The sequence below is a fragment of the Pterocles gutturalis genome, unplaced genomic scaffold (genome assembly GCF_000699245.1).
Source record: "Pterocles gutturalis isolate BGI_N339 unplaced genomic scaffold, ASM69924v1 scaffold26494, whole genome shotgun sequence".
Taxonomy (NCBI): Eukaryota; Metazoa; Chordata; class Aves; order Pterocliformes; family Pteroclidae; genus Pterocles; species Pterocles gutturalis.
In genome coordinates, this window is record NW_010136542.1 from 41,719 (window position 1) to 103,578 (window position 61,860).

The 61,860-nt window shown below is 38.7% G+C and overlaps 1 protein-coding gene across 1 annotated transcript; it reads left to right on the forward strand.

The window, feature by feature from the left end:
* The first annotated feature begins 10,010 nt into the window (after window positions 1–10,010).
* Window positions 10,011–59,399, forward strand: INPP4A (inositol polyphosphate-4-phosphatase, type I, 107kDa). The gene is made up of 25 exons (XM_010082354.1): window positions 10,011–10,058; window positions 12,565–12,783; window positions 13,643–13,687; window positions 15,171–15,289; window positions 15,406–15,522; window positions 17,293–17,372; window positions 19,110–19,221; window positions 20,233–20,323; window positions 20,969–21,116; window positions 23,063–23,193; window positions 23,551–23,655; window positions 24,463–24,571; window positions 26,242–26,256; window positions 28,841–29,024; window positions 30,375–30,593; window positions 31,727–32,000; window positions 35,503–35,535; window positions 39,193–39,365; window positions 41,486–41,609; window positions 42,412–42,538; window positions 44,867–45,007; window positions 46,366–46,463; window positions 49,524–49,636; window positions 49,986–50,140; window positions 58,774–59,399. The coding sequence occupies exons 2-25, from the start codon at window positions 12,678–12,680 to the stop codon at window positions 58,904–58,906; spliced, it is 2,952 nt and encodes a 983-aa protein (XP_010080656.1). The 5' UTR covers window positions 10,011–10,058; window positions 12,565–12,677; the 3' UTR covers window positions 58,907–59,399.
* The last annotated feature ends 2,461 nt before the right edge of the window (window positions 59,400–61,860 follow it).

Here is a 61,860-nt window from a genome sequence, read left to right on the forward strand (position 1 = left end):
ATTACACGAAAAGAAAGAATGCTTCTATACAGGGGAAAGCCTCAATGAATAACAATACAGTTAAAATCACTGAACACACAAAGTGTCTACTGTTTATCCTGCTGTAATGCTCACCCTTCTTGTGCTGCTTTCTTTCTGGTGGTTGGAATGTAGAGGTGTTTCAGCTGTTGTCAGCATCTAAAGGACTTAAGGTGCTGACAGAAGGAATACGATGTTTCTTCTTCTTCACTCTAGGATCTGCTTGGGGTCATTTTTATGTTTGCTAACAGACTTGCTAATAAGCTTTTAAAGCTTGGCTCTTTCTTTGTTGGTCTGCAGCTCCATGTTACATCCAGTGCCTTTCATACATATTAGATACTATTTCTTTGTTCTGTTTATTACCCCTAAAACCAATTTTGTCCAGCCCCAAATTTCCAGTTGTTTAAGTGATCATGGGTGAGCTGTCTATAGCCACAGTGTCTCCAAGTGTCAGCTCTGTACTCTTTCTTTTTATGCCATGCTTGTACTCCTCTCCTCTGCATCCTGTGTCTTCACTTCTCAAGACCTCTGCTGTCATACCAGACCTGTATTTTTCTACACTACATCATGTTAGAGTTTGTAAAATTATGATGGTACCATGCAAAGATAAACAAAAGTAAAAACAGATTAACCACAGATATCTGGGCAGTTAGAAAAACTGTTGTTACAACTAAACCAAGTTTAGTTGCAGGCTAAAATGAAGTTGCATGCAGTTCGTGAAAAGTTCAAAGAAAGCCTGAAATCCCTGAGTCTTCAGGGTTTGCAAGCCCCCCTGCAAGGCTTATGGCCAGTCTCTAGTGATGGCAATATGGTATTACAGGGCTACAGGGTAACAGTGGTGTAAGGGCCAACAATGAACTCTGGTAACGGATTAGCTGTCACGTTACCACCAACCGTTAAATATGGAGGTCTGGGTATGATGCCCAGCTCAGAAAGTTCCTAGGGTGCTTGTCAGCTGAATCTGGGAGTGCAAACCTGGAGATGCCTGACAAAACAGCAGTACTACTCATTATGCTGTTTTTCTAAGTCTCTGGCACTGCCTGGTCTCCGGGAGGACTCTAGGCTTGATTAACCTTTTGCTCTGACTCAGTCTTTATATTCTGCTTTTGATCCCGCCCTTATGCCAGAAGGTACTGCCTCTCTAGCGGAGACAGTGGATGTAGGAACTTGTGCCCACACCGATATGCAGTTTAGTATCTTAGTTTAACCTGTTGCTGAAAGTGGCTTTGCTGAGATGGTGGACTGTGAAACTGTGTGGCTGAAATGCAGGCACCTGTTCTCATCTGGGCCAGGAAAGCAAGACAGGTAGCTGTGGGCAGAAACATCTTCTCTGCTGCCTTGCTTTGGAGGTTTGATGACTGAGGTAGGCAGCATGCTTACGAATTTCTGAGAAGGTGTGGTGGGAGGCACTAGGAGTTAGCAGAAGCAGCTGGCATTGCCGTTGCTTGCCTTCAGCATGCAAAAATTGTGAGTCAGATATATCACTCGTGAGAGTGAGTTAGTCATGAACTGTAAGACAGGCAAGTAATTTGGGATGCATCCTTCACATTTTCAGGCTTTTCTACATCCTTGCGAAATTTGCTTTTTAAAAAAAGTCAGATTCAGATAAACTTGGCCTCTAGTAACACACCAGTTTTATAAGGCATGTTAGTGCTTGGAGAATTGACAAAACCCTGATATTTAAGCTCGAATTTTTGAGCACTGAGTTCTACAAGGAACTCGGCACTAATGTGTGGCCTTTGTCCCTGCATAGCATTTGTATCTTTCTGTAGTTGTTGCTATAATCCCTGCCGCAGTTGTTATTTTTTAAAATAAACTTTTGAAGCTACGTCAGCTCTAAAGTTTGATCAGTACTAGTTGCTGAAAACAAACCAGTAGATTGTGGTTACAATTATCTGAAAATTGTTTTGAAAGCCCTGGACTCCATAAATCCATGGCCATACCCTGTACGAGTCTTAATTTTTCTCTGAATTTTAGACTGAAATGTTTGTTACTTTTGGTCTGTTAGTAGATGAGAGTGAAAGAAAAGAATGTTGTTATAGCAGAATAAAGTGTTGCAAAATGAATACTGCAGCTACACAAGTACTTGCTACCTTCTCTGTCTGAACAGACCACTTTAATCTGTAATATGTTGGAGTGAGGAGACATGAACCTTCTGAGTGAGTACCCACAACATTTTTATTTGTCCTCGGGTGTTCATATGTTTGCTTGTTTTGCACATTAAACCGATCATACTAGTAGAAATACCTTTAGTTACTCTTTCCAAACTTTATTTTGTCTTTTCTATCTTAGAGCTAGCATCATATCCACTACAAGACATTTATATTCTATAATAGCTCCTTTGTTCAATCACACCTCAACAAAGAATATAGTATTTCAGTAAAAGTGATAGTCAAAGCTGGGAAACCTCAGGGGAATTTTCACAAGTAGGGGACAATTGTTGAAGTATATTCTAGTAGAAAGCTGCTGATCTTACGCCAGAGAATGATTTGTAATGAAATTCGTAGAAATATTTCAGTGATATTTGGTCTGATTTCCTCTTACAAGGTCAAAGACACACAACGCACTTATGGTTTGTTTTTTTTTTTTGGTAGGTTGCATACTTTATTTATTCCAGTTTCATGCTACTGATTTAGGCCTTTAAATTCAGCAATCAAATATGGCAAGTTACAATATATTCCAAATATTTTTCCAGTATGTTTTCAAATGACCCATGTCTGTCAATACATGTTATCTTTCCCACACGGCTGTGTTTCAGTAGCTCTGCTACAAGTTAGGAATCCATTTCATAAATTATATTGTCAGGTCCTACTAGCAACCGTTCAGTTTATACTTGACATGGAGTTTGGTTTTTGCAAATGTGGTGAAATATACCTTCTCTTAAAATCCAGGTGCAGTTTATACAACATTAAAAACACAGAAGCAAATATGTTGGTCAGCAGAGTTAATTGTGTTCCTGGTACAGTTACGGCTTTCTATGAACCGTTTCACTGGGCCCTGCTTACATCTTCCTCTTCCTTTTTTTTAACCTAATTTCTAGATGTACTAGATGTACTGCTGATAATTCTCATCAGCGTGGTCACTAAAATGAAACTATTGTTGTTGATGTTGAAGTGTAGAAGTGTTGGTTTCTCTGAAGTTACCATTTTAACCTGTTATTTGAAGAGCATTGGTAGTGTCCTTCCTTGTGACCTGCAGTGGGCAGATGATAACATTCTGAGGCCTCTGAAAAATTACTTTTTAAGGTTTTCTGGCTTTGTTGGGAAATGAAATTGTGGTCTCCTTTTCTGAAAGAGAGATGTCTGCAGCAGTTCCTTCCCTATAGCAGAAAAGCTTGGACAAGTTAGTGTATGTCAGACCCTGTCACTTCATTTCCCACTTCCCTTTCTCGTTGGCCTTGATCAGAATACAGCTGCTGTAACTACATTGTGAAGGGCACGGAAGATGTGTCGGTGTTTGTGTGTGCATGTGGGAGGGTGGTATGGGATGCAGGGAGGAACTGGGATGGCAGTTCTGCATCTGCGGACCCAGAATGCGCCTGCTGCACTGGGCGATGCAAACACAGGATAACACAGTCCCTTTAGTCATCCCTGAGTCTCTTCTTGCTCCTTCCCAGTGCTTCTGCTCCTGAATAATTTTTGAATGTATAAACATCCTTGAGCGTATAAAGGCTGCATCTTGCTCAAGTCCCACTGTGAAATAGGTTTGTTTCTTCTTTCAGTATCTGTCTTGACACTAACAGCTGGCAGGTAATGAAGAAAATCCGTTGTTCTGTTTAGTCCTAAGTCCTACCACTTCTTGAGAAGCAGCTCGGCGATCTGTCCTTCCTGAAATCTACCAGCCTTACTTGCTTTTGGTTGTCATCTCACCTTACATCTGCCTTTATCTGGCTGGTGGAGAAACCCTGTGTGAAACGCCATCGTTTCTCCTCACAACTTGGGCAAGAAAGGAAACCAAATGTTAGGGGTCTTTGGCCCAAGTCCTAGGAATCTGGACCGGGTTTTCTGGATGAGTTTGAGGTCTTTGACAGGGCCAGCCAAGTAGGGTCTGCACATGGTCTAAATACATTTTCACGGAAAATATTTTCAGAAACTGGCAAGACACTGAAGCAGCACACGCCACCCCCATTATGTCTTACAGGGTGATCTTACAAGGGTAGGATTGGCATGAAAAAGCATTCCTTTCACTGGGGCAACTCTCCCACCGAAGCATTGACATGGGAGCAGTTGTGGGAAGCGTAGACTGTTGTTGGCCTGGGTGGAGTTGGATGCTTATGCTTCCAAACTGCCAGCATCCCACCACTTGTTTACATGACTTCAGAAAGGAATCCCAGGAAAGAGCCTTGCAGTTGGCATCTTGGCCCACAACAAGCCTCTCTCCCATTTATTGAGAAAGATCGGGCTAAACAAACAAATAGTTTTATTTTACAGGAAGAAGATATGAAAGCAGCACAAAGGAAACAGAAATCTGGAACCAAAAAAGAGTTATTTCATTTGAAAATACATCCAGTATTGTGGCTGTTGGATGTGATGTAGGCATGCGCTGTGTAAGAAAGAAAGCTATATGGATCGGAAATATACACACAAAACACTGTTCAGGAGTACAAAACAAATGTTGATGGAGAAATATGCATCAGCAGATTTGTATTAGTAGCATAAGACTCCAGTTTTGCTTTGCTATACATAAATCCTGATAATAACCTTCGTGGAATATTACTCCCATACTAACATTTATTTTAAATTTTCTAAATACTTGACAGTGTTTAATTTCCTCAGTCAATTAGTTGTGTCTTGTTGAAAACACGTGTTAGAGAAAGAATTCATGCATTTCTGGTTTGTCCTCTGATGCTGCTATGTATTTTTAATTTATATAGACATTTTAAACAGTAAGAGCAGGAATCACAGCGAGTCAGAGGAATGCCAAGGTGCAGTCCTGTTGCACAGGGGAAGCTCAATGTAACCTGATGGTTTCAGAGCAGAATGGGAGATCCCATCAAACACATAGAAGGCAGTGCTAACAGTAGCCTGTGATTCCTGGGTTGTTTTGATCAGAAGATACTAGCTTTAATTAGTGCTATGTTAGTCTGTGAAGTGGATGAGTGTTATAGACATATAGATCAGATAGTTCCCTAGACTTTTTGTTGTAATCCAAGCCTGACCAAAATTCTTCTGATTACAGATCTAATTTCAGTGCTTTTATCACTCTGTGTCTTCTGTGGTCCCCTTCTCTCATTGCCTGTATGTTGGAGGATATTTTACTGCCATCCGTCTGTAATCAACAGCAATATGAAACCTTTAACAAATATTAAAGTGTGTCTAGTTCATTTCAGGTCATAAACTGTTGGGGTTTTTTGTGGTGTTCTGTCTTTGTTCCCCTACGCCACCCTTTCCTGCAGCAGGAGGAGCACAGAGAGAGGGTTCAGCTCTTTGGTTTTTTTCCAGTTAGAGCAATGCTGTTTCTGCACTGTGAGTATCATGGTTATGATGAAAGGCAGCTTTAGAAGAGGCAGGCTTTAGGAGGGTGTCCAAAGGATGATCAAATTCAGAAATGTGTTTCCAGTCCAAACTTCTCAACAGAAAATATGTCCCCCGTTCTCATGGGCTTTTCCGTGCCTGCATGGGTGGTGTGAGAACCCCAGGTTATGAGGAGAGAAGTCATCCCGAGCACAGGAAACTTCACCACAACGTACCCAGCACATTTCTTGTGAAGAGGGTAGAGGTTAGTTCAGAATAACAACCATTTGAAAACTGTTTCAGTTTCTGTTGGTAAAACAACGGAGGAGGCTGAGAGGGTTGGACTTCAAACTGCTCTCTAGCAAGAGTCATCGTTTTCCATGGTATTATGTTGTGCTCAACTTGATAAACGCTCTTCTGCAAAGTGAGTTGGCAAATGTGTGTGTTCCAAATGTTCATTTCCACCTCTGTGTGTGCATATTTTTGTGCTCATAGGAGGAGTATGGAAGAAATAGAAGTTTTGTAATCAAGTGAAATTAAACAACGTCTTGTTAAGGAGAATGTTAATTGTATTTCAGTTATGAATATAGACAAATAGTCTTAATTTGCACAAAGAACTAAGTGGCCTAAATTGCCATTTTCTATTAAAAGTACTCAAATACATTAAAGAGATAAAATTAGGTTTTTAGATTAATTGAGTTTGCTGAAGTTCATGGGGAGGAGGATCAAGAAGAAAGTTTGTGACTTACAGATTTGTCTGTAAGTGGGAGAGGGTGGAGAGGAAAGCAAAGAGAAAGAAAACTACATTCTGCTGCTGAAATGGCCTTTTATCTAAATATCACTGAAAGGTTGCATTTCGGGATTTCCACGCTGCACAAATATATTCATTGTATCTTGCGGTAGTTTATTTCATTTTCTTGTAGAAGTCTCTTCCCTGTTCTTGCTGAGGTCACTCACTTGCTCCAAATCCTGAGGAGGGCTTCAGAGAGCTACAAGAAGACTCTTCAGGGCAAACATATTTTTTTTTTCTTTGGTAATCAGGATGCTGGTCAGTGGGAGAAGGGGACACTGAACCAGCTTGTGAGGGCAACCTAGACTTAAGGGGCAGACTGACAGGGGGAAATACAGCCTCTCTGTGGAGCTGATGGACTAGAACCTGCCAAGTATGGTTTTGGTGGGGAAGTAATTCAGTGGGAGGCAAAGTTCCATATTGGATGCTGGCACCACTTGCTTTCTTTTGCCTTCCCAAGAAGTATAGTAAGCGGCATGTCATAGATCATGGGGAAGGTAAAGGGGAGTGGAACTCTGTTGTCAGCCAGTGGATCTGCAGTAGATGTAGTCTTTGTTTCCAACCCCACGAGTTTGGCCAGAAGGAAGAATCTGACTCAAGGTATCAAGTTTATGGCTCCAAGTTTTCCTGTTGTTGTGGTCTGTGTGAGATTCAGGACATTTGTTCAATGAGATAGAGCACGATGTGTTTGTGAGACTGTAAAAAAAAAAAACAAACAAAAACCAAAACCAAAACAAACCAAAAACCTCTTAATTTATGTTAGTCTTAGCAGGTTTTTGCTGGGAGCTGTGGTCCTTTGGGCTGATTTTCAGCTCTTGAGCTGCCTCTGCAGCCATGACTGATAGGGCTGATCCGGACCCTCACATCCCACCCTGGAGGGTGGTCAGTAAAGTTCTTTGCACCTTCTTTGGAACAACTATTGGAGATGGCATACTGGGATCGCTGGAAGATTGATCTTGAGCCAGTATGGCAAATTTTTTTCACTATCAACATTTTCTATGATTGGAGATTAAAAAAAAATAAATCTTTATGCTAGTTATATTAGAAATGGTGTTCTTACATGGAAGGCAGCATAGTCATAACTTAGCATAGTCTGGCATTTCATCCTTTCCATTATTTTGTGCATAATGATACAGTTAATAGGCTGTTAGCTGGAAACCTGACAATGTTACAGATCCAAAATACTGTTGCAGGCAGCATTCGTTTCCACTTTTTTGTGTATTGCTAAAACATTTTCAACCAGATAAACTTTTACTAAGATGTTATCTGAAGAATGCAGCTGGCTGAAGGAGCCCTCTGGATGTTTCAAAATGGGTTGTTCAGGAACAGGAACCCTAATTTGCAGGGTTCGGAGGGTGGACCTTACAGTCCAGAGAGTGGTAAAACCAATTGCAGTTCAGTAAGCACCCCACAACTACTTCTTTACTCCCTCTTGGAGATGATGGTAAACTTTTGCTAGGATTGCATCCTCATTTTTTTGAAGCATTAAAGAAGCTGTCCCACTCTCTGTCTCTATTATTCTTTTCATGTAGATGTATTAGTAACAGTTAGCTTTCCACTACTGTTGTATTTTGTGCTTTGGCATGCCTCTTTAGCTGATCAAATGCTGTAAACCCAGACCACTATGGCTATAGAAAAGTACAGTCTTAAAGTAGATTTCGATTTAGTCTATAATTGGAGTAGCCTCTTTCTCCTGCTTATTGGTGTGTGAATTGGAAAAAACGTGTTTCTTACATTTGTGTAGTGAGTGTCAAAAAAGTAGGTGTTATGATGAAAGAAGGTTTGATCTCACCTGACACATTTTTCTCAAGAGGTAGTTTGGTAGGAGATTTTTTTTTTTCAAGAAGGAAACAGACCAAGCACTTTGCCAAAACAATTGTAGAGATAAGGAGAATATTAACTTGTGCAGGCTAATCATCAAAGGATGATTTTGGGGCCCACGAATGATCATTGCTTTTACTTTAGGTCTTGCAAGCAGTCAGAATGAAACCAAATCTTTGCAAATTTCAAGCCCACACACAGCATGTGGAGCCGTGCAGCTGAGTGGAGTGGCACGTGCTTCAGCCAGGACTGAAGGCAGCAGGCTGGAAGTGGCATCTGATTACATCTTTTCTTCTGGTCATGTGCTTTTTTGCTAATAGAACACCAGATAAATATTAACAGAAGGGAGGCTTGTTCAGAAGTCTTTTCTGCACAATTGAAATGAGTGTTACTGGTATTGGGGGTCAACAACAGCTTTTCACACTTTTGAAGCCACAGTTGAAAACTGGGCTTGTAGCAAAACTTTATGAGGTGCAAAGCTGCACACATCGTCAGCATCCACTGTCTGCAGTGGCTGCATCTAATAGTGTCTGCATCTAATACTGTCTGCAGTAGTAGTAAGGGCAAAGCCAAAGGCTGTGTGTAGGTGTGTCATGCTGTCTTCGGGATGGGGTTTGCCTGGAGATGAATTACATCAGCCTTTGGGATTGCTGGCTCCAGGAGTGGTACCAGACTTCTGTACTGTCTATCTGGTGTGTTAATACTACCTTTAATTTGGTAGGAATCATACCTCCATTGACTTCAATCAAAAACATGATCATAAAGTTGTAACGGTTGAAACAATTGTAATTCAAGAGAGGGATCAGAACACCTGTTGCTTGGGTCTGTCAGGCTGTGCAGTGAAGGGAGGGAAGTCATCCCTGCTTGAGCTCACACAGCTGTGTGAGGGATCCCACTGCAGCATCATGCCTAACCTAGTCATCTGAATTCTTTCTATAATGAGAGAGAGAGAGAGGTGTCTTCATGGGGTGATTTATCCCAACTACCTTGGAAAATGGTGACATTCTCTGGAAGTGCCTGTGTCACACCATTGACTACATAGAGAACCAGGGCAGTGAGTTGAGATCAGATGCCTGCTTCCTATGCAGTTTAGGGGAGATAAAACCCGTTCTGTAAGTGGTAAGAGCTCATACCGATGTTCTTAAGCAGTCTTGGGTGATTGGTAGGGCCGGAGATAAAATTGAAAAGCTCAGACTGGATTTCTCCATCTCTTTTATTGTAGTATGACATACATGGGAGATCTTAAAAGTCATATCCTATTAGTGCAAATATACTTGAATGAGATGGTACCACTAGCAAATGCAAACCTTCAGTTATCGCAGAAGATTTTAAAATAATTCACTTTTCTTGTCTGCTTATTGCTAGCTGTTCTTAGAAGCCCACCTTGTGTAGTAACTTCTCCCCATGGAGAAAGAGCCCTATGTCCTGATCTTTCAAACAGCTGTGTTTTGACACAGGGTCTTTTCTCCTTACAGTAGCAGTTATAACTCTTCCAAACAGAAAAGTTTTGAAAGTTTAACTACAGAAAAGCAAGCAAAGTAACAAATGCTGTCTCGTACTCAACATATCATTTGCATGCCTTTTTCTTAATAGTACCAAACCTTTCAGCAAACGTGTCAAAGTGTGTTTCCTACAGCCATGCTACTCCATCACCAAATGCTGACCTGAAGTCAGTCCTTTTCAGCATAAGGTTATTTCTTTGTGCTCTCACTCTGATTGGCTCTTGCTATGACTAGTGCTGGGTGAGGTCCAGCAGAGGGTCATACTCTTTTCCTGTTTCGAGTAAACTTTACAGTGAGAGCTAGAAATTGGAAGTTAAGTTTGCAGTTAATCTGAGAATGGTACTTGTCCACTGGTTGTGTTTTATGCTGTTAAAAAGATTATTTATGCTGATTATTTTGTTAATTTTTTAGATGTAGTCTTAACTGATGTTATGACGTGCAAAATCCCCCCACACATGAGGAAAAGAGCCTTCTGTAAGTATGATCAGTGTAAGTAAATTAAAAATATAACATTAGGTGAGAAATCAATATTGCAATTTAACTGAATAGTTGAGAATTTAGCCTTGGAAAATTATTGCGTTCAGTAATATTTAAATAGAAATAGTTTTGAAACAAAGAAAATACCTGACCCTATTTTAACTTCTCAAGGATTGACCCTTTTCTAAGGATGTCAGCAACTACAGAGAATTTAGCTGAAAAACAACTGGACTCTTTAACCTAACTGTACCTAAATAGAATCATAGAATCACAGAATGTTTTGGGTTGGAAAGGATCTTAAAGATCGTCAAGTTCCAACCCCCCTGCCATGGGCAGGGACACCCTCCACTAGACCAGGTTGCTCAAAGCCTCATCCAGCCTGGCCTTGAACACCTCCAGGGATGGGGCATCCACAGCTTCCCTGGGCAACCTGTTCCAGTGCCTCACCACCCTCATAGTGAAAAATTTCTTCCTAACGTCTAGTCTAAATTTACCCTCTTTCAGCTTATACCCATTACCCCTTGTCCTATCATGAACATGTTAATTATTCTCTAACAAGGTTTTTGTAGGATTTGGGGAAAGGGGCTATGGCATCCTGCCTAAATCTCTTCAAGCATGTTTTGTAGGTGCTCTGTTTCATTAGGCAGTTAGGTTTAATGGACTTACAAACCATTAAATGTCACATTACATAAAGAACAAACCAAGGAAAACCTATTGCTGAAAGAAGGGGAAAAAGTTCATAGAATGGAAAGACCTGGAAAATGGCAAAGAATTTTGATGTAACTTTTTTTTGACCAAATCTTAGGACATTCAGTACTATTTGAGAAAGATTGGTGGTTCGCTAGCCACTTAGCTACTTGTAGAAAACCAGCTGGACACAGTCCTGAGCAACTTGCTCTAGGTGGCCCTGCTTTTGAGCAGGGGGGTTGGATTGGATGAACTCCAGAGATCCCTTCCAACCTCAACTATTCTTTGATTCTGTATGAATTGGAAAACTGCCTGCTTTAATTTTTGTCTGTCATAAATTATATCTGTAAGCAGAGTGTTGTTTTGTATGCTGTCATTGAATTTCAAAGCTTTTGGGGATAGGATATTCAGAGCTCTCAATTTCTGCTTCCTCCACTCAAGAATTTACTTTTTTTCTATTTGGAATTGGTTTATGACCTGTTGTATAAACCTGAGTTGAATTACTGAGGCAAATTATTAGTTCTGAGTAGCAATAGACTGGCCCATCTGGTAAGCATGGCCGAAATTCCTTCCACCCTAGAATGAGCTCCCCATTTAAAATCTCATTCCTAAGCTCATGTAGATGGCCAGGGTTGTGTTCAATTCAGTTGTCTTAGATGCTTAACTTGTATCTGAATTTTAGATGTCCAGTGAACCAGTGATAGTTAAGAAGATGCTTGAGTTCCCTGTGGAGAGAGGGAGATTCTATTGAAATCCTCAAGAGGAAGATGCTGAGTGGTTAAATTTAGACAGTTTTAAAATGCCTATTTAAAAATACAAGTAAAAGCTATATGTTTTATTTAATTACAGTGCATCTTTCCCGTTGTTAGGTCCCTCAGCCTAAGAGGAGTTACTCACTATATAACTGCCTTTCAGGTTCATCAGATTTTGCTCCTAATCTCACTTCCTAAATGAATGATGTTTGTCATAATAGTATGAAATTAATATAAAGTTCCGTAACTGCAGTGCTAACATGGCTGACAGAAGGAACATTCAAATTTATCAGCCAAATCAAAAGCACCACATTTATCGACGTAACCAGATTTCCTATAGGCTGTGTGCTTCTTTCCTAGCATAACGTTTCACTGTATAGGCATTGTGAGGGGAAGAACAATGGTCACAGATGCCTGTAGAACAGTAAAATTGTAGGGTGAAGGAAAAGCACAGATGCTGCCATGTGCCACATCAGCAGGCATCCCCTTTTGCTTTTTCTTTCCATCACCATCCCAGAATTTCAGCCTCACTCTGGCCCAATAGGTTTTATTTACAGTTTTCAGTATCCCTTTCTCCTGGCAGTAGAGCCTGGAATGACACAGTGTGCTGACACCAACAGCATTTCCTGCCCTTTTGTTTTGTGTTCTGACGACCCATTATCCCTTTGTCTTTATCCTTTGTCCTACCTGTGGAGACAGAGGCCCCATCTGACAAATTTACTTGTGCTCCCCAGGGATTATGAAAACGAGGAAACTTCATTAAGGAGGGTTTAATAACTTAGACAAAGGAGAAGAGCAGAAGGTCTTTTAACAAGTCTCTCTCAACCCCCATTCTCTGATGGAAGAGCCTTTCTTCCTGTGGTACAGTCTTCTCCAACAATTTGCAGTAAAATGCTACAGATGTATGATTCATGCAAATTGAGTTACTGTAGGTTGGATCTGCCTTGAGGATTTTATTTGAATGACCTGAGGCAATATTATGGCAGTAGGTTTGCTGCTGTTAAAAAGAGCAGTAGCTGATAGTGGACTAAAATTTTGGTGTATGTTTGTGCTCTATTGCTTAGCATGGTAATGTTAGAGGAGTAACAATTGGAGACAACCTGCTGCGCTCTGCTACTCTGTAAGACAAACATCAGTAAAGCCAAGCAGCAAGAAAAGAAGGGCTCTTCATGACAAAATGACAGCAAGAGAACACAGTCCCCGCCATGGTGCAAAATCCCGCACTGTGCAAAGGGCCTCCACCATTGATGTCACCTCTGACATGCTAGGCCTTTCTCTAGCAGGTATGTACCCTCATGTCAGCTATTCCTCCGTCACTCCTTTCAGGATCTACCTTGTACTAATATTGGGGTTTGTTTTAATTGCTAGAAGATTTAGATGTGTCTGGTTATCTGGGGGGAATGAGATAAAAGAATACTAAATAGAATACTAAAAAATTAAAATAATCTTGAACTTACCATTTTCAAAATAGACAAAACATTAAAATTGGAGAGGGGACAGAAAAAAGAAATTAAACTAGATTTAGTGCAGTTGTATCTATCAGTCAAAAATAAGCAATAGGGGGGGAGAAAACAACAGAAGAATGTCAAGGTCTAGGAAGGGTCTTGGCAACCTCCTTGTTTGACATTGTATAAAATTTTCAAGAGAGTTCTGGGACCTCAGAATTATCTCCCTCATCTTTTATGGTGAGTAAATTAGGATTGTAACCTCCAGAGGCTTTCTTTGATTAGTGAGAGACAGGTATTTTCAAACTTCTCCCTACTTACTGATCACAGATGAGACATATCTGCTTTAATAATTTGGAGTTAATGGTGGCTCAGACACTAAATGACTTTAATCCTGTTGTTTCCTACTGAGACTGGGCATTTCATATTCCCGTGTTCCATATATAATCTTGCATAGTTGTACATATTTTAACATGTTTTGTAAAATGAGATCATCTCAGGTTTTTCAAATAATTTCTAGATACCAAAGATGAGCTAATAAATATTTTAAGTACCAGTCATGGCTCATTGAATTAAAAATATATTTTTTTCCATTAAATTTAATTTCTTTTGGTGTATTTCTTTCCTGCAACTTCAGGAAGGGATTCACGTGACAACAATGTTTGGCTAATCTTGTGCTCATTTTTCTGATTTACAGGAAACATTCAGGATCCAGATGAGCCGATTTTAGAGTTCAGTTTAGGTAGGCTTAGTTATTTTTATGCTAATTTTGTTGATACATGCTATTGAGTATGTGTGCAGGTTTTTAATTGTTGATTTTGAAGTGCCTTTCACATAGTAAAGATTGAAACTTTGCTTTGATTTTTATGGAGATGTGGTACAGTTTTCTTGCTGCCTGTATAGTGTCTTTTGCTAAGCAGACAGCAGTTTGATTATGAGATGTTTTTACAAGTCTGTAATTAAAACATCTGTCCTATAAAATTTTAAGTGTTCACTAGGTGAATGTTATTTTAAAATGTTTATTTTGTTTATGTGAAGATACAGTGAAATTGACTTGAGTCTTAGTGTATCAGCACTTCAGGTCTTCAAGCAAACTGAAAATTTGCTGGAAACACCATTTTATGACAGAATATTTTCTGAGAGTTACCAACTATTAGACATACCTTCTTTCCTGTGATCTTTGCTGTCAAGTGATAATGTGACATGGAAATAACCAAATTTATGGGATGGTTAAATTTGGACAAGAAGCTTGTGACCTCACTTGAATAATAAGTGAAAAATATTTTCTTAATGAAAATTCAGTCCACATTTTCAACTGCAGCATGGTTTTCTTGGCTTAATAGTGGACTAATGTTTGGAAGGTTGTGCTCTTAACAGTATGTTTGAAATGAAAAATTAGAAAATTTTTTCTGATGCATGCAATTGTGTTATGAATAATGATCTTAAGAACTCCTCAGAGCTGAATAAGGTACTTTAACTATTTTCAGATAAATTAAAAACATCTAGAACTACAAATCTGTTTAGTGTACATTAGTGAACATTTTGCTTGCCCAGGTAAATTTCAGAATTAACTTTCTGCATCTAGCTGAAGCAGAGTCTGACTGTACTGTAGTTACCTGTACCTAGCTAGATAGAATTTGGCTCTGAAATTTAATCTAATTGTGTAGGGTCACTCACTGAAATTCTTGGTAGTTGTTTCCTACTCACCATAGTCGCTTCCCAGCAGTTAAACTCGCAATAACACTTTAGAGGAAATAAATTCTTGTCCTTTTTACAGTTGCAAGCTAGTTCTCCTCATAGTAATGCTGCTTGATCAACATTCGAGCACTTCTATTGGTTCTCCAATGCAAAATGCTGTTTGGTAATGGGCTTAATGGAGCATGACTTCAAATCAAATGCAGCCATGCTCATGAGTTTCCCAGAGGAAAACCTGTGCATGTGCACTGTTCTAATGAGCTGTGCTGGGGGGTGGATAGGCAGGTGTTAGAAGAGTTTAAATTACAGCTCTGCAGCTTGGAGCCAGACTGATCTGATTGCATGTTTACTGTTTGCATGCACAAAGGTGAGTGATGTCTGCCTTTATAGTGTGATGGTAGAATGACTGTTAGGCCCTTCATGGCTTGATTGCTCAGGGTATATAATATGCTTTTATAAAAATGTAGAGTCTTAGAGCAATATGAAAAAGATCCTGAGTCTAAATTTATTTATCTTTTGCACACCTAAAGCTTGCAGTGAGCTGCTAACTCCATCGCTAGATCGAAAACCAAATAGTTTTGTAGCAGTGAGTGTAACTACACCTCCTCAGGCATTCTGGACAAAGCATGCACAGACAGAAATTATTGAGGTAAGTGGTGAGGTACTCCTGGATTGGATTTAAAATTGAAGCTAAGACAAGAAGCATTTCTTCCTAACAAATATCACCTTGCATTAATTTTTGCCTTTTTTTGTTTATGATTACAGGGAACAAGTAATCCTATCTTTCTAAGCAGCATTGCCTTTTTCCAAGATTCTCTTATCAATCAAATGACACAAATCAAACTCTCTGTGTACGACGTCAAAGATAGATCTCAGGGAACAGTAAGTTTTATTTCTTTTGTTGCCTTCCCATTCAGCGTGCAGCAAGGAAACAAGAGGCAAGGAGATAAAAGTAGCAACTTTAGTGGAAGAAGGCAAAGGGGTAGCAGCATCTATCCTAGAGAAAACAACATGGGTAGGGGAAGGAGGGACACATGCTGTGAGACGGACTTAGCAGAGTGGAGAGCATTGCCAGTTTTCTCAAATAAGGCTTGTTGGCAGCAAGTTTGGGAACCACTGTTTTAACTCAAGAGGTTCTGTCACTTGTTCTCTTCTGTTGTGGACCTCTTTACTGACCTAGATAAAAAATGGGATCCCGTGCCCCTAACTGAGGCCTCTAACCTGTGCCAAAATGTTGGACCTTTAATGAAACAGTCCTTATAAACAGAGCTGCTAAATTCCATGTGTAGTAGGCACAGTCTGGTAGAAGTTTTCCACAGGGAGCAATCATGTCTGTCATTGTCATGAGCAACTTTGTGTCAAGTTTAGAAACTTCAGAAGTCTGTTTCAGGACCTTAGAAGTCTACATCTCTTACTGTGTAAAATTTTGATGCAAGCTGGTGACAAAATCAGGCAGGTTAGATTCTACCAGAGGCTGCTCGTGGCCTGTAATCTGTGTTGTGTAAAATGGAAGGAAGAGAAAACAAAAGTCCCCGTGGCCATGGGGGCTTGTGTAGTATTTTTGCAGAGGATCACAAATTGTAAGGTAGAACTTGCCACTAAACATTTTTAATCCAAAATAATGGAAAAATAATGAACTTCAGTGTCCAAAACTTAATGTAGAAAAAAATGGGCCCACAGTACAGACACCTTTTTGTCAGCTGGGAACATGAGTTCGGACTCAAAGTGAAAAACGTCAGAGGAAACTTAACTGTTTTTGAGTGCTTTCTAATTCATTGTGAAAAATGTTATTTGTTGTCTCAAAGACACTTATTACTACCAGTACCTAGAATTCCAAAATACCAAAAATTTGTGAGTGTCTTTACAAAACAGGAAATTGTTTCTGAATAGAAGGTTGCTTTCAAGAGAGCATCCACGCACCTGGCTTCCTGACACACAGATTCTTTGGGCTATTTTGTCCAGACAGGTTTTTTGGGGGTTTTTTTTTGCATTTCTCTCTGAAATCCCACTGCCCTGGTCCCTTAGTGATTTTGTTCAGGTGTACAATTTATTCCCTTACCAAAAAAAAAAAAAAAATCTAAGTGCCAGCTTTCCTAGGTGACTGCTTGGGTCTTTGGCAACTCACTTTGGACCATTGCGCAGAATGCTGTTTCAGGTCCCACATGCCTGCTTTCCTATGGCTTCCTCAGGGGTAGCAGGGTATCTCTGTAGAGTGCATCATGGGGAGGCTATGGGGAGGCTCTGGGGAAAAAGAATACCTCCTGAGGAGGTGCATTCTTCAGGAAGAGCCAAATTTAGGTCAGGGAGAGTCTGTGAAGTGTCAGCCTAGTCAGTCTGAATCCCATTCAGTCATTGCTTTCAGTGTTCCTGTACTGCTGGGCCTAAGCTTGCCTATATTGAGGTGCCTGCCCTCAAATCCTAGAGAAAGAAAAGGGCTTTTTGTCCTCTGGTAGAAAAAAGTTTTTTTTATAAACTACCAAATTTATTAAAATTTAAAGAGGTTTAATTTGTTATGCATGGGCATTTGTAATTATATTTTTGTTCTCAGACTTTTGTGCATAATAATTGTATTTTGAACTTTGGTTCTGTGGACAAAGTCTTTGTTCATTGTAAAGGTAAATAATTACAATTCCAGTACTCATCTTCTTCCAGATGTATTTGTTGGGTTCTGGGACGTTTGCGGTAAAAGAGCTTCTTCAGGAGAAGAATCACAGGTTGCACTTAACACTAAGGTTTGTAATGTTCTCCTCCATTTAGGAATTAACAGTTCTAATTCTTGAAAGCATGCTTAAGATGTCGTGAAAGCTGTCTGTGAGATGTGCTGAAAACATTTTGTTTGTTGGTTTGTTTATGTTTGTTTGTTTGTTTTTTTAAGTTCCAGGCCACTATTAAGGAAAAACTATTTTATATCACATGATAATTAAAACATGTAGAACAAGACTGTGGTGAATGTTAGAATGTTGGTTCTAGTTCTACAAGTCAAGAAAGAATTGTCAAGACCAATTTAATTTTTGTCCATTTCATCCTATTACCTCAGCGTATGTGTCTGTGGAGAGTAGCAAAATGGAGTATTCTTAACTGTGCTGATGTATAAGGAGCCTGTGATGGGGAGAATGAAACACATTGATATCAAGTGTATTCTGATTATCAGAGCAAAGTGTGTGAAGACATGCATGTCTTCTCATTGTCACATTATCCCTCAGATGTATAAGCTCGATGCTGAGCAATGTCTATAGACATGCTGCATGACTTGGATACTTAAACCTTTTACTGTAGTCGTCTTGTGTGGTTATTTCTTTTGCTTCCCTAATATTGTCTGTTCCAGAGACTTTTTTTTTTTTTTGTTTCAGTTGTCACAGCATATTTTTACACATAAACAACAATCTTAAAATACCATTTATAATCTCTCTTAAAAAGTATCATGAAGTCTCTGCCAAAATTACTGTGTGTCATGGGTGAGACAGAAAAAATGACAGCCATGGTAGATGTGGATACTGGTGTGTATTTAAAAACCTGCAAGATTAGTTTTTACCCTGCTTGGTTCTCTGACTCACTCACTCCCCCCTCAGTCATATGTTTATATGGTCTCAGCTTCTCTCTGCTGCAGGGAGATAGATGGCTGCTGGACTGGGAAGGTGGGACAGAAACTTGTGTCAGTTTGTGCAGTGCAGCTGCCCAGCTGTTAGTGACCTGTCTCAGACATTAGTGGCCAGGTCCCTGGGGATCTCTGGCATTTGCTTCCACGCAACTCCTTGATCTCCAGGATTTTCCTCTACCTCCAGGATCTTTCCTCCACTGAGAATCTTCACCACCTTCTTCCCTAGACCACTTCTTTTCAAGATCCTTCTTTTCAGCATCAGGTTTTCTTTCTGGAATGGCAGGCCCCTACTTTTCCCAATCTAAATAGTCTATCTGCAGAAGCACAAGATGGGATCAGCTTCCTGACTGGTGGCATTGACTGACTTCTCTTAAGTGGAAGATTTGGGATGTGCTCCTTCTGTTTAGTCCACATTATAAAAATTTACCAGTTGCAACTGTACCAGTTGCAGCTAGCAAGTAGCAGGCTTCTGACTGAGAGTCAGAAAGTTCAGTTTCAGACATTCACATGCACAGGGACACACATGTGTGCACGTACATCCAATTATCCGCTCCTTGTTAATGTTCACAGTTTAAACTGCTTTTGCCTACTACAGGTAAAATCTGCACTTTTTATGGTTTTATAAAAGTATTGAAACACATAAACGGTTTTAGGTTGCCTTTAATTAGGGGGTCTGTACAGCATCCATGCAGAATGAGGGGAGCACTTTCCTGTTGGAATAACACATTATAAAAACATGTAAAATGAAGCTGAGAAGCTTCCTATTTAAAATGATCGTTAAGTTTGAAGATTAATAGCCTTTTATAAGTGTTCCCTTGTTGATAAACAGGTCCACCTCCAAAAAAATCTCAAGGCAGAGTGTTTGTTGCAGGTCGGCTGAAAGTGACCGTGTAGGTAACATTACAGTTATTGGATGGCAAATGGAGGAAAAAACTGACCAAAGGCCTCCAGTGACAAGGTCACCTGACACAATTAATGGAAGGGTGAGTATGAGCATTGTATCAAATTCAGAAAAATGCAGATTTATTGCCAGCATTGAAACAAGCTAGGTTGACATCTGCTGGCAACTTTCCTGTCTTGATATCCATCTTGATATTTAGTAGTGCTTTACAATTTCAAAATACTGTAAAGAGCAGCCTAATGGTGATGAAGTGGGTTTGTATTTTGCAGAGCTCTTGGTGCTTATGTTTGGGGTTAAAAGTCTTGGGGGAAAATTTAGTTTACAGTGATTAAGCTTTAGCTTCAAGTGCTCATGCCCTTCATCAGAATAGGCTTGCAGTACTGCCTGTTGCTGCACTTGGTGCGTTGATAACCAGTTTCACAAGATATGGTATTCCAGTTAACATTGTGAATTGGAAAGTGGCGTTAATCAAAGTTGTAATGGGGTATCTCAGGGAATTTCCAGAATTTTCACAGGCAACTTAAAAGATTGTAATAAAACTGAACAGGTTACTTGAATACTGGATTTATTTTTTTTCTAATCCCCAAATACACGTCAAAAAACGCCTGAGAGTAGATGTTTACAGTACTTTCTCAGCCTAGACATATGTTTGATTCTGTAAACCTCGTGTTCTGCATATCCTGGTGATAGTTGTACTCACATCTGTGTATCACAGTCGCAGTGTGGATTAGTATCCACACTGGCTCACTTTGTATCAGCCAGACCTGTAGCTGCCACATATTGGTGCAGTGCCTTTAAGGACATTGGAGCTGCACTAACATAAAGTAGTTGAAGGGCTGGATGAAAATTTTTACAGCATTTTGAACTGTGCAGTAGAGGTAGATAGGAATGCTTAGATTGGAAGGTTTAAGTAGATTTATTATTTCAGCCTGTAGTATTTTTTTTGTCCCCAGTAAATGTATTTGAAATACTTACTGTAACCATGCATTGTGCTGAATATTCCTTTCAAGTCCGTGTAGTAAGGTCGTCACTGCATATTGGCCTGGCACTGAAGTTTTATTCTTTACTATTTGTGTTTTTTGTTTTTGTTTAGACTGTATTGCCAGTTGATGAAAGTTTAACAGAATCTTTAGGAATCAGATCCAAATATGCTTCATTACGGAAGGATGCACTACTGAAATCTGGTAAGCTGCTGTGGGCTGTAACAAGTAAGCTTTAGGCATCAGTAAAAACTAATCTCTTTCTGTCTGCCTGTAGCCCCAGGGCATTTAAGCAGAAGTCTCACTTGAATGGATGCTGATTGAGCAGCCCTTTGAGGGTCATACAAGAATAAATTATTTTATCATCTGCACTATTTTGTATAGTAAAAACAGCAGAAGCAAACTTTTGTCATTAAGTTGACTGTAGTATAAAATTTTCCATGCAATTTGCTAGTCTATTCCTAAGCTATCATTGGGGGGGTGAGGGGAAGGACAGAAGAAAGCAATTGCTTTAAGAAAAAAAATTCTTGATTAAAGGTTAGTTTTCCAGCAAATGATTGCATGAGTGGAAAATGCACAGTAAGTAAAAAAAAAAAAAAAAAATTAAAAAATTGAACATGTATTTAATTTCCTTAGCAGTGTTTTAAATCATTTGGAGGCTTTTCCTGCAAACATTGGAAGAATGGTCATTGCAGAATGACCATGCTTGGAAAAGCTAGACTGATGCCTGGTTAAAGCAGATCTTTACAGCAGTGTGTTGCAGCATGTTAGTGAATTGAAGCCACTGGAGGGACTTTGTATAATTTTAACTCAAACCTATGCTTAAATAACATGATTTTAATTCTTTAGTGTTTGGTGGCGCCATTTGCCGAATGTATCGCTTCCCAACCACTGATGGAAACCACTTGAGAATCTTGGAGCAGATGGCTGAGAGTGTCCTGTCACTGCACATCCCTAGGCAATTTGTGAAGCTTCTTCTAGAAGAAGATGCAGCAAGGTGAGTTCAGGGCAGTTCACATGGGCAGCAATACAGCAGTGATAGCACTGCTATTAAGTTACCAAGGAATATATCTGTGTTAATGCACAGAGGCACTGAAGGAAAAATAGTAAAAGCAGTGAGTTGCTGACTGTACTGTTACAGTTAATAAGATTTCATGTCAGAGTATCACGTTTGGGCTTGAGTGAATCATAACATGAACATACGGAGGGGCTGATGGGAGAGAATTGTTGGCATAGTGAACACTTGATCTCAAACTGCAGTTAGCAGTTATCTATTCCTCTCACAAAAGTATTGGTAAGACCACAGAATATACTATTCCGTAGTAGTATGACTGTGTCAGACCAGCACACCAGAATACATTATCTTTTTATACATATAATCATGTATATACTTCAATTGTTTGTTTTTTAAACATAGTTTATTTTTAATCTAAAGAGAAGAATGAAGTTGAATTAAAAATAAAACATATCTCAATGTTTTCTGGATAGATGATACAGCATAAATGAAAGAGTAAGAACTCCAGCTGCTGAGAATTTTGATAAAGGAACAGAGGCAACACAGAAACCAGCTGAGTATAATGAGTAATTAGAGTACCAGACAGAGAAGAAAAATGTGAATAACTTTGAAGGTGAACTTTGAAAAAGTCAGTTGATTTCTGTGCTATGAAAGCAGAGCAAAGGTAGATGACAGGAGCACTGGCTCCACTGTGAAAGCCACTCCAAAGAGATGCAGGAAGACCTGGGCTCAGACGCATGGCTAGTTTTGAGCAGGGAGTTTGACAAGGTAGTCATAATAGCGTGTTATGCAGAAACAGTTTACAAGATGAAACTGGAAGTGTTTTTTTCCAAGTCACTGATAAATATAGTTTACACTGTTGCTTATTGCCAAATCAATCTGATGTTTTTCTTGTAAATTTGCTTCCTTTTGATAATATCCTAAATACTGTGGAGTGGGAGTTGTTCTGTGAAATGCTGTCTTAAATTATATACAGAGAATTGATTAAAACTGTGGATTAGGGATAATGAGAGAACTGCAAAAAGAACTGCTGGATCCCTTTGACAGATGACTGTTCTGCCTTTTCTGGGGTACTGTGCTGTTGAATTGTGTCTGGTGTTGATTTGTTTACTTTTCCCCTTCTTCCTTTAATCCAAGGAGACAGTAATGCAAGCATGAAATACACAATATTTTCTCAGCAGCACTGTTGGGGAACACTATGTAACACAGGATTGCCATGTGTGACTGAAATCCTAGCACTGTCAGGGTGCAATGGGAAACCAGGGGTTTTCCTGTTCATATCTAGGGGTATCCAGTCATCCTTTATTCCAGTTACAGTGAAACTTGAGTGCCTGAAATCTAAAGGTTTTATTGGTTCGTCTTTTGTCTCCCCAAACCCTTATTAATGCTTACTCATCTTAGGCCTTCCCTGCCTGGCCTTGAAAACTGTTGTGTAGATACCTGGCCAGTGCACATACTCCTTATACCTGGTGTCAGATAGGTGCTGATCTCCCACCTAAACTCTGTCACAGCTCTGGTTAATTTGAGAGACACCAAAGTTCAGTGGCACGGCCTAAAAAGGTCCTCATAATGTCATCATGATTTGGGACAATGACAGCACCCATCATTTGCAAATCATCATATATTTTGGGAGCTCCTGCAGAAAGGTGGGAAGCTTTGGTTTTGACCAACACCTGAGGCTCCTGCGGGGAACACAATGCATTCTGCCTGTGAGGAACTTGTGTACCTTGGAGTCTAGCTCAACAGCTGTGCTTTGGGACATATGTTTGGAGACATACCTGGTGTGGTGAGTAGGCTAGACCAGAGTGAATTGAGAAGTGTCAGGTGAGGATGGTGCTACATTGAAATAACGTGAAACTCATTCTTGTTCAAGTGGCCAATGCAGCTAAACACCTCTTTTTCCTTTTTTTTCTTTCTTCCTTCCCTAGGGTTTGTGAGCTAGAAGAACTGGGAGAACTGTCTCCTTGTTGGGAAAGCCTTCGTCGACAAATAGTTACTCAATACCAAACAATTATTTTAACTTATCAGGAAAATCTAACTGACCTGCACCAGTATAAAGGTGATTTGTATTTAATGATAACATGATACTTCTCATCGTTAGTGCTTCTCTGAAATTGAGAACCCAGAATGTTTTAGTTTGATGAATAAAAATACTTTTATTAGATTTCTTTTCTTCATTAACATTTATTGTGATTTTGCTAATGATCTGGGAATATTTGTCTACTTTATTCATTCTCTTATTTTACACTGAAAGTAGAGAACAATTATGAACAGCAACAGAAGGATATATCTTTTTTTTTTTTTTTTTTTTGCTTTGCTTCCAGCATGTAGCAAATGATGAATAAAGCTCCCTGAATGTTTTAGCATAAGCAGAAGTAGAGGGTTTTTGTGCTTACTTTTCTCCTGTGTTTCTCAGGTCCTTCATTTAAAGCCAGTAGCTTGAAAGCTGATAAAAAATTGGAATTTGTTCCTACAAATTTACATATACAGAGAATGAGAGTCCAGGATGATGGAGGATCAGGTATTTGTTTCTTTCTCTCTTTCTTCACCTTATTCTGTTACTTTTCTCTCCCTGTTTTGATTTAGATCCTCAACCGTATAGCCAAGTTTCTACAAACTACTGCTCTGTAGTACTTGTGCTACTTAGCGTTTTTGTAGCATTTTCTATCCTCGGATTCCAAATCTCTTTGCAAAAGAAGAGGTGTGATTATCACTACTCTGCAGGTGGCCAAACTAGGTTCTGTAGTTAACTACACCTTAGGTGACATAAATCAGCCTTTGTACTAGGGAATATATTGGATTAAGTCTCTGTGTGCCTTCCAGTCATTTTGAGTTGTAGCAGAATAGCAAAGGTTCTGACTGCTGTTTGTTGTTAAGCTCGTGCACTTTTTCTCTGGAACCATCATGTACAGCTATGCAAAATCACACCAGTTTGTGCACATCAAGCTTGTTTATTCATAAATAACCTAGGTTTTCCCTTCTTTTAATAGTAATTCCCACTAACATGTGACACTTATCCCATGTATCCATATGAGGGATTCCAGTAATGGTAGGGTTTGTGTAAAGACCAATATTCAAGGCTTCTTTTTCACTAACGGTGTTCTAGATTAAGAAACAGAGGACCTGCATTCAAGTACGGTTCTTTCACCTCAAAAGTACTTGATTGATTTCCAGGGCCTCTAAAACAATTCAGTTTTCCATGTCCTTCAAAACACTGGCACAAAGTTTTACAAGAATTACTTTCAGAGTAGTTTTTGAATTTCCACAGTTGTTTGTCCACGTTAAAGATGACAAACTTTCATTTGTAAGTCCTTTTTGTCCATCCCAGATCAGAACTACGACATAGTCACCATAGGAGCACCAGCAGCTCATTGTCAAGGCTTTAAATCAGGTGGCTTGAGGAAAAAGCTGCATAAATTTGAAGAGGCAAAGAAACAGTAAGTAGAAATGTTGTTGTGTCAACTGTAATTGTGCCTTTTCCTCCTGGTCCATGCTCAGTGATTTGGAAAATCAGTCCATTCTATGTTTTTGTTGCACTTCATTCAATAGTTCTGCTATACAACATGAGAGTTATTCCATGTTTTTTTCTAAAGAAGGAGAGGAAAAACAGTTACCCCTTTATATTACAATATTTATTTGTTTAATGATGAGCCCTTTCTAATAGTCTTTTTAGTTAAATCTTTAATTCTCCTGAATACTTGTTGGTTCACTTAGTTTAGTTATCTTAGGTGTTGGGTTTGGGTTCTACCTAATTGTGGATAGAAAATCTGTCTGTAGAACCTCCTCAGCTGCACTACATCATGCTTTCAACCCATTATTTTCAGGAAACTTTCATGCCTCTCATAGCTTCATGGTCCTGTTGCTGAACTCTCTTTAGCACAGAACAGCTGTACCTGATAGGCAAATTTCTTGTTGACATCTTGGGTTCAGTTCTGGGACTATTGCTGGAGGTTTTTCTGCATTGCCTCAAGGTTTATGCACAGATGAGGCTTCTGCATCTGGCCTCACTCTGCTCTACAGGCAGGATACTTGACAGTTGTGTCGTCAGGGACTGTCTAGTGACCTCTCTGGAAGTGCAACCATGTGTACTAGAGGAAGGGGCAGAAATTGGGAAAGTTGCATATGCTAAAGGGAGAAACCTGTGCGACACCCACTGCAGCTCCCAAGGAGGCGATAATGCTGTCTAAGTCTGCATTACTTTTGCTGCAGTATGGAGAACTTAAGGAACAATGAGAGCAGGAAGACTAGGAGCCATTGTACCCAGGGAAAAAGAGACCTTGATAATACCCTTCCAAAGAAATGATTGGTAGGATTTGGAGCTGACGGGAGGAGGGAGTGACGTGGGAACCAGGCTCTGCCAACTGCAGAATTAATTTTGGCAGTGGAGGAGTGAATAGCAACATCCTGTGTACATCAGTCAGATATGTACTGATACAAAGATTGGTGCAAAAATATGCCTAGTGTAATTATTCCTGACTTACAGAGTACACTAGGATGGGACTAGAGGAAACTGTAAATCTGGAAACACTGGTATGCTAGGCTCACCCTTCCTGTTCTTTTGATACTGGTATTGCTTTCTGAAATAACATTCTTCTGTCAGTTTAGCTACTGAAGTGGGCCTCAATCCTGCAATATTTAAGTTGCTGTCTCTTCCCCTCCCCAATAATTAAGCTGATCAGAGAGTTTAATTTCTATCCAGTACTTTTCCTCTAAGCTTTACAGAACTGTTCCTTCTGGGTCTATGAAGACTGCAGGTTCAACATTTGAAGAATAACTTTCCTTTTAAGTGCTTCTATGTTATCATAAAAGCCAGTATAGTAGAACTGAGATCCATCACCTCAGTTTCACTGTTACATAGATACCACTCATTTTTTTCTCCTTTCATTGGCAAAACTGTGCTTGGTGCATCCACAACACTTCCCAGAACAACACATGGGCACCTGGCAATCTTGTTTTTTTGCTTACAATTTTAATCATTATGTACCCGCCTTGTTGAAAAGATCACTCAAATAAGTTATTTCCCCAGACATCCTTTGTTTTATTTTCTGCTTTTGGTATTTGCTAACAATCTGCTAATTTTATTTTGGTTTTTTATTTTTTTTAGCAGTTATGAGGAGTGTTGGTGAGTTTTCTGTTTCTGAGAGTTCTGTAGAGGAGGTTTCTATTCTTTGGGTTGTTTTTCTTTTCTTTCTTTTACTTGTCAGAGATCTGATGTGTTTTAAAGTGTGCAGGGCTTTTTAATGTCGTGCATCATGGCATCCCTAATTGTGCTCTAAGTAATTGTAGCAGCTTTGCAGAACATGATGTGTGAATGAATTTCATTTCATCTGCAATGTTTGTTTGTAATGAACAGCTAGCTTCCTGGCTCTCTCTAATCATAAGAAGTTAGAAAGCTGAAGATCAGAACACAAGAATTTTATATCTTTTCCTCTGCTATTTCCAGTGAAAACTGCCTGGAGAGAGAAACTTTCTGTCAGAGGTGGAAGATAATTAAGATAACTCTATGTATTTTTAAATATTTATGGTGATAGATTGGGCATGGTTTATATTTTTGTAACCCATGTCTTCATTTAAACTTTTGTTTATTTTTTCATGTTGTGGTGTTCAGTGCTATGAAAAGGAAACATTACTTGGTGGTTCAACAGCACAGTTCTGCTCTAAATTACTCATATTAAAGGCTGAACCCCTCATTCATTGAGAGTTTAAGGCTATGCTACAGTTTGCTGATATAGTAGAGTGAGAGCTGTTCATTTGAAAAAGCAATTGCAGGTTGGAAAGTAAATATATGTGAACTTTACACCATAAATTTTTCCCCCTGATCATCCCAGCACATGTTTGTGATTAAAAATGTGGTAATTCTAAATCAGATCTCAATATGCTGCATGGCCTTTCCTGCCAAATACGTCTTTATGCATGTTAACCACGCTGTCGTGGAAAGAAATTGCTCAGAGGAATTGTCACCAAGATCACAGGTCAATAGAGAGCACAAATCATGTACAGAGAAAAGTCCTAAAAGCTGAGATTAATTTTCTGTATGGCATAGCAGTACTGGGGAGTGGTAGTTCTCTGCTCCACTCAGATGGGTGACCAGAGGGACACAAATAAGGAAACTCTTTCAAGAATCACTTCAGTATTATGTCCTTTAAAAACAAATCCTTAATCTTTTCTTGTAATGGAGCTCAGACAGATATTGGTATTGTGCTCTCCCCTTGCCTTAGTATCAGTTAAGGGACAAGAATTGGTATTTGTGGCAATTATTTTAAAGCGTGCCCCAAGCCATCCTCCTGTCTTACCTCACAGACATACTGCAGAAATTAATGGCATTGCTCTAGGGGTAGCAGAAAAATACACACTCCTTGGAGGTTGTGATCTGAGGTAACTGTGCCTGGAAAAGAAACTCCTTTCTGTGTAGTCTCTCAGCATAGCTGTGTCCATCGAACAGTGCAGAGACTGGTGCAAACAGCAAATTCTTCTGTGTTGTTACTATGCTGAAACCATTCATGACTGCACAAAAATGAATAAAATTGAGACAGTGTACAATTGGTGTCACCTCATGCTTGATGCCATGTCATGAACGGGCATCATACTTGTCACAGCTGGAGCTGACGTAAAGGCCTGATCTTTGTATGGCTTTCCTGCTGGGAGGAAAAAACCAGCATATTGCCTGGCAAAGGGAGTAGTGGTGGGTTAGTTCCAAGTCGTTAACTAAGACCGCAACTTCAGATTAAAGTAATTTTATCTTCTCAGGGAAGATTAAATAAGCCTTTAGAAGGGCTTTTCTTTGTCCAGCAGTTACAGAGGGAGTCCAAGCATCTGTCTTGGACTGGATAAGCAGCTTCTGTAGACATCTAAACTTACAGGACATAAAGTATTCTCCTCCTCTACCAAAAAAGCAGTCTTAATGGAGCTACAGTATCCCAATATAAAGATAGATTTTATTAGTATAGTTTATTTCCCTTACTATCTGTAAAAGGTGAAAATTTGGTATTGCTTTATATTGTTACAGCTGAGTTTATAATAGGGAGAGTTGTGTCATGTCCCTAGTTGAGTGTAGTGTGTGCTGACAGAAGCTACACCAAGGACAGAGTCCTTGGATTAGCCTGGTGATAAACTTTGTTTTTTATCCATCATAAGATTGCTTTTACTGGTTGGTGTAACTTGAATCAGGCCCACAATAGTGGAAAGGATATAGTAGCAGAAGGATTTTTTTGTTAATACCACAGTTTTTGCGTTATCGATCTGGGTGCCATTTCTGTGTTAGAAGGAATGTAGATTTTCTTTTCATGGTGCTAGTAGCTTTGTGATAAAACAGGTTTGTAAACAAGGTCTCAGTGAAGTGTCTGTGTTGTAAGGAGAGGGAGAGTGGGGCAAGCTGACTTCTGCAAACAGTGGTTCTGTATTTGATGGCAAAATCCATCACCCACATTCTCTTCAGCAAAACTGTCCCTCTGGTATACTGTCCCTCTGTCCCCTCTGCTCACAGCCCCTTGGCATAAGGGATTAGTAAATCTGCCTGTGAATGCTTTCAGTAAAGGCAGAGAAGGCTCTAGGATCATGTTCCTGCTGTGCAATTGCCCACTGGCCTTTCACTGTTGATTGCTATCTTAGGTAAATTTTTGTTGTCTACCATTAATTCCCCAGCATGCCACTGTAATGTGTGTATCTCTAGATCAATTTTCTCCCTAAAATCGGTCTTTCTTTTTCAGCACTTCAACAAGTTCCCAGTCTATAATATACATCCCACAGGACATTGTTAGAGCAAAGGAAATTATTGCACAGATCAACACCCTGAAAACTCAAGTGAGTTACTATGCAGAAAGGCTCTCAAGAGCTGCCAAGGATAAATCAGCTAATGGCCTTGAAAGAACACTTGCCATCCTGGCAGACAAGGTAGGAGAATAATACATTTCCACACTGAAGCACAGTGTTATTTTTTTTCCTCTCTCTTTAGTAGGTTTTCTTGAAACATCTATTTTACCTTGTTCAGTAGTGTATTGTAGCATGTACAGTCCTAAAAAAGCAAAATCAGACCAGCCTTTAAAAGGTGCTGCTTTTTATTTAGGTTGTCTCCTATTTTTCATGCTCTTGCCTTCACCTCCTCTTGAGAGTGCAGTGGAGAGCAATGTCCTCTGGTTCCCTCTATTCATTCATCATATTCCAGAAATGTGCATTCTTCACTTTCTTTTATACCCTTTTCTCCATAGCTACCTGGTGTTTCTTAATGTTCTTCTGAGTCATCTGTCAAGCAGCAGCAACTGGGCAAAAGTTAATGAAACAATTCTGTATTTTTCCACTGGTGAAATAAGGAATAATGATGACACAGCCTTTGCTTGAATTATAGTGATGTGAATGGATTATTTCTTGATGGATGCTAACAGAAAACAGACTGGACTTACAGCTTAACACAATCTTATTTACAGGGACAAAAAAACAGATACAGTTTTACTGATCTCTTCTGTCCCTGAAGTAAGTTTGAAGGTTGCAAATGGCAGCAATGGCAAATCAGTTTGCCATAAATTGTCCCAGTGGAGGGGATATTCATACAGCTTTGTAAAGTGCAAAAAATAATGTGACCCCATGTAAATCTCCTATTTATTAAAATATTCACTCTAAATGAGTACAGAGTGTATAACTGATCTGTGGGATTTTCTACAGCTGGACAACATGTATATATAATGTAGTAAGGGCTTATTTGTTTTCTTGTTTTAGTAGACCCACAGGCCATATACTTTTCATGTTGATGTAACTTACAGAAATCCTTTAATGCAACACCACTAAGTAAGACAGGGAACAAGCTGCATTGATTAGTGGGTTATATCTTCAGCCTTCCTCTTGGGTCTCGTTATGATTTCAGACAGGATGGTGAAGGTTAAGCATGGTCTCTCTGGTGTGGCAACTTCTTGTGTGGGGTATAAAAATGTCTGCACATTGTCCTAAGCTTTCATCAAATGGAGAGTGAAGTGCAAATAAAGGTGAACTGCATGTTTATTAGTGAAATTTTCAACAATTGCAAGGCTAACATAGTACTACAGGCTTGTACCATTTGTATTTTGGTATCTTATATTGCTTTTTAAGGCTATTCTGTAAAATGATTTTAAAGGCAACTTAAAGACTTCTAAATAATGGTTCGTTTCTTTTACAGAATACTAGTTCTTTTTTCTTTCTGTGAAAGAATATAGTATAAATTGTGAATGGAATAATGCAAAGCTGTTAAAATGCGGGGGGTTTATTGCTTTTTAGACCCGGCAACTTGTCACAGTCTGCGACTGCAAGCTGTTGGCAAATTCAATACATGGACTGAATGCTGCAAGGCCAGATTATATAGCTTCAAAAGCATCTCCAACCTCTGGAGAAGGGGAGCAAGTGATGCTGAGGAATGATCAAGATACACTTGTGGCCAGATGGACAGGAAGAAATAGCCGATCTTCTCTGCAGGTGGACTGGCATGAAGAGGAATGGGTATGTTTACTTAGAAGAGTGATGAATATTTTATCCTTTTTAGTTTGTTTGCTGTGTTTTTTTGTTTATAAGCTCTGTAACTGCTCACCAGATATGCATAGGATGAGTATTTTGGAGGTATTGGTCAACTAGCAAAGACATTGCCTCTATCCTATGCTCAGTTACTCCTTGGCATGGTGATGCAAACAGGCCTTAATAAATAATTCTGGGTCTCCTAGACAGTGGAAATCACTAACGTAGGTGCATGGGTTTTCTGAAGTCGGTTCCAATGGAAAGTAAATAGCTTTTAGAGTGAAAAACTGACTGTACTATGAAAAGCTTTTACACTTCTCCAAAATAAAGCATATTTTGCATGTGTTAGCTATACAGTTCACCTCCCTGCTTTTATTCTCTTCTAAATATTTAGAACCTGCAGTCCATCTCTGTTTTGATTACGAACAGCATTTTAAAACTGTTTGCACAAAGTATTTAAATGGTTTTCCTTACCACACTGCTAACTGAAATGAGAATTGGGCTGTGTAAATTCTGTCATTGTGTAATATAAACAGAAGTTAATTAAATCTCAAAAATAGCCAAGATTAATTAAAAGAATTATTAATATTGTGAAATATCAATTTCAAAATGAGATCCAATTCATTTTGGAAATGGATCCTTGCAAGTTTTGTTTTGGCATACTTTGACTTATAGTCAAATTCACAATAATGAGATACAAATAAAGCCAGTTCAGTTATTTAGATAGTAATACAATACAGTAATTTTAGCTATATAGGAAAAAAGATGTGCGACTGTATACAATTGTTATGTCAAACATGAGTTTCAATAGTAAACAATAGTGCCAACTGGAAATTGGAATAATAGTGCAGGAAGAGGCACTTAAAATTGTTCAGCAAATTTACTTAGAAAATAGCTTTGCAGTTTACCACACAAGTCATGTTGCTACATATGGTTAATGTGCTGGTATATGTTATTTATATATCCAGAATTTGTGTGTGCACAAATGTAAACAAGATAGCCCAGAGGAAACTTCGCAAAGGAATTATGATTAGAATCACAGGAGGAAATATGTTGCTGAGGGATTTGTTACCCAATGTCTCTTTTATTTTTAAATTGAGAAAGAAATGTTTTCTTTTAAGGAGAAAGTTTGGTTGAATGTTGACAAAAGTCTGGAGTGTATTATACAGAGAGTGGACAAACTTCTCCAGAAGGAGCGCTTGCAGAGTGACAGCTGTGAAGATGTTTTCCAGTGCGACATCAGCTGTACTAGTAAGAAAGGTAATCGGGACACTCGTGCCTACTGGATAAATCCAGAAGATTTAACTGAGACCTCATCATCCTCACCACCTTCATCATCCTCACCACCGCCTTCATCCACACCATCCTGTGCATGCCATTCTCTCAGAAAGACAAGTGCGTATGCCAGACACTGCTTCTCACTGCTGCTCTCTTCCTGTGCGCTGCCATCATTCCTGTGCCTCTGTTACATCCTTCCATGTGTTTTTAGTTCAGAAAAAAGCACTGACATCAGGCAGAAAGGGCTGGTGGTTTACATGGAGCTGCTAAGCCCATTACTTATTTTGAAATCCTGATCCCATTGAAAACATTGCCAAATCCATTGCTGGCAATGGCATTTGGTTTTCATGGTGGCTGTTTTAAGCTGGTAAAACAGGTGTTTGGGTTAGCACATGTCAAATACCACCTTTGGTAGCTTTCCTATTGGCTTCGGCTTCTTTGTGGCAATCAAAGCTTATAACAGTGAACCTCTATAAAAGATAAATAAACCATGAGAGAAGTGCAGGCATTACTGCAACACTAATGGTCCCAGCTGGGCTGCCAAAGCATAGGAGGGGAGCCAAGCAGTCCTGTGAGACTCAACTGAACTTGGATGAACATACTGGAGTTTAAAGCAAATTTTAACCCAAATTGTCAAAAGCTGTGGTGCTGAGTAACTCAATTAGGCTTCTTGTAGCTGGAAGGTAGGAGTTGTCAGTGCAAGCTCTCAGTGGAGTAATCCTATCAAAGTTTGAGGTAAAGTAGATGCTGGATGGAATCCAGTATAATGCCATGAGCAAGCATGTGAATGAAAGGTATCCTTATCAGTTTAGGTTGACAGTTTTGCAGCCATGCATTAAATTTCAAAATTATTTCATTTACCTATGTACTAATTTGACTTATTCTCACATTCTTTACATGAGGTCACTATGATTTGGCCACATAATAGAGAAGGTGTGCCAAGTTAACCTCTAGAAAGATTGATGTATGTTTTCATTTCCTTCTTCCTGTTCTTTCTTATCACTTGATGGCCCTTTGTCACTTACGTGTGTCTGTGACTTCATGTCCATCCCATTGTTAATGTTGCAGTGGAAAGCAGTACCTTAAGAAAAAGAAAGCAGGAAGGAAGTTAAAATAAATGTTAATATATTTTTGTGTAGCTTTGTACATGTTATGTATGATTTGTTTAGTATCTTAAATGACCATGTTTTCCTAGATTAGACTGACATTTTTGTGTATTATAAAGGAACAGGAGAGCTGGTTCTTGTTTCAGAATGTGTTCTCCATTAATCTTTGACTAAATTTCTTCTACCAGTTTGATACCTTTAAATGTTTTTATTTGCTACCTAGTTTACATGAAGTCTTATATGTATTTACATGAAGGTTTTATCAGTAAACTTCAATGCACATTCATATCAATGATTAAAAGTTGTAGATTTATAATATTAAAAAGAATAGGAAAAATCTATGACGGGTCATATCAGAAGCTTTTCCCAAGACAATTTGATGCTGAAAGCATCTTAGAACAATAATTTTCTTTAATTTTTAGTTGATCTTTTAAATCTACTCTGGATCTTGACACTTATGCCATATAAAAGTGGAATTGGCTGCACTTACCTACCAAAGGGTTTGTTTGTGCCAAAAGGTTCTGTAACTTTTCCCTGCTGTTCCTCCAAAATAGGAAGAAAATCTTTCTATTTAATCCTCAAAACCTGGAATAGAAACATTAAATCAAGAAGTGTCACAAGCTTTAACGCTAAGGGGCTTGCTGCTGTTTCCCAGTGCTACCAAAATGTAAGGACTAGATCTGAAGTCTGACTGTCAACGAATGTAGGGTGATGGGTGAATTTAACTTAAAAAATCCTGGAGAAGGAAGCCTGTTTCTTAGGTATTTGCTGCAAACATTGTTTGTAGGTCTTAATTGGGAATTTGAGTTGCACTTGGGAAGTTTATTGTAAGCCAGGGCAAACTGAGTACTCGATCACATTCTCATCAGATGTAGTTCCCAATTAATGGTCCATATTTTTCACAGAGGAACAGGTTCAATACTATGAAAGAAGCTGGTCTTACTGAAGTCAATGGGAGTTTTCCCATTGAGTTACTTTCCTTGACTCCACACCAACCTGGCCTGTTAAATGGTTTTAAGGAAGAATTTTTTAACAATGAGGGTGGTGAAATACTGGAGCAAGTTGCCCAGAGAGGTGGTAGATGCCCCATCCCTGGAAACATTCAACTTCAGGTTGCACAGGTCTCTGAGCAACCTGATCTAGTTGAAGGTGTCCCTGCTCATTGCAGGGGGAGGTTGGACTAGATGTCCTTTAAAGGTCCCTTCCAACTCAAACTTTTCTATGATTCTGTGAATTCTCTTTCATTGTCACTTTCCACAACTGATCACATGAATAATTGAGGGACAAAGAAGAGTCTTTCTCCAAGTTCAGAATCACAACATTTTAAAGTTTTTCCTTGTCATGTATTCAAAGAACTAACACTTTTTCTGTTAGTGATTCTGAGTTTTGAATAAATGACACTGAGCAAAGAGTGGCCAGAAATTTTTTTGAAAGCAATGTAAAAACCAGCAAACCAAGATAGTTCCAGAATTGGTAAGAGAGAGATGATAGAATGTTATTGAAGGACTTCAGAGGATCTCTCTAGAAATGAATGTTTGTGAAAGAAGATACTGCCTGAAATAGTAGAAGGGAGGCTTAAGAAATTATTTTAAAATTAATTTTTGTTATAGGCTTAGGTATTCATTACTAAAATTGGATGGGAACATCCAATCATCTTCTTTAGTGAAGATGATAACTTTTAATTTACTGAGAGGTTTTTATCTTGGATTGTCTAGCTCAGCTGATTGTCCTAATGCATACAACTGAATTTTGTATTTTCTGTTGTTACTTTCAAATTCATAATTCATTGACTAGTGAATCTAGATAGAAACAACAGGAGTTTAAATCCTGTTAGCTTAATTAACTACTTTTCATTAAGACTTGCTATAGCAGGGTGTATTTTTGGGTTTTTTTACTGTTCGTATTGCACTGTAGTGCATTTTAATCTGACAGCTTGTTCCTCCCACTGAAGCAAGCGTGGAACACTCCCAGGCTTCACTGGTGAGGCTTCAGCCCTTAATATACAATCTAATGCTTGTGTTAACTATCTCAGAAATAGTATAACAGAAATTTCTCTAAGACAGCAGAGTAGTGTTTCTTCATTACTCTTGAGTTGTGCCTTAATTTCATTTTTTGTTAAGTGCATTGAATTTACTGCTAGTCTTTTGCTATTCTGCTCAGCAGCCTTACTGCCAGCTTATTCTATAATTGCATTAAACCGCTGGTTCTCAAATTGTGCCCTGTGGATTGCTGGGGATTGACAGTGCACTTGCTGGTAATCCCCAGAGAGTCCCTGAGCTAGCAGGTGCTGGCTTTCCTCCAAGTCCCCATCCAGTGTTCCTCTGATCAGAAACAGTGGAGTGGAGGAAACAGGCCATGCTCTCAGTGCCTGCAGGCAAAGGAGTATCTCTGCTGAGCTCCTCTTCGCTCAGTGAAAGTGTTTGAGAACCCTGGCATTGAGCATTTGAGTTGCTTATATTTAGACTGTGTTGCTGCTCCTTAATCATGCATGTTGCCCCTCCATTTCTGTGCAGATTGCAGCCCCACTCCGGAAGAATCTGGCCCAGGTATGTGCATTCATGGCTTCTGCTTTTTCTGAAAATTGCAGAGGTTTGTTAATCATTAACAACTGAACAAGTGCCTCGCTGTTGAGATTGACCATTTTGAAATGGTAATGCTCTGCAATATCACGTGAGTTACCTAAGCATATTGAGAAGTTATTATTTCATAAATAATAGTGCAAGGGGGTATCTGGTAACTTCTCATGTCCAGGTATGGGAGAGCACTTGTTCATGATCTTTTTCGTCTCCCCAGTTGATATGTTTTAGTAAATTGTTGTAGGTGACAATGATTTGAGGCGTGTTCCAAATGTCATTGAAGTCTGTGGGAGTCTTGACATTTCAGACATGCCCTTTCATATGTGCTGTTGAGATGGCCTTTCTGAATGAGAACTCGAGCAGAATGTGGAACAGTCAACAGGGCTGATGGAAAACCTCTGTTGTGGGTATACACCAAGCAGTGTTAGGCACTGCAAATCTGATGTTTCAGAATACAGAATTTAGGAGACTTTCATCCCTTCTTTCCTCTGTCCTTGTACTTCCAGACACTTGTGCTGAATTTACAAGGTCTGAATAATATACCTCTGTAGTACCACTCTCTCCCAGCTAGATGGCTGTAATTTCTCCCATTTGAGAGTAGTTTAATCTGAGTTCGGTGAAGGTTCAGTCTTTGAACTGTTGCAGCCATGGACTCCTGGGTTTAGTGAAACCAATGGGAAATAAAGCCCCAGTGCAGGTATGATTTTCATCTTCGCAAAATATATTGGTGATATTCTCAGCTATACACCCTATTTCCTTCTGTCACTGAGAAAATGTTTTTAATCAGTAAAAGACTCTAAAGTTTTTAATTCGTGGAACGTCACTTTAGTTTTTTCAAAATATGAATGTGGTGCTATTTATTTATTTTTAAGGTGTGAGTAATTAAAAGCAGTCAGGATACCCCAACTGGGTACTCAGATATACCCCAAACTGCAGTGGCTGAAGCTGCAGTGTAGTGAAGCACTTAATGCTTGCTTCTCTCTGAAGCCAAATGTGATGTGACTGTGTGCTTGAGTGGGTTGTCGATTATACTTTACTGGATCAGGGCTAAGCAACTAACACTTATTTAATAAATCTCTAATTTTAGAGATCATGAGTCCTTGCAACTCTGACCTAAACCGAGGGCAGCTGCAGGTGCCCAGTGCTTTGATTTATGGATGCTAGGGTGGTTTTTTTTATAATATGAAAAGACTAAAAATATCTTTTCAAGGTCCCTTTTATAAAATAGTAGTGTGTAGTCAGAGAAGGTCCCTTATGTGAACTCTGGGGCCTTCCCAGCAGCCCTCCCTCCCTCTCTCTCTCTCTCTCTTCCTCCCCCACCCCACCGTTACATTTCAAAGTGTACATTAAGGTATGACTTTGATCAGCAGCAATCATAAGAAAAAGCAGACTCACAGGGCTGGGTATGGTTCTTATTCACCAGCCAGAATTCAGTTGTAGCTGTCTGAGTGGAGACTGCAGGATGTGTCTCTTGCCGCACAATATAAAGCACCTAAAACAAATGACAGGTATCCTGCTGATTTGTACAATACCAGTTTTTAAATGAAATAACTTTTAACACAAACAAGAAACCTCTGAGTAAAAAGTGGGATTTGTGGCCCAGACTTACCAACAGCTAGCTTGGACTAGGTCTCTGGCTGTTGTAAATCTGTAACAACTTGTTGCATCTCCATTTTTTTCAGGCCCTACACCAAATCATCCTACTTATGGATCTGCCGAGTGGAGGCTACAATATTTTTAAGAAGTTCTGGTCACCTCATAGAATGTAACAGCAGAGCTCAGAGTAGATTTCACATTAGAATTTGTGCCTCATGGTGTTTGAAGGTGCCATTGATTGATTTGATAGAAAACACCCTTTCAGTAATAAAGTTCGGTTAGGAAAATTAATGAGGGGAATACAGACGGACAAGAAAATCCAGGTGAAAGTTGAACACTTAGAATCATTTCACATTTATTTAAAACCTGACAGTGGAATGTTCCAACCTGATTTGAGCCTGGGAGTGCAATTCCTTTTATTCCTGTGTACTATTAATAGCAACTACCATTGACTAAAATATTAAAAGAATACAGGTGGCACCTCCGTGAAGTAGGTAGCAAAAAGCATTTAGAATTTTTCAGACTGACAAGGGTTTGTTTATCATGGCCAGATTTTTAAACCAGGAGAATACACAGCACAGAGGATTTTCTTCTCATTACCTCGGATGAGCCCACTGCGTTGCATATGAGTGCTGGGAGAAAAAAAAAAGTCTAACAATTATCTTCTGTCAGGCAGTTAATCTTGTCAGTTATGTTTCTGTTAGCAGACTTCCGAAGTTTGCCTCTTTGGCTGGTCATCAAAGAAACATTTATTATTCCTAGCTTAGACCTGCCTTTGAGTCAAAATCCCAAACAACTTCCTTTCAGGAGCTGGAAGTGCCCCATTCATTCAGGTTCTGATCTGTATATTGCCTTGTTCCTACAGGCAACCAGGCTGAGGGTTGTGTGTGTTCTGTTTGTGAGCTTTGGTGCTTTTTAAAAATAAAACACGTTGTCCTTCCCTTTAAAAAGAGAAGTGTTCTTCTCTTTCAACCTTACATTAAAGAGGGCAAAACCAAAGGACTGTTCTATTTTCTTTTTATATTTCGGAGAGAATGGATTTTGATGTAGCATCTGAATAATTTTTTGTACAGTCATGGTTTTTAAAATTGGTGGTTGATAAGACAAAAGATGAAAGAAGGAAAGAAAAGAAACTGAGCTTGTGGGGCATTTTAAGGCAGATCAATCTCTTAAGGAGAAGGAAGGCACAATGTTTGGGGTACTAAAGGAGGACAGTGCCAACCCAGTTTAATTTGTATGTCCTGTGTAGGACCTTGAACAGAGTCCCTCTGGGACATATCTCCTATATTTCAGTGGAAGTCAAGCTCTGAACTACTTTCAAGGATCTGGCTAACTCCCATCTAAATCACTGTGCTTAGTGTTTCTTGCTAGCTAGCTCAAAGCCACTCAGCAGACAGAGGACATTTAAAAGAGTACCTACGTGAATTTTTCACCTCTCTGCCTTATTATTCCTATGCTGCAAATGGGTGATAAGCATCATCTTACCTCACTGAGGTGCAGCAAAGATCAGTAAGATGGTGAGGCAGTTGAACAATACACCTGTGAGTCCACGAAAGATTCAAAGGCAAGATATTTGGGAGAAATTTCATGGACAGAAATGGCTAAGCAGGTGTTCATTATTTCTGTTATACGATAGACTCCATACTGTCTGTCCATGTATGCACTGTGAAAGGGTGTGTTTGAACATGCACACGCAGTGATATACACTTGTGTATATAGATACTCATCTTTCTGTTATGCTTTCCAAATCAGCTATTGTATAGCCTGTTCTATGGCCACAGATCTGGGACCTATTTACATGGTCAGGAAAGTCATAACAGCCTTACAGAGTAAAATTCTCCATGTTTTCCTCATGTGATAACCACTCTGTAAGATTACGTAATTAGTAACAAGCAGGGAGTAACCAGCCAGACAAAATAAAAGAAGCCCTAAATGTGAACTTTGACTTGCAACAGGAAGTTTCTTCTTAATGCATGTTTGTTTGTTTGTTTTAAATACTTACAGTGCTGCTAATTCTTTTCTTTTAACCAGGTGAATGGAGCGAAGCTCTTTATCCCTTGCTGACAACACTCACAGACTGCGTAGCCATGATGAGTGACAAGGCAAAGAAGGCCATGGTCTTTTTATTAATGCAGGACAGCGCCCCAACAATAGGGCTGTGCCTGAGCCTTCAGTATCGCAGGGATGTTGTCTTCTGCCAAACTGTAAGCAAGCAAATATGCATAATTGATTGCACTTGGACGTCTGGTAGGGTTTATATGAAATATGAAAGGTGACTGTTTTCAGAATTTTTCAGATCTATTCTGCTCTTGGGTTCAACACTCTGATCTCCTCTCACAGGCTGTGCTATCCAGTCCTTGCTGATCACTTACATGTATTTGACAATATATAACTTAAGTGTCCCCTTGGATATACGTTCACTATTAAAAAAAAAAAAAAAAAAAAAATCCAGAACTAGTGAAAATAACACTGCTGTCTACAGAAACAACCTTTGCCTTCCAATGCCACCAAATTAAAACCAGAAGTAAGATGTGAAAGTGAGAGGGAGGGAGGCCCATGAGCAGAAAGTGAACTCCCTCAGTTACCCTTTGGTTTTCTCAATGCAGAAAGCAACAACAGCATCTGCAGTACCTAAGGAGAGGTCCACCTACCGGGGGAGAAATGAGTGCTGTTTTTTCTTTTTTTTTTCCTAGAAGTTCTGTTTCTGAAATTGGTGGGTTCTCTTGTGTCAGCCACTGATTAGCAGGAGTGTACAGTAAAAAACCTTCTCCATTTCTTCTGCCCACTAAACTTCTGCAGTGTGTCTCCTTCCCGGTGAAATCAGTATCTCGTTCATTCATTTCAAACAGCTTATCTCTTGGACGTTATTTGGTAGGGCTGTTGTCCCAAAATGTAATACCTCATAGAGATAAATTAAGGGAATTTTTCTGGACAAAACCCACTGCATATTGCAGATAATTTTAAACTCAATGTTCTTAATGTGTTTACCCATCATAAATAGAATTTTATTCTCTTTTGTTTAATTCTGTAACAAAGTCATACACCTGTGTACATAGCATATGGCAATCACCTGGGAAATTCCTTTGTTGACAGCGTGAAGTAAGACTAGAACTAATCTTAGATCTTAGTACTGATCTTAGTACTAGGTCTTCAGGACCTTGTCCTGAATATACCATAACACTAGAGTTTGAATCTTTGCATAATGCAAACAGGTGTTGCATTCTTAAGCTTTCTTAAAATGTCATTTAAAAAAAAAATCATTTATTTGCACTATCAAAATTGATGGCCTAGAACGAGCTGTGTTGCTTTTCCATCTGTAACTAAAACAATTCTGCAAGGAGACTGTTTCATAATTCATAAGCGTTAGACTCTAATACAAGTGATTGTGTCCAGAAAAAAAATAGATGCACGACCTGGCAATGTGCACTTGCAGCCCAGAAAGCCAACCGTGTCCTGGGCTGCATCAAAAGAAGCGTGACCAGCAGGTCAAAGGAGGTGATTCTCCCCCTCTACTCTGCTCTTGTGGGACCCCAACTGGAGTGCTGCATCCAGCTCTGGGTCCCCCAGCATAAGAAGGACATGGACCTGTTGGAGCAAGTCCAGAGAGAGCCATGAAAATGGTCAGAGGGCTGGAGCACCTCCCATATGAGGACAGGCTGAGAGAGTTGGGGTTGTTCAGCCTGGAGAAGAAAAGTCTCCAGGGAGACCTAACAGCAGCCTACCAGTACTTAAAGGGGCCCTACAGGAGAGATGGGGAAACACTCTTTATCAGGGAGTGGAATGATAGAACGAGGGGTAACAGCTTTAAGCTGAAAGAGCATAGATTTAGATTAGATATTAGGAACAATTTTTTTCCTGCGAGGGTGGTGAGGCACTGAAATAGGCTGCCCAGAGAAATTGTGGATGCCTCACCCCTGGAGGCGTTCAAGGCCAGGCTGGATGAGGCTTTGAGCAACCTGGTCTAGTGGAAGGTGTCCCTGCCCATGGCAGGGGGATTGGATCTATCTAGATGATCCCTAAGGTCCTTTCCAACCCAAACCATTCTATGATTCTATGATCAGCAGTAGTCCCATTTTGGAAGAACTTGTGAGATGAATACAGTGTGCTCTAAATCTGAATTTATGAATGTTTTGGGGTTTTGTTCGTTGGTTGTCTCTCTTCAGCTGCAAGAAAAAGCGTGACATTTAAGGAAATCAAGAACATTTAAGAGCATCAGTTTGACAGGTTTTATGGCACCTCTTATATGTGATATTGTTTCCATTTGGGGCTGAAGAGCCCTTTTTGTCTTGAATCATTTCACTCCTGTCTGTTTTCTCTCCCACAGCTGACAGCTCTCATTTGTGGTTTCATTATCAAGCTGAGGAACTGCCTGCACGATGATGGTTTTCTAAGACAACTCTACACTATTGGCTTGCTGGCGCAGTTTGAGAGCCTGCTGAGCACTTATGGTAAAGGCAAATGGCAAGCTGGTGGTATTAGCTGTTGAGTCAGCAAATTCTGCTTTAAATTGGCTGCAGCAGAACATGAGTGTTTGGGACAATCTGCAGCTCAGCTAAAAATTATTTTGAAAACTGAAATGCAAAACCAGACTATATCTGGAGTACTTAATTAGCTAACAACTCTGAATTTCTTTGCATTTAATTGAATTACTTCTAAAAGATAAAGTGTACTTGCCGTATAATATAATGTCAAAGGTTTTTAAAAAATAAAAGTATCCTGTTGATAATTTTTTCAGAAAATAAATGGATTAAAATTACATTAAGCTGAGAGAAACGGTGCCCAAAATATGGTTTTTAAATTTTCTTGTCCTCCTGTAATCCTACAGAACAAAGTAAGTGAATCCAGAATAAACTGTAACTGTTCCAACACACTTTTCCAACACAAAAGGTATCATGGCTGTTGTCCTGCTTTCGGCTGGGATAGAGTTAACTTTCTTCATATTAGCTAGTAAGAGGCTGTTCTGAGAAGTACTTCCTAACATCATCTAAATTGGAAAATCAGCATATAATCTACTTGAAGAACAGTACTCTGGACTATGCTAGATAATTGGTGTTTTCTAAACCTGCTAAAAAATAAGTCAATCATCACGTTGTCTGCGGTCTGTAAGTCAAGGTGAAGGCCTGGGCTCCAGAGCCTCTTTGTCCGTAGAACTTCTTTGGGAGTGATGACCTACAGTAGTCATCAGATTGATAAAGGGAAGTTGTATGTAACAAATAATTATTATGAATCACTTTTTCCTTCTTCACTTAGGTGAGGAGTTGGCAATGCTGGAGGACATGAGTTTGGGAATCATGGACTTGAGGAATGTAACCTTTAAAGTAACTCAGGCCACATCAAATACATCTACTGACATGCTGCCGGTCATCACTGGAAATCGGTAAAAAAAAAAGCAGAGGGGGGAAGAGCAGGAAGTGGAGTAGAACTGCAGATGGGAGAAGCAGTGATACTGCACTTGAAATGAATTATGTGCTTTTGTACTGTGCTGGTTTTCTCCCCAGAACTTCAAAGAAATGTTTTGAATTGGATTTACTCATTTTTACTGACGTATCATTTTGCAGGGAGCTAAGCTGAAAAGGGATCTATGGCAAGGCTCAAACCATGGCAGTATTGTTCTATGAATAGATATCTTGACCTAGCCTTCCACAATCATAAGCCAGAAGTATTCACTCTTTTCTTAAACACTTGTGCTGTTTTTAAATTTCAGACTGACTTTTCAGGCTGATCTAATTGTCTGAAATTCACTGCTGGTGATCAGTGCTTTACTGTGTGCCACTGAGTAACGGGCCGGCATTAGCATAATGGGGCATGGAACGTGTATCGGGCAGTTAATGGGATGCTGCTGAGGGGAGGCCTATATAGGATCAATTTCCAAACTATCAGGGCCAAGCTGGCTTTAATTTATGGATGTTTGTGAAACACCAGACTGCTGCTCCTTTTGGACACTTGTCTGAAAAGAAATATTTTCAAGTTTGAGGTTAAAAGCAATTTTTGTTTTAAAAGTCTGAAGTAACAGTCACATCTTCACATAAAGTGGAGTGGGAGTGATCTCTTACAGATTTTTTATGATGGGAAGCGTTTACAACAAACAGAGTCACACTTCAGTTTGAATGCCTCAGCCTGCTTATCAGCTGGCCTCGCACTGGTTTCTGACATGAGGCTGATGGGCCTCTGCAATAGAGTTCTTGCCTAGAGGGAGCCAGGTCACAGATGGGGATGAAGCTTTGGAAGGACAGAGGCCTCACAAAAGTCAGTGTTTTAATGTTTCTGTATTTCAGAGTCTTTTGAATCTTTTAGTTTCAAATACAATTTCTGGAGAAAGTAAGGCTTATTCAATTGCAGTGTGCTGTACCAGGCTCCACTGGAGCTCTGCCTAGCTTTGTCCACATCTCAAAAAGAGCTAGAATTGTCAAAGATAGAAACGTTAGAGCAACTTTGTTAAGTTAAGGTTCACATGCAATGAAAAATACCCTGGCTGAAGGAGATCTGCAGTACAATCATGTGTGTATGTTATGGAAACTGTTGAGACCTGTGGAAATGGCTGTGGAAATGACAGCTGACAGAAAATTCCTTTAAAAGAAAATCTTTAGTTGAAACTTGCCATCAGCTTTAGGACATTAATCAGCAGGATCATTAGTTTCAAGTCTGATAGAGTTGCTTATTATTTTGCTGTCTAGATTTTGCTCAAGAAAGAGAAGAAAGAAATAATACATATTTATTTTTGTGCGAACTATTGGAAGCTTTACATTTAGAAGTAAAAATAGGTTTTTTGCTTTCAGATATAGCATAGGATTTTGATGTCCATCCAATGTAAATGTGGGACAGACCAATTTTAGTTACCTTATTATATACTTCTCAGAGCTCTTTCGCTATACTTGAGAGTGTATGCAGCACTTGAGAGTCGTGCACTGTAAAGACTAGGATGTAACACCAAGGTGCTGCTGCTGATAGGTTAACACACAACACACAAATCTCAGTAACTTGTGTCTTGGCAGTTCCAGCACAGGGTAATGCAACATACCTTAATCTGCATGGATGTTATGGGATAAGATATGTTGCGTTACCTCATGTTTGCCATGAGATAAAGCCTACACAGTGCTCTTTGCTGTAACTCAGCTGACCCAAGGTAACCCGTTGTGCTGTAGGAACGGCTTGTACATCTGAGTCATTAGGTTCTGTATCAGTGCTTTTGTTAGCTCTCCCTTCAATTTATGCTTGGGTCACTACTATCATTGGCTCTGTCCTTCTGGTCAGAAATGTCACTGCTACTTACTGTATCCAAAAATGTATCCTTTTATGTATGTGCATCATCACTAGTATTTATAACTTTAAAATAAAATATAGTTTACTTTTGATGAGATGGGGACATGCCAAAATTTGACTTTTTTCTACCCAAGTCGTACAAGAGCTGCAGTATTAATGAGGAGAGCAAAATCAGCTCTTGTCAGGAAATCAGCAGATCTGATTGAAATGTCCATGAGGATGTAAAAGCAACATTACAAGTTGCTACAGGTTTGTTTTTGAACTAGAATAGCTTTTCTGATAAGGAGTAAGCTGTGGCAGTTCCTTGAAGTCCTCAGTTTTGACTGATACTTATTTTTTAATAGTCGCATTATACTCTAGATGTTATTCCTCTTTACATAAATGACACATTCTTGGAATGTATCTTTTTGATCTTTACATCTAAAAGCTGTTTATTTATTTGCAGTGATGGATTTAATGTGAGGATCCCCTTGCCAAGCGCCTTGTTTGATTTGTTGCCACGAGAGATTCAAAGTGGGATGTTACTGAGGGTTCAGCCTGTTCTTTTCAATGTGGGAATCAATGAGCAGCAAACCCTAGCAGAGAAGTATGTATTCAGTCATGCAAGCTCAACCTTAATGGCAGTTCAGCAATCTGATGGAAGTATGTCTCTAAGGAGTTGCACTGTTGCATTACTAACAGTGATTCAGTTTCTCCAATACACGAACAAGGGAATATTAAATTAAGTTGTCAAATGCAAAACAAACAAAAGGAAGGCCTTCATATGGCACATAGCTGTGGAGCTCCTTACCTCATGGGTTTGAGTCTAGTGCAGGTTTATGTGGTTCAAAAGTTAATTTACTGAAGAGGATCATGCGGTTAAATACCATAATGCAGTATTTAACACAGAGGTGCTGCTTGTGACTCAAGACCTCTGTGAGTGACAGATCACTAGAAGCTGAGAGATCATTCTGAGTATTGCTGTGTATTTGCCCTCTTGGTTTTGCATTCTCCCCTACACTCCCTCTTCTGGCTACTGTCAAAAACCAAGATAATGCGCTAGATGGATTTTTGTTTTAACATATCATTGCAGTACTTATGTAATGCAACACTGTTCTTGTAAAGCTGAAAAATATAATTATGTAATTATATTTGCTAGGGAATCTGTTCAGTTTCAGAAGAGCCACCAGAGCTTCCCTCTGTTATGGCCTTATCCTGTCAAGAATACATTGACAGAGCACTGCTCTAATGGAGAACTCCAGTGAAGTCAGGCACACAAGTGTCGTGACAGCAGCCTTGGTACCCAGGTGGAGTGTGCAGTATGATGGTGGACAACTAGAAAAAGTCTAACAAAGGCATTCCAGCAGTTACTGTTGTCTTCTGTTGCCTATAAAGGGAGCCCAAGGTGACTAGCATAGTTACAGATGTCAACACTGTGTGTGCATATGTATGTATGTAGATATAGTTAGATGAGATGAATCATGGTTTTGTTGACAATATTTATTACATTCATGGTTTATTACTCTTACATCCATATTTCTCATTTACATATCTGAAGTAACAGTTTTCAATCCTATGTACTAATGTTATGGTTATTTATTAGCTTATGAACTAAACTAGTAAATCCATTATTAAAAGTTATAATTTTGGCAAATTGATTTAACAGATGGGTATTTAATATTGAAAGAGAGACACAAAAGCTGAAGAATTTTAAGTACTATTTTCTACAAGATTTTTCTTTCACCTTCCTTCCCACTTTTCCCCTCACACTCATATATTTTCTTTTTCTGTAAGGAATCACTACAGCATTTCTCTGTTACACTTTACTCTATATTTGAATGGTTAGGAGTTTCATGGGATGAATAAACTGTTTTCTGGTAGTCATGTTGCCAAGTGCAGTTGTTTCAAAGAAGAGGAGAGACCTTCTACCTTGGGCTTAACTGTTCCTTTCTTCACCTTTTAAAGGTTTGGAGACACCTCACTGCAAGAAGTAATTAACATGGAAAGCTTAGTGCGGTTGAATTCATATTTTGAGCAGTTCAAGGAAGTTTTGCCTGATGATTGTAAGTATTTGTTAATTAATGGCAAATTTGTCTGAACAGCACAATTCAGGCTGATATTTTAATTTGTTTGCTTCATGTTAGTTGTTTACATGTTGAAGATGCACCAGCATTAGTAACCTCCAAGAAATGATGCAACTCTTTTTTAATACATCAATACTAAGTAGAGCAGATTCAAGGGGTTTAAAGGTCAGTCTGATTAACTTTCCTTTTTAAATTTACCACTCTTTCTAAATGGCATTATGTACTGTATAAACATGCATCTAGGCAGTTAGATTGCTGTGAGGGGAAGGCATAAAAATGCCAAGTCATAGCAGCAGCACTTTTATGTGCAGTTTTTGGTCATGTTCTCTGTACTTATGATAACCTGCACAGAGAACTACTGACAGTTTTTAGGAACTTAATCACTTTCCTTCTGCTTATCCTTTGGCACTTGCCTACAATTGTTGCATGTGCAGGCAGCAACAGAGAAGTCTAGCACCTGGAAGAGAGACAATAGCTACAAGCTTGAATTTTACTGATTATATAGGAATATTTCTTGCTTGTTAGTTTTTTTTTGGGAGGCAGTGGCATAAATGCTATTTACATGTGATAAAAAAAGGTGAAAGTTCATTGATTCACTATTACTAGTATCAAACCTCTTGTAACCTAATTTCATGGGTCCCACAATTGCAGTTTTATTGCAGAAATACAAATGCAGCAACATATAACAGGATAGTTATATATTATTGTACTCTCAGTTACCCTTTTTTTTTTTTTTTTTTTTTTTTTTTTATGCATCTGAGAGCAGAAGCTGTTTCACTCCTTCCAGGCATTCATAATCTTCCACAATTAATTCTCTCAATTTTTAGCTGCAAAATTTAACTTGTTTATTATATAGTGGTCTAGCCTCAGACTTTCTTGTAAAGTTCAAAAGTTAATCAACTTAAAGTGATTTTTATTCTGCTTTTCTCCCCATTACTTCATGTCTCTGTCCATAGTCTTCAATAATAATAGTTCCCATTCAGCTCCTTCCTCTCCTTAGATTTTGCTCACTTTTTTTTTTACTTCAGTCTCTTTCCTCATCCCCAAACCTCTTATGTTGATCCAATCATCTTTTAGCTTTTTCCTTTTCTCCTGAAATTTCTTTTTTTATCCTGCAGTCTCTTTTCTGTTCTGTCATTTGTTCCTTCTCTTTCCTTTTTTTTGAACTCTGTTTTAACTTTATGTTTATTCTCCTCTATTTTTAAAGAGCACTGGTGCCATGACCTTGAGTTTCTCCTTTACCAGTAGCACACCTTATACCAGAGGTTTTTTCTTCAAGTAACTTGAAGTTGTGAATAAGGTTGGCGTGCAGTGTTGGATGGGTGGCATTAACGTGCATCTTAACAGTGAAAGAAAACCAAATGTGTCCACTTGCCTTTTCTCCCCTACTCAGATGACTTGTCATTACATTGATCCCTGTCACATGAAATGAAAACCACAAAAGAGGAAAATCCACTTTTTGCCAAAACTTCCTTCTGCTTCACTGTTTGTCCTGAGTAAATGCAAACATATTGTACCTGGTTTTGCAATACAGCTTGGACAAATGGTTTGTGTTTATAAACATTAAGCAAAAGTTTTTATCAGAAGTGTGAAAAAAAAAAAAAAAAAAAAAAGCAAGTGTCCCAGCAGGTGTGTTAGAGATGCTTTGTGAAAAGCTGAGACTATGGACAAACCTGGGACTGTGCTTGTCATAAGGAAGGTCTGAGGGTGTGTTTTGTGCCTCCTCTGTGATGATATTTAGGACGTACAAAGTGAAAAATACTTTTCGTGAACCCTTGCCAAGAGAGAATAACATTTTACATTTAACTATAGAACGGGTGGTTATTATGACCAGCCTAGTGGTGTAGTGGTACGTACAGGTGAAACGAAAACCAAATGGATCATTTTCAGGGACAGGAGGCCCAGTGAAGTATCTGCTGGCAGCCTGTAGGAAGTGTTCCCTTCAAGAACAATACACAAGGAAAGCTGATTCCTGATCCGCTGTCCTTGTCCCTGTGCTCTTAATTCTATGTGCTGAGTAATTTCTAAGAAGTTAATTACTGTCTTAGCTTCGTTAGCTCCTTGTCCTTGTTCCATTAGCTCTCCTTGTCTTTAGAAATACTTGGGGAGATGGTCTGTGCCCTCTCTATTCTTTACAGGTATTACTTTCTTTCTAGGTGTAGACTTCAAGCAGAGCAGACCAGGATAGGCACAATATTGCTAACATACTATTTGCGATTAGAGATGTGATCCAAAACCTTATATATCACCAATGTGGGGTTTTTTTGTCACAGTCATTTTTAACAGTGTGTACCTCCTTATTTATCCAGTCACAGCTTTAGTTGGTGTCCTCTAGTTACCCCTTAAAAAAAGAAACAAAAGACCTATTTAATACTTGTCATTGATTGTCTCGAATATCTTGCTACATATGTAAGAAATTATGTGTTACCATTTGAACATATGACTATTGAGAGCACTCTGAAATATTGAAAAATTTCAACTGATTTCCACTTAGTGAAATATTAATAAACTGATTGTGTCAGTGCAGTGTCCTGTTGGAGAGAGTGTTTTATGTAACTGAAAACTGGCCAGCTTGCAAATTTAGAATTGAAAATGTGAGCAGAATATAAAATATCTTCAGAGTTTCTGTGGAGGCATGCATCGTATCCTATCACCTCTGAAAGGCTATAATATAGGCAGTTAAATGTTTAGATATAGTTCTGAACAGCGTGAGAAAGCAAGTATGTCTGTGACACACAAACCAAGACATTATACCGATCTTGCTCGCTTCATCACTGTTATATTGCTATCAGATTCTGAGCCCCTGGAGTTTAAAATAAACTGCATGTATATTTCCAGTTGAGTTTAATTAAACTTGAATTTGTTTGGTTGGTGGTACTAAGTAATTAAGAATTGGATTAATTGTTGTAAGCTTTGATAGTTTCAGGAAGACACTACTGTGTTTGCAACAGGCATATAGGAACACTTTCCATGTAACTTATCGTTGCAAAAGTGTTGAATACAGATAAATAAGTGGAGTTGGTTTTGTTTGTTTTATAGGTCTACCTCGATCTCGTAGTCAGACGTGCCTGCCTGAACTGTTAAGATTTCTGGGACAAAATGTACATGCAAGGAAAAATAAGAATGTTGATATCCTTTGGCAAGCTGCTGAGGTATTTATTAATCTAGGCATCTCTGCATAGTTCGGTTGATTTTCTGCATGCATATGTACTTTCCCCTTTTTTATTACTGATATGTTCAAATTTCTTCATTTGCTTGCATGTAGCTTGGAAATGCAGCTGGGTTAAACCTCCTCTAGAATGAGACTTGGAGAGATAAAATGTATTTTCCACATTAGTATTTTCATTCATGTAATGAAGTTTTGCTCTCTCAACGATGACAACTTTTGACATCAAAGTCCTACACAGCATTTGTGTGTCTCTAAGGAGAAGTACAGGTGTATTCTCTTGACAGAAGGTTATGCATGAGGAAGGAATGATGAATTGTATATCTCATTTCTAGATATGCCGCAGACTAAACGGTGTTCGATTTACAAGCTGTAAAAGTGCCAAGGATAGGACTGCCATGTCGGTCACCCTAGAGCAGTGTTTGATCCTACAGCATGAACATGGAATGGCTCCACAGGTCTTCACCCAGGCTCTGGAGTGTATGAGGAGGTAAGAGTTTAACTGTGTCACTTACTCCTAAATGAGGAATCATGCAAACTGCAGAGGAGTAATGGTCTCTGTTTCAATCAAAAGGAAAAGTAAAATAAAGCCAGAAAACTACAAAACTGGCTGCTAGAATTCATCCCTCCCTTGCATGTATTAGTAAGTGAGTTGCATATGCTAAAGCTGGTTGTTACCAGATTTGGATCGGATGGGCTTTAGTTTTCATCAGTGAATCGGGAGTTTTCAGAGAAGCATGTGAAAACATGTTTTCAGTTAATGCTGAGCTTACAGAACAGGAACCTGGTGCTTCTTTCAAAGTTGTTCAATTATGAGTTTACCTGAACTGCCAGAGCACTGGGTTTCTTAGTTCTAGATCAGGCACATTTCTCAGGGATGACCTCTCTTTTGTTCTTGGAAACACAGACACCTGCAGTTTGCACTGGTTTACCACGTGTATTCTTTATCGGTGAAACACTGCTCACTGGGCAAAAAGTCAGTATGAGTGTTTCACAATATAGCAACCAAATTTCATCACAATGTGTCAATGTGCTGTTGTCATATCAATATAATGATGTTCTGTATTCTGAAGCAGCAGAGATGTTTGCAGAATTAAATACTATACTTAAAAAATATATATATATATAATCTGTTTACTGTTGTTCAATGCCTTGTTTCAAGCACTGCTGGAAAACTCCTTAACTCACATACCAAAAGAAAGGATAAGAAATCTAGCTTTAGTCTTTATCAATGTAGTTCAACAATGCTGTTCAGTCCTGTTTTTCAACATTCACTCTTACTGAATGTACTGTACTGTGTGTCTTCTCACCAAATTCTCTAGAGTGTTCAATTCTCTTATCCTTTCTGTATGTTTTTGCTGTTTGACCCTTTCTTACTCTTCAGTTATCTAGAAGGAAAATGTCTCATGTAATAACACTCGCAGCCTCTTACAGTAATAATTTTGTGTTTATATCAACATCTAATTGGACGTCACTGGACTTTCTTATTGTCACTTTTTTGCTGCACTTTTTGCTGTGCTGTTACAGAGTTGGTACAGTACCTGAAAACTGCATTCAGAGAGTAGTTAAACTTTGGTATTAGTAACAAAGCTTGGAACAGCTTTTTGAGGGAGAAGTTATTAACTTAAAATTAAGCTAAGTGGCTCTCAAATGTCTCTATTTAAATTATATAACTTGTCAACTTAGACATCTGAGAGAAAAAAAAGCTTTGTTGCACAGTTTTTTTGTTTACTAAGAATAAAAACTGAATGAGTATTAATACTAGGAATCTTGTTATTTTCTTAATTAGTTACTGAGTTAATTTTTTTTTTTAATACAGTCATGGACACAGTAGAGGCAGAGGTTAACACTAACATTGTTTTGGACCTTCAGACTATTAATTTAATATAACACAAGATCAGATAAAATATTGACCCAAGAAACACATTGCTTAATGTTGATCTACAGAGGGATATTGAAAGAGGGCCAATTTAATCAAAACCTTTGGCTCATGTGTTCCAGCAACATCAGGATCTTGTTCTAGACAGGTGAAAGACATTACTTTCTCCTCTTCTGTTAAATCTTTGAGTAAGAGAGATCATGCAGAACAAATACTGACTAGTCCTCCTGAAGGAGTACTAAGATTAGACAATTCTTCAAGCCCATCACTCTATCTTTCTCACATCTCGTTGCTCTTTGGGGTAGGTAGTTGTGTTTTTTAACATAATTCGCCAATTCTGCTTGGGAACAATGGCACAGAATTAACAAAACTTAAACGTCAGGATTGCGGGACAAATATGTAGGAGTCAAACTCCACCCAAACTCATTTCAGCCTGGACAGGATGACCTGATCTAGACAACAGACACAGGAAGTGAGAGAGTTGCAAATTACTTCCAGGGCATTCATAAAACCTACTTTTTCTTTTAACTTGAACTTTTTATTTGTGTAATTGTACCAGGAAAGGCAGGCTTGGTTCATTCTTGAAGACTTCTGAAGTTTCTGGGGCAGTTGGAGGACAGGGAAAAACTACTATTAAATTGTAGGGGTCAAAGAAAGTATTTAATCTCTTCTCTACTGGTAACTTTCCAGAGAAGAAAAGCATCCTTGCTTACACTTGAAAAATTAAGAAAGCACCCTCTTCTTCCACATGACATTGGTCTTCAGAGGTGTTAATTGCCACTTACTCATCCTCAGGGACTTCCTAGTCTGGTGATAATTATGTGTCCATGATAATTATGTTCAGTGAACTGTGGACATCAGGGAGAGATCATTGAGTGTTTGTTGTAGATTCTTGTTGAAATTCAAAGATCCAAGTTGGTTAACCTGTCTTAAGAATAAAATTGTTGTGGGATGACCTTGGCCACCTGCCGGATGCCCAACCAGCTGTGCTCTCTCACTCCCCCTCCTCAACAGGACAAGGGGAGAAAATATGATGAAAAAGCTCATGGGCTTGAGATAAGGACAGGGAGATCCCTTGCTGGTTACTTACTGTTACAGGCAAAATAGACTCAAGAGAAAATTAATTTATTGCCAACAGATTTGGATGGTAAGAAAGACAAAGATTAAACACCTTACCTCCACAACCCCTTTTGTCCCAGGCCCAAGTACTTCACTCCTTCATTCCCAACTCCCTCTACCTCCTCCCCACAGTGAGCAGTGCCCATGGGATGGGGAACAGGGGTTTGTGGTCAGTCCATAACAGCTTCTCTCTGCTGCTCCTTCCTCCTTGCATTCTTCCCCCACTCTAGTGTGGGTCCTTCCCATGGGCTGCAGTCCTTTGGGAAATATTCACCTGCTCCACCGTTGGGTCCTCCACGGGCTGCAGTGTGGGGATCTACTTCACCATGGTGTTCTCTATGGCTGCAGGGGAATCCCTGCTCCAATGCCTGGTGCACCTCTGTCCCTCCTTCTTCTCTGACTTTGGTGTTCACAGGGCTGTTCCTCACATCTTTTCCCATCACTCCTCACTGCCATGCAGTGTTTTGCCTTTTCTTACAGACACTTTCCCCAAGGCACCATCATGGTGGCTGCGGGGCTCAGCCGTGCCCTGCAGTGGGGCCATTGGAGCCAGCTGGAACTGGCTGTGTCTGGCACAGGGCCGCCCCAGCTGCTCCTCACAGAGAGAATTCCCATATGCAAGCTTGATTATCAGGGAATTTGCTCTGCCTCTTTACCCTGGTCCTCTCCTAGAGGTAGTCTGCCCATTAACGTTTTGATATGAGACACCGTACAAGTTGGTATATCTGGTATTTCCAAAAGGTGACTTGCTACCCTGCTCTGTGAAAGAATCTACATGGGCCAACAGTGACAGGGAAAGCACTTTCCAGCTCTTGTCTGCATTGCCACTGTATGTGTCTGTGCATATGTCTTTGCGTAAAATTGAGTGCTTGATACTAATTTTTAATGGTAGAGTTATGGCATGTGATGTTCATAATGTCACCTTGTCATTTTGAGCCTTTCTTCCTTCTTTCCCTCCCCCATTGTTTTACTTCCTTTTGTATAGCCTAAAACACTTCTTCCAGACTATGCCGCTGAGCCTTTATCCACCACTTTTCAGTCAACATTGGCTTTTACTGATTCTCCTGATGACACCATTCCCCACCCCCCTGCTGCAAAGATAATTGGGATTTGTAGACATAACAGACTCGATCTGCCCTTATCCAGTGTAGGCACCAGGAGTGAAAATCTATTTTGATCACCAATTTGGGTATGGTAATCCAGATCAGAAACACAGTTGGCTTAGTTCCCTGCCCACCTAATTCCATTTGACTTGAAGTGTTGCCAGCATCTGAAGGCTCTCTTTTTCTTTCACCACGTCCAGGGTATCTCTTCCAAGACGTCTGTTCGTTACGTAACCTTGCTACGCAACCAGCAAGGTTATGTATCACCTTTTACCGCTGGAGTGAGTGCACTTGTTCTATCAGGATCAGGCTCACAAGTTGCATTTAGTTGTTGCTTTGTAAACTAAATATAGAATTGGACTGCACAGGGTGTAAGAGTGATCCAAAATGAAACACCGCTCTACAAAGCCTCAGGTTAGCTGAAGAGGTATTTACCACTATAGGCCTGTAGTGCTCAAAAAAATGTGGGAAGCAGGGTGTAATGAGATGGGCTGCACAGCATACCTCGCCTTCACATGCATATATTGAGGTACTTCAGAAACATGCATTTTGGAAAGCGTATTGATACACACTTGAATTCATCTTGAAGCAGGGAAATAAGTGGGTGGTTTGGGGGTTTCTTGTACATACTGAGCAGGTAGTTAAGAGGTTAAATTATTTCACTTCAGCCTACATGGAAAGATGTTTGAAAGGGTCAAATACTACAATGGTTATTCATGTTCAGCTTGCTTTTCAGAGCTCCACTTCTTTGCAGCATGCAAAAGCATGGCAGAGCAGCATGGGATATTATTGCTTGGTAATCTGAAAGAATGAACATGGAAAACCATTTATGTTCAACCTACATGTGTTTATTTTCAGTAGACTACAGTACTTCTTTCTTATTTTTCTCTTTTATTCTCCTTCCCTCTCCTTATTTCTGTAATTATACTGATACATATTTTTGAGATGTTTTTCCACTCTTTCTTTACTTCATCTTCTGGTTTTGTTGTGCATTCTTCCATGTTTTTTCATTTTCTTGACCACCTTGTGTTGCCATCTCTTTTTATACATTCATTTGCATGTCCGTCTTCCTTTCTATTTTATTTTTCCTCCTCCCAACCTTCTTCCTTTTCACAGCATTGGAACACGGGAGGTAGTCACCCAGAAGAACTTGAGTGGCTTGGTGCCCATCCGAGATTTCAGACTAGATCCCAGCCTCCTCTACTCTATTCCTTTACTAGCTCTTAGCCCCAATTTACTGATTGTGTGGCTGTTTCTGAGCATAGCATACCTGGTGGCCAGATTACGTTGCAAGTGAAGATAAGGTTAAAAACAAAAACAAAAAGTGCTTGAATGTGTATCGCCACTTGGTACCTGCTGGACAAAGGAATGTGTCATAGCATTGTCTGCCAAGAATTATTATTATGCCTTACAATCTTACGTTTCTATTGTACTAAACTGTAAATATACATCAAATTATTTTATCAAAAAGAATTGTATTGAAACTTTAAATTATTGTTCTGCTTTCAGTGCTTGTAACATAGTCTGACATTGGCCTGTTACCTCGTTACTTTAGCTGGCCTGAAGATCTCTTACCAAATATAGTTTTGTGTTACCTGTTTCATGTATTCCAGAGAAAGGAACTCTGAAAAGAATTTGTATCTTTTTGTATATTTAAGGTGTATGCTAATCTTGCCTTTCATTTTTACAAGGTATGAAGAGAAAAATAAAAACATGGGTGGGGTTTATAAGAAATTGTAAGAAATTTATTTAAAGAAATAAAACAAATTTCTACCTTTGTTTCAAAGCATAATATCCAAATTACTTTACTGAACAGTCTGTAGAATCATAGTCTTGTTCCTTTCTCATGGTTAAGTATGCTCTAATAGACTAGTGTACCCACTCAAAAAACAACTTGTGGTGCACTGCATGCAGAATTTTTGTTCTATTTGTAGATCTGCATTTTGTAATGTATTAAAGACATAAAGAGAATGACTTGTGGTTAGGAAGAGGATGTAATTGGCATTAGCCCGCTAATGATCCATTATCTGTTTCAGGTGCTCTGTTATAGAATTTATTCTGAAACAGGGTCATTATCATCCTAGAAGTCAGAGATATTGTTCTTTAATATTTCAGGGAAGAAGAGGGAGGTGTCAGTTAGCTCCTTCAGTACGAGGGTTTGAGGTTTTCCATTGGGCTTTGTTTTAATTATACTAGAATAAATATTACTGTTATTTCCATTTTTAAGTGTTGGATAGCTTTAATAAATTATGATGTTGATAATGACTTAGAGATAAACGAATGATGGTAAGTTAACATTTATTTAAGTGGTGAGACTAAAGCGACTTACCTAGTTTAGTCATGCAGAAGAATTGCAGATGAAATTTGATCATCATTTATATATAACATCAAACTGAGAGAGGCCTATTTCAACTGAAAGATTTTGTTGATGCAGTCAACTGTCAGAGCTTGTCAATAGCAAGAGCTGATAAAAAAAAATAACCTCATTTAACATAGTTTGCTAAATTCATGAAGGGATTTTCTTCGCTTTGTGCCTGAGATGACAGAAGATTTGGCTTCTGAGGAGAACTCTTCTAGTACTGTGATTTCTATTTTCTATTGTTATTAACTCGCTCAGAAAACATAGGTAGCCATAGCTTTTATTATCCATTTTAGTGGAATTTGAAAGCTGAGAGAGGTAAGCTTAAAAAAAAAAAAAAAGAAAAAAAGCACAGTTAGAATAAAATCCTAAATTTGGTGAATATTCTAACTAAAAAAAAAAGTGGTTATATTTGTGTCTTTGTGAAATCAGACTGTACAGTACACTATCTTCTGGTATTTTTCCTCAATATTATTCCAATTTTGTTTCTAAAATAAAAAAAACCAGAAAAATATATTTATACACATATATATACACATTTAAGCACGTATCCTATTTAATTTTAGTTGCAATGAATTTAGGTGAATCCTTACTGCTGATGAAATTTAAAATCATGGTATGCTGGTATTGGACATATCCATGTCCTGTGCTGATATCTAGTACCACTGTGTCTCTGTACAAATCATCTCTTCTTTCGGATTAACACTGGTTCATTTGCTATGGGTACCAAAATCTACCTTTTTACAAAATGAGCAAATGTCAGGTTGGACTGTAGCCTTGTTCTTGCAGTGTGATGAGTGTCCTGGGTTCAGTCTAACAAGATGCAAAAGTAACTTTAGTAGGCGTATCTCCACTGAACTCCCTGAGATTATTAGTCTGTTTAAATAAAGTGTGAAGGCTTTGCTCATGACTGTCATCAGGGTTGCAGTAAGACCACCCTTAAATTCATCTAGAATGGAAACCTAGTCTTTTGAAAACTGTTGTTTTTCTCTTTTTTTCTTAAGCTTTGGCAGGGACAAGTTTTCATCTCTTTTTCTTTATTAGATTGGTCTGTGCTTTTGTTCAGGCATTCAGATTTAAAATGCTGTAGTGCGTACTGCTTATGTGCCTCCAGCAGAAGAAACATCGCACATGAAATGTGTGAAATACATCTTTGTCACCATCTTTACTGGCCACCTGTGCTATAGAGGGACATGTGCAATAACCAGACACAGTGGAATGGATTATGAACAGAATTATTCACTTTGGAGTGAAAATGCTCATCCACAATCCCATATGTGCTATTTGAACCTATTTTTTTAATAGTACTCTGAACTGTATTTTGTGCAAATTTTTGATGAATCTATTTGACTGCCACAGCCTTTGGGGGAATTCTGTAAAATACAAAAAAATGACATAAAAATAGTGTCGTCATGTACGATCCACTCGATAAAAGACAGTCACAGAATGTGCTCTGGAGACAAATTTCAAACTTAAACTGTTTCTCAGAGAAAAAAGTTACAGTGTTTTATGAAGTTAAAATGGGTGGTACATAGAGAACACTGTTACAGTCCGTTTAATTAACCAACATGAGAAGAATGGTGAGGTCCATAAGAGCAGAGAGCTTTCAAACTGAACCCAATCCAAACCCTCTTTTTGAATCAGATGACCACAGTTTACCTGAAAGATGCTGCAGCTGTCTCCAAGACAGGAATAACGTGACATTTCCGCCATAAGATGGTGTACTGTACACTTTGCTGTGAAATTTTACTATTCACTGTTTAGGTTTCAGTTCTCTATCAGGGAAAGGCATTCTCCTGCAAGCCTAAATTGATTTGTAACATATATTTAAAAGATAGTGCTTCCTTTCTGTGCATCTGTTTCTAGATATAGTCAAAGGAATTCTGAAGTAGATTTACAAGTGTAAAGAAGCCTTATAACTGGAGTATTTTTTTATTGTATCACAGAACCTCTTTGTAGTGTGGGACAGTTGCACGAAAACATTGGGTAAACATTAAATTCTGCACAGCTTTGTTTCATTGGGGTGATGACTGTCAACACAGCCAGTCTTTTTTGAACCCACACAAAGCTGCTGTTTCACTATTAAGATTATTTTTTTATGTTGGTTTTCAAGTCGATTTATGCATGCGGAGATAACTGGAAAGTCATTATTTTTGTATCAGCTCTAATCTTTAAGTAAGTACTGGTAATAATGACATACAGGGAACAAAAAAGTTACTTTAAAGCTCTTATTGAGAGATCAACAGTTTTTCTTTTTCAGCTTAATATACTAATAAATTAGCAGAACTGCCTGTAAGCAATCTCTTGGGATCCCTTGCGCAATGAAGCGGCATGTGAACTCTACAACAGTGTACCCTGAAATACATGAAACCATAGTGAAAGAACTTTTTCAGTAGATCCACTGCTGCTTTTTAGAAATGCAAAACTAGCAATCAGACATAGCATGTATCCATTCTGTGTGCTTCTTACTAGCATTGTATGATGAGTCATCATTTTTAATATTTGCAGTGGCAAATTAATTAAACGCTCATTAAATATAACCAGCTTTTTGTTAATGCTATAAAATAACCAGTTCATTTCATCTTAGTTTAAGTCTTCTTTTTTTTTATTATTATTTTTCCTTTTTACTGCTGTCATTTTTTGTGCTTGTTTTTTTTCCCCAGTGAGGGTTGTCGGCGAGAAAATACTATGAAGAATGTTGGATGTCGCAAGTATGCGTTTAATTCCCTGCAACTGAAGGCTTTCCCAAAGTATTACAGGCCTCCAGAAGGAACTTATGGAAAAGTTGAAACATAAGCATACTATGTCCTTTAATTGCTGTTCCATTAAAACATGTGGATACACTCTAGATTACTACATGATTTTGTCATCCAGAAGAGATAAAATAACCTTTTTTGTACGTTTCAGTAGGTTATACAGAGCATGTTACTTACAGAATTGGAATCTATAGTAACAATTATCTTGACACCTTAGCTTGAGAATAGTGTGATGACTCTGCCCATTTAAATAGCCTTCAGTGTATGTAAGATGAACAGATATTGTGCTACTTAATAATTACCTATATGCAAATTGCTAGGTATCTCCTGGATGGGCAAGGACTCTAGGAACGGCATTTAGGCAGCTGTTTCACATAACATCTTTTTATACTGAGTTGACTTGAGATTGAGCTTTTCATAAACTTTTTAAAACTGAGAGTAAAACTCAAAAGTTGTAAATAAAAATTAATTGGATCCTAGACAGTCTAGTAGCTGTAGAATGCATTGTTACAATCAAGAAACAGAAGTTTAACTTAAAAAAAGCAGCACAATAAAAGCCAGGAGTATAAATTGTTTTACTGTATTATAGGATGCCATCTTCATATATGAAATAAACAATACATAAAAGGCCAGGCCTAAGAGGTCTAGTTTCTAGCGCTGGCCAAATAAAACAAATTCCTGTTGTATTTGGCAGCTAAGGACTTGGATACACTTCTTAACTGATTTTTAAAAGTGTTTCAGAAACCTGATGATGCTTAACCATTAATGCCAGCAACAGTTGCCCCGCCCTTCCCCACTATAAGGCAAGTGCAACAAGCACCTTGCTAGTTTTGCATGTGATAGGTTCAGTATATTCCATGGTATTATCTATTAATTAAGACATTTTTACCCATGGCTTTTTATATCACTTCTGGATTGTAAGCATTAGTATCTTGGGGGGTTACATTTTTTTGATTGGCGAATTTTGTATGTCAGTACAAAAATACTTAAGTGCCCAATGCATCCCCGTGACTCCATAAACAAAACTGGTTTCTGTTCACCTTTGCATTTTATCTGGGCAGATGTTCAGAATCCTGGGGAGGAAGTATGACTGTTTTCAGAGTATTTCTGAGGAAGGTAGCAATGCCCTGTTTTGATAGAAAGGAACTGCTCATGTGCTACCGCTAATGCGTGAAAACCTCAGATGTGTTCTAGTTTATGACTAAGGTGATCCATTTGATAGCATTTGATAAAAAATAAATCTCCCAAAGAATGCCTTTGAAGCTAAAATACCCTTTTAAAAAGCAGCTAAACATTAGTTTCCAAATTTTAACAGGAATAAGTCATCGCTAGCTAACTTTGTTCAGCATACTGTGCCCTTTCCTTCTTGGTTTCTAAGGATATAAGCTTTAGAATGGCAAAATCTGCTCATTTATTCATGTGAGAGTAGCAACAGCCAGGTAAGTATATGGCTGTTTTCTGATTTCTTTCTTCCTCTCACTGATGTTTGTCTGTGCTGTCACTGCTCTATCAATCAGTCATGTTCATTATGCTCCCATGTAGGTTTGGGGGTTCCAGGTCTAGCAGTTTTTGCATTTTGCTTTTTTGCAGTTTAACACTGAGCAGCATATCACAAAGCCAGGTCAGAGAGTTCTGCTGATGTAGGTTGTTACCATTCTTTCAGTCTCTCTAGGATAAAGAAAACACTGAATTCTGTGCAAAACCAGTGTATTGTAGTACCTAGTGCAGGTCTGAACGAATCACCTATAGTAGAACAGTCCCTTGGAAACTTTATAAACCCTGTTCGCCAATTAATAAATGTTTTGGTTTTTTTTTTGTTGCTGATATGTAAACAAATGTATGGTGAAAAGCTTCAATGGGATCTCTTTAGACATGTTAGTCCATTAGTTCTGCTCAACCTTCAGTCCCTGGCCCATTATTAAATGCTACATTTATTTTTGTATAAATTATAATCTTTATATCCCTTAGTTTTTATGAGTTGATAATTTTATTTTGTATATTTCAAATATAGTTAATTATATTTTAAGTCCTGTGTTGTTACACTAAAAATCTTCCAGTGTTCAGCTTCAGAAGAAAATAACAAGAGGTCTATTGTAACAATTTGCAGAGCCACTCTCTTAGACTGTGCCCAACAATCATTAGATGTACTCTAGATCTTAGCGATCCTTTATTTATTTTGTATACCAATGTAATCAGAAAAAGTTGCTGAATTTTGTATGTGCATGGTTTTTGCTCACCTTTTTAAAGTGGTGGAATACCAGTCTCAAGTATTGCATTATTTTGTTTAAAATATTCTCATTTCTGTATGCTTACATCTAAAACATTGTTGTCCAGCTAACATTTTATATATAAAGCATTGTCAGTACATGCACATCAATGGGCTTGTTTAAAGGGCATAATGAACAGTAAGATCTTGAGCAGTTCATCAAAAAAGAAAAACTGTGAAACTTGAAATCCACATAGGATGCTTCACAAGGGTGAAGTAAGCTTTTTTGTTGCACAGGAGAGGCAAATTTAAGGATTACTGTAAAATTAAGTTCTGTCTAATGTTCTTTTTTGAGTACTTTTTTTAAATTATAAAACATACAAAGGTAAAAAAAAGAAAACTGTTGCCAAGTATGTTCTGTGTATGTTCTGTGAAAGTACCTACAGCACAGTTGCCTTTTGTTTCATTTATACATGTAAAATTATTGTATAATACAACACTGTTTTGTCCCAACACAATTGTATTTGCCAAGCTTTGTGCATTGAAATATTTTTATTTATTTGTTTTTGGGCAGTATTAATATATCATAAACATATGGCTACTGTTTTATATATTCTAGTTCATCAAATCCATGTATGCTGTAAATGTGCTAGTCTTTAGGATGAAAACCAATAAAGAACTGACAAGAATAACAAATGGTGGCTTCCTTTTAATGCGTTTGTGGTAAATTAAACTAAACACTTTCAGGTTCCTTGACTATCATAGAATAATAGAGTGGTTTGGGTTGG

Bases quoted from the DNA above. Each gene is read 5' to 3' on its own strand.
- INPP4A (XM_010082354.1), top strand. From the start codon at position 12,678: ATGACAGCAAGAGAACACAGTCCCCGCCATGGTGCAAAATCCCGCACT. The intron at 20,324-20,968 runs GTAAGCTGCTGT...TTAATTCTTTAG, and splicing joins GGATGCACTACTGAAATCTG to TGTTTGGTGGCGCCATTTGC. The intron at 45,008-46,365 runs GTATGTATTCAG...CACCTTTTAAAG, and splicing joins CAGCAAACCCTAGCAGAGAA to GTTTGGAGACACCTCACTGC.